The sequence below is a fragment of the Excalfactoria chinensis genome, chromosome 2 (assembly GCF_039878825.1).
Source record: "Excalfactoria chinensis isolate bCotChi1 chromosome 2, bCotChi1.hap2, whole genome shotgun sequence".
NCBI lineage: Eukaryota > Metazoa > Chordata > Aves > Galliformes > Phasianidae > Excalfactoria > Excalfactoria chinensis.
This window is the reverse complement of record NC_092826.1, coordinates 100,723,815-100,795,903: the sequence shown is the minus strand read 5'-3', so window position 1 is coordinate 100,795,903 and position 72,089 is coordinate 100,723,815. Positions and strand designations below refer to the sequence as shown.

General features: G+C 36.0%; 1 protein-coding gene across 1 annotated transcript; it reads left to right on the top strand.

The window, feature by feature from the left end:
• Positions 1-18,669: 18,669 nt before the first annotated feature.
• On the top strand, positions 18,670-22,058 carry NDUFA4 (NDUFA4 mitochondrial complex associated). Its single transcript, XM_072330241.1, has 4 exons — positions 18,670-18,978; positions 19,419-19,507; positions 19,834-19,894; positions 21,840-22,058. The coding sequence occupies exons 1-4, from the start codon at positions 18,937-18,939 to the stop codon at positions 21,894-21,896; spliced, it is 249 nt and encodes an 82-aa protein (XP_072186342.1). The 5' UTR covers positions 18,670-18,936; the 3' UTR covers positions 21,897-22,058.
• The last annotated feature ends 50,031 nt before the right edge of the window (positions 22,059-72,089 follow it).

Here is a 72,089-nt window from a genome sequence, read left to right as displayed (position 1 = left end):
GTCTTCTGTAGTCAGCTTTCATGCTTCATCCTTATTCATCAACAGAAAACCCACATCACTAAAAGTACAAGAAGTGTAAAGTACTTAATATTTATTCACTGTTTCCTCAAGCTTCTGAGCACTACATAGATAAGACAGCAGCAAGTCCTTCTAATTCAATAATTCTAAGTATATAAAACTTATAGCATAGAAAATAGCTTAAGAAAAAAATACAGTCTATGATATTATTCTGTGGAAGGTTCTGGCTATTAAAAGAGCTATTGAATGATAAGTGCCTCTTAGTAGATTTTAAACCCCTTTAGTTGATTCAGATTGTTTCAAGTAAAGGAAAAAAAAGAAAAAAAGAGGAAAAAAAAAAAAAAAAAAAAAAAAAGGTTTCATGCTCCAAAAGAAAGAAGCCTTCAGAGGAAATGTCTGATCTTCATATTCTTACAAGGCCTTTGTCAATCTCGGCAGATAGCCAAGTATATTAAAATGTGCAGCTGCCTTCCTGATTCAAGAAATAAGGTGTTAATGGCACACTGCTGGGAGCTGGGCACTGTACATGCCCATTAAATAGATGGTAAGTGTTGTCAGCTTAGCACCTTTGAATACTACTCTCGCACACACACACAAAAATTATCTTAAAAGGTAATTTTTAGAGCAAAATTATAAAGAACGGAAATAGCACATCCAGTATGAAAATGTCATGGCAATTCCATCACTAGCACAACATCTAAAAAGCTTCTAGAAATACTTCAGGTCATGTCAAATACATCAGGTCTTTCAATTATCTCCACATTCCAATGGTTCTCTCCAGCTCTGTTCTTCAGTGCACAGCCGGCTGCCAAAGCAGGTGTCTGAATCTCCATTTCAGTGCCACTCTTCAACTACTAGAGAAGAAGAGAAAATAATATCTTCTAACTGTACTTTTGCCCTAAGAAAAAAGAATCTTTGTCGTGATTCTGTAAAGGCAATTTTATAGGGAGTTATACAATACCAAATCAGTAGAAAATAGGTTGTATTCACATAAACTGACTTAAAAATATCTTTAGTTTAATGAAAGTGTCATGTTTTCAAAGAAAGAAATACAATAATACAACATTTCCTCACCTAGAGAATAAACTGAAGAAAAGGTATGTTTTTAACTCATCCATCAACCATGAATGGAGAAATAATATTATGAGGAACTGTATCTATTTTTTTTTTTCCTGTCAGTGAGCAGACAGTTAAAGCCGTGACCTACCTGTCTAAATCCAAACAGCAAACTCTTTTTTTATCCATCAAAACATCACCATCTGTAGTAGGGAGACTGACCTTTTCAAGTACCTTCCCAAAGCGAATTGTTCCAGCTTTCACTCTTTAACTGCACCATTACAGCAAGCACCTCTCTCTGATCTCTGCTCTTTTATCTCATATTTTTTGGTGAAATATAAAAAGACTGAATCAGATATATTTACTATTTTAAATCACAAAGAGATGGAAATCAGCATCAATAGTCTATGAACAATAAGACTTTGAAGTAATAAACTACACATTTCTACAAGGTTTCCTGCAGTCATATACTGCCAGCAATGTTCCCTTCATGTATACCAATATTTCATTCACTCCTTAAGCCAGTCTCGGCCTCACTTGATTAATTATGGATTTTGCTGATTATATGGTACTCATGTTGTAAAAGATCTGAGAAATGGAAAAACTGGTCATACATATCTGCAATAGAAAACGTTCTGAAATATAAATAAATATGGTGTTAAGATTGCAAGGGTTAAGAAATATTAGAAATAGGGCTACTTATACCTTTGGTTCTGTGGGAACTGTCACACAGAGCAATGTGTGTCTTCTTTTATTTTTAGATAGAGCTTTGCCCCATTCCCCATTTTTCTTGCTGGTATGGGATGCAGGTGTTAAACCTGCAAAGGCAAAGATGGATTTGTCTATTTTTGCTGCAGACAGGTCCCATGTAAGTTGCCCACACTCAAATAGAGGCTTGCAGGCAGTCAACTCCTACTCTCTTTTCCCTGCTGAAATGCAGACCTCAGCAAGCCCCTGTGTGGAGTTCTAGTCCTGCAGCTCCTCCAACAAATGGTTATTTTAACTTAATAAAAATGCCATTTTGTAAATCTTTGTCATCACAAGCTTGACAAAGCTAAAGCAGAGACCTTCTTCCTTTCCCCTGGGTCACTTACCTCCTTTTGCAGTCACAGCAGTGACACCATCCCTGTCATTCACATGCACGCAGAGGACATTGTTCACAACTCTGACCTCGCTGCAGATTCTGCCACTAAAGGCATGTCTTAAAGATTCAGTGCAAAAAACATCCAGTGTGCAGCTTTCCTATCTCTGTGTTTAGCAAATAAATAAATAAATAAATAAATAAATAAATAAAAATCATGTCTAGGCTCATCTCCCTTCTCATTTACATCAATATTCCTTAGTCTGATTTTTGAAAATGCAATTCTGATGTTGCCATATCTATTTTAATGATTTTTTTTCTCAGCTTCCACCATGTTTCTTTTCCATTTTATCCCTCCAGTGATTTCCCCTCTTCTGCTGCATCTGTCATAAATTACTTGGGTCTGATTTCAATGCACTTCACAGATCACTCTTCCTTTTGTCTGCCATTTATTTATGGCAGATGACATTTGACATATATATTTGTTTTGCACAGTGTATTGCCTCCTGTTCTCTGTTACAGTTTAAGGCAGACATTCGTACTCAGAATGTGTTCCATGTAAATACCTGCAAACTCAGTTTGTGTTTCCTTTCAAAACACCCTTCTACCACCATGCTTCCCAAATATGTTGTAAGGTTCAATGGATACTGTCTCTCATAATGTCTCACATTTTACTTTTACTGTTCTGTCATTGCCATCCCTTTCTCCTTTTTGTCCTGTGCTTACATTCCAAATCTGTCTGGAATAACATTATTTACTATTATTTATTTATTACTCTATATTCCCATGTTTCCATTGTTTTTCTCTCTATGATTTACGTGATGTAGCAGAACTTAGAAGCTATAAAAGCTATAAAAGCTATAAAAGCTATAAAAGAAATAGTAAGAGTTTGTATTTAAAATTTTCATATTAATATAAGTTTACTTGATTTTCAAACAGCAAGCTCATCAAACAAGAGATATTTTCTTTGACTGTATAAAATTTGGCAATAGAATAAAGAATAATAGTTAATAATAATACATAAATATTAAAGCATTAGACCATAGAAGTGTTGTATTAATTCAGATTCAGAGAAAGCCAGTGAAAAGCAGGTACAGAACAAATATATATTATAGTTTCCACTGATTTCCCAATTTCCAGCTATTTTCAGCTGTGAGACTTTCTTGATCCAGTTGTGCATTGTCCATGTTGTGGTCTGTCGTGAACCCCTTTCTTCTGAGAATCTTTCTCTTATATATATATATATATATATATATATATATTTAATAATAACATCATTTGGCACATTATTCCATAGCATTGTCTATGAATCTACCATCCTGTGTGTATGGCAACAGTATTGTTTTGCATGTTTTGAATCTGGCTTTTATGATGTTCTGTTTCATCTGTCAGCTCCTCCATTTTCCAGGCTGAGCAATCCCAGCCCCCTCAGTCACTGCTGACAGGGAAGCTGTTTCATTTCTTTAGTAATTCTTGTTTTCCTTCCATGATTTTTTTTTTTTCTCCCAAACTTAATATATAGGTTACTCCAAAAGTAATGCCTCGGATTTCTGTGGAAACTAGAACAGATACAAAGAGCACAGTAACACCAACAGAACAAATTATCAGCTACAGAACACTATGTTTCAACACAGGCACCATGCTTAGCTATACATTTTTGCCAGCCATGAACAAGTTCCTGCATGTTGTGCTCCTAAAATCTGCGCCAGTGGAGGTGACCCACTGTTACACAGTGTTGTACCACCCACTGCCTCACTGTGTTCATATCCACTGTTTGGTCTCCATCAGCATTCAGTAAGTGTTGATGAATATCAGTGGATGCAATTTTTTCTGCACGGAGGAATTCAGTGACACACCTTTGCTTCATATGCACTTCCATGTCAGATGCCATTCTGTCAGGCTGCCCCTCTGCTGCCACCTGTCACACAGGAACAAAATGTAATGCAATATTGACAGGAATGTTCAACCTCTACTGTAATACCACCAACATCCTCAACTGATGTTGTGGGCCAGTGTAGTGAAATAGAAGGCATTACTTTCAGATCAGCATTTGTACATCCCTACCTGTAAATGAAGAACAGCAGTGAAATGCAGACAAACTGTGCATTTATTCAGTTGTCTAAGAACATCTGGTTTGTTCTCTATTCCTTTCCTACTAATTTTTAACCTTTGAGATATGGAGTGTGCACTGACTGCTACACAGCACTGAACTAATGCTTTCATGAAACAAATTCCAAGCTCCTGTTCTTCAAATGAGACCAGTTGGCTCAGTGTCTATCATTTCATTTGTGAAGTTCAGATTGCTTTTCCACAGGATCATCAAGTTCTTTACATTTATCTGCACTGCATTTCACTTCCTTCGCATTTATCTTGATTGAATTTCATCTGGCATTTTATTTACTACCTCGTCCTACAAGAGAGTATTTCAACTGCTCCATGCATGAGTTATTTCAGAATTCTTGCAGAAGTAGTGGTTTCTTATTATCTTATCTCAGTATTTTATCTTTTTTCTTAATATTTTATTAGTAGCTGCTTCCACAGTAACTTCAAATTCAGTCTTTCTGCTGAGCCTTCTCCCACTAGAGAAGAGCATCTGTTTTTTGTTTTTTCCCAAAATAATAATAATAATAATAATAATAATAATAATAATCTCTTTCTTTTTTCCTTCATTTCCCTAAGTACACACAGTCTACTTTACCTTGCTAGAGTGATTTCAGCTTCCTTTTACCTTTTCACTGTTCATTCCTGTTCCATCTTACTTTTTAATCATCTGGAATTTATATATGTGCCTGTTGTTCTCTCTTCAGGAAGTCATTTATGTAACACACATGTAATAATTACACCATTTAACTCATTCAGTACTGTGAAATACAAAGCTCAGAAGACTTCAATTTCTGCAGCAGCATTGTCACAGAACAATATGCTCTTGTGTATTTTTGTCTGTTTCACTGTTTCTGTTTTAAACACACAGTTATCACTTTCTAGGCGTACAGTGCCAAACTAAACATCACACAGTATTCAACTTGTTAGTGCCTGCACATACAGGCTCTTCCTGGAGGAATTCAGCCACTCATACTCAAGCCAGCAGCAATGTGGTGCAGCCTTGCAACCTTGGATCAGACTCCAGAGAAAAGCTGTGAGAGACCGTTGGGAGAATACTTGCTGGAGAGAGAGCCCTTGGCTCTGAAGCAGCATTAAGCTCAGCTCTTAGTCATGGATCCTGCCTGAACAATGACTGCCTGCCTGTGCCTGGTCTTGTTCCTCTTTGGTCTTATTCCACTGAATCCCTGCATGTCGCTATGTATTTGGCTGGAATCATCAGACATCTGGCTGACCCTGGTGACTATCACGTGTGCTTTTCTTCTGCTGGCACTGTGTCATCCCTGCCTTGCTGTCACCATCAGCTCCTGGCTCACCTTCCCTTACACAGCAACTCCCTCTTGCAGCTTTCTAACATCTCATTCAGCTGAATTCCAGATAAAGTACTCCCTTCATCCTGAAGTTATCCTCAGTTCATAATGGACTTGTATTCTTCCTCCTAGCACCATCCAGTCAAGATAACGAAAATCTCTCTTTCTACCTCTTCCCATGGTGCCATGAGGGGCAAGGTATCATTTTACAGAATACTGTCATACAGATCTTAGTCTTCAATTTCCTTCTCATTTGCCTAAATGTTCTTCCCTTTATCATTCTGGTGCACCACAGCCAGTTGCCCTTTCCCAGCACTCCTTAGAAGCCTATTTACTAAGTGGATTTGCTGCCTGGTAGTCACTATAGAAGCCTGCAAACCTCTCAGGATCACAGACCCAGACGTTTATGTGCAATGATAGATTATTCCACCAACACCCTTTTCTTTTTGGGAAAAAAACTTACATGCAATGCAAATACAGAATGTCATTCCATTCTTTTTTAATAATCAAGATTCGCTCCCTCTTAATGAGCTATAAAAAATGTCAGCATAAGCCAGCAATTCCCAGTAACTTCAGAAGGCTCTGGCTCAGACATTCAATGACACCACCTGATACACTTTTCGCAGACCCAGTCTTTCATCCGCTATGTCATTGTGGTCTTGAAAAAATCTGGGATGTAAAGAACATCTGCTACAACAAACATAAAAAGCACAGACCTGCTGTTACTAATGGGAAATATTCTAAGGGCTCGAATTTAGAAAAAAAAAAAAAAAAAAAGTTAATTAATTTTTGAAGAATAATTGCTTTGATTGCACGTGTCAATGACCCTTCTCACATAAAGCTCTTCCAATACAATCTTGTTTCAGTCTCACTGAGGACAAAAGACGCTTCAGCTGTACTGACAAAAATTCTTATGAATTGCTATAAATTCTCCTGACGGGGGTTCTGTAGCTTCCTTTTAAATTCTATTTAGTTATTATCTGTAAACAAAAGAAGCTGAGCTGGCCTGGTTTGGATTTGTATGAAAAATTATAATGAAATAATAAAACCAGTAAGCAATAAAGAAAGGAAATAACTGCTTTTAATGTCCTCTGTTAAATGTAATCGTGACATTTAAGAATCCATTCGCTTCTTTTTCTAATATTAATTATTTCACTGATTAGCAGAATGTGAGGCAAAAATAGAGAAAACATCTGTTATCGTCGCAGAATTTATAGGAACTAATCTATTTTTGTCAAATTATGGAGGTTTTTCTTGAAAAATATGTTTTTGAGAATTTGAGCTAATTTAAGATTCAATTTATTAATTAAAAAAAAAATTAAAAAAATAAAAAAAGTCATTCAGTTATGCTAGAGTCTCACTTCATCATGACATTTATACAGTTTTCTTTGTGTTTTGAAAAAGTCTCCAAGACATCTCTTTGTTAAGGTACTGCCAGCATGTGGCAAAAATACTGGCACTTTTCTTGGGAAGTGCAGCAAGAGCTGGAAGATCTCATTGTATTCTGTGGCTGTGGACAAAATAGGCCACAGAGAAGGCCAGTCATATGGCAAGTGACCATCAGCTGCTTGGCAAGAAGCACAGCTTCCTAGAAGCAGATGTGGGAAGGTGAACTGATTTTGCATGTTTCTGAGAGATTTTTCCTTCCTATTAGATGGCAGAGCTCCCAAGAACAGCCCATTACAGCTGGGACTTCAGAAGTCTCTGTGTAATTGTCTTATATACTACTCTGAAATGAATATTTCAATGCAAAAACGTTTGAGAAATAATAGGTGCTAATTTAATATTAATGGGTCAATTTCAAGTATGTTTTGAGGACCATGAAGTCCTGCACATGCAGTTCTACAGAAGAAGCAGATTTTCTTCTATACTGCTTTATTGTGGAGCCAGACATTTAGTGTTGACCCGTTGCATCTGGAAAACACGGACTTTTTTTTTTATTATATATTATTGGAAACATAGCTTGAAACATAGCTTGGCATTGGGCAAATGCACAGCTTTGCTAGTTTTGGTGGTATTGAGTTGGAGATGAGTCTGTTAAGTAAATCCTCAATGATCCAGTTCCAAACATGAGCAAGGCTCCTCATTAAAAGATTCTACTTCATTCTACAAAAAAATAAATAAATGTGTATGCTAAACATCATCCAACAGCGATGTTAATTTCTATTTTTACACAAAGTACACATTACACTGTGAGAATTACATGATGTCTAACCACAATGATGTCTCCCTAGTCCCATTGATGGCAGTGTGCAGTTTCACATGAAACTGCCATCTTCTGGTCTCAATTCCAGTACCAAACTTATAATTACCCAAATCACAGCAAGTCAGATTACTTCTTTATATGACAGAAAGCTACTCTATGAAGAAATCCTGTGGCTCCAAGGCCATTATATCCAGTGCAAATTCCCAGCTCTGGAGCAGTTCATGTTAGATCAGGTGGGACAGGTGCAGGTGAAACACACATTGAACTTCAGTCTTGCCACAGTGAGATGGCAGAACCCCACTGCCCCTCTCCCGTTGCCTTCTCCTGGATGATTTTAACATCCTTTACACCAGTAGTATTGTACATTGTGTACTATAAGCATTAGCAATGAACTGGAATCGATCCAGATAAAACCTTTTAGTCTCTTTTGTACAGCCTAATGTAAACTGGTGCTGGCACATGCATATCCAAAGGATGGATGAAACTGTCTCTTTGAGTAGCTTATTGTGGATTAAAATGGCTGTGTAACCTTGGCTTTAGTGGTTCAGTATGTCCTTTGCTGTTGCATGTAATAAAACCATACCTGTCTGAATTCTCACTATTTCTATTCTGTGACTTAAGGTGACTCTAAAGGAAAAAAAAGATTCCTGGAATGCACATTACACAGTCTTTTTTTCTGTCCCTCAAATGACCTTCATCTCAATTCCAAATTCCAGTCATGAAACCGTACACCAGAAAGTAGATTTAAAAGACCTATCACTTTCAAAGTAATGCTTCTTCCCCTCTGATCCAGGGGAGAAGGAGAGACAGGAAACAAAAAGTCCTGCTGTCCTGATTTGTTTCTTTAAAAGATGCAGCTACGAGAGCTGCTCTTGTTCAATGCTGGCAGAAATGGTTGTGATTATGTTGAAAAAATAGTAGCTGAGAATTTGCTCTATCAAATAGCGTTATGTTGTAGTTGTCACAAAAATAAATGAGAGGCATTACTTTCAGAGCAATCTACGTAGGTAAACATTACTTCTGTCAAATTCATTGAACTGGAATTTTCTGAATTAAAATCACATGAATCATTTCAGTTTGGCCAAGTTTTAATTTAAGCTCATTTTAACCTAGAAACAAACAGAATAAATCCAAGTTTGAGAAGACTGGCAGTTCTCTTATGGACTTATTTATTTTACTTTAGCAAATAGTTAATCTCTAGACTGATTTACTTACATGATTTTTTTATTATTATTACTATTATTTACTATGATTCTGCTCTGGAGAGGGCTGTGCAAAATGAATCTCATATAAGACTTGTTTTTTGTCAAAGGCATTGCTTTTCAGAGCATCAGCATTTAAAAGAATTCTTGCAGGGCACAGTGATTTAAAAAAATGTATTAACTTTATCCACATCTGCTCTGCATTCCATGAAGAAAAGGTAAGACTACTGGGTGTCTGAATACACTAGTAATACCACATGTGCTTGTTGGACAGCTCTTTCACATGTACTGGTGTTGTGATTATGTCTGAGAAATTAAGGACAGCAACCTGAAGGAGGTGTTTCTTAAAGGGCAAGTCCCAAAGAGAAAAAAAACAGATGGGCAGAGGCAGCACTGGAGTAGCATCACAAAGTATACAAGCTTGTAAGTTAGTCAGACATGTAAGTTAGTGAAAGACAGGAGTAAACATTTTTAGACTCAGCAACTGAACAAATACAGCACTCTATGGTCTTTAATCTGTTTTCTTGCACAATATAAGATGAAAACAACTGTTCACAGAAAAAAAAGTACCCTATGAAACTTCTTCTTCATTAAACCTGCTTTTTATGTTCTGCCTGTTCTCTCTTTGTTGTCTTAATGCATCAAAATATTCTGTTGCTTTCTCTTCACATAATCTTCAGTTCAGACTAGACTGCTGTCCAAATAACATCAGAAATTCCTTCTCAGAAGTCTTATTACAGGTACACACTTCATGTCTTCATGCAATACCAGTTTAAGAGATATACTGTATATATCCTTCAAAGAAGGATGATGGACTTAGTCAATGCATTGAAATATGTTATTATCCTTCTCTCATAAATACAGTAATATAATTCTCTACATTTAAGTTAAGCTGTATTTAGAGAAAAGATAATATGGGAATGCTACCTCTTGAAAAGCAGTAATTCATAGTTTTAACAGAGAGTGAGGTTCCAAAAAGTTCCCAAGTAAAACTCAAGAGTAGTCAAAGGAATTAATTTACCTTTTTCATTAGTTATCTTTTATATCTTCTAGATAAATGATTATAAAGACAAATATAATTTCTCAAATCTGTGGCAGATGTATTAGCATAAAACACAGCGCTCTAATCTGTGTCCAGACTAAAACATGTTCCATCCTCTTTCTCCCAATTGGAGTGAATACAGTACATTCCTTTAGTGTCCACATTCCAGAAAGGAGACAAGCTGGGAGTGGATTTCACATTCTGTTATGTTAGAAATTATCTGCAGAAAGTACTAATGATTCAAGTGAATGTGATAATTGGAGACAGTGTAAGTGTGAAAAAAGTAATGCCTTGGAGATGCACTACATGCCTCTTTACAAGAACCTGGCACTATGCCCCTCCATAGAGATTTTGCTTATGTCTAAATTGTAGTTCAGCTAGCAAAGCTGGGAAAAGGGTTTTAAACCACTGCCAAGATGTCCATAATTTATAAACGCAGCTGCCTGCAACATTAGGCTGCTTACAAAAATAATTGCCTCTTGCAGGGTCTGAGGTCATAGCCCTCGTAGGAGGAACCCAAGACTGATGTCTTTGCACAGTGTAAGGCTGGCCTTGTCTTACCAGGACCACACCAGGATATTGCAGGTAGCATGGTTTTGCTCTGAGGGGTAATGACAGTCTGAGTTTTAACCATTTTCTGAAATACAAGGTAAGTCTATCCCTGTGTATCAGCTTGCATCTCGAGTGATTTGCTAAAGGCTGCAGATAACATCCTAAAAGAACTATTTATTCTAGCTCTGCTTTAGATTACATCCAGGGGCTGCCTGTATCTTTCTACCTATTTCAGAGGATATACTTGCTAAAACTAAACCCTACTTTTGGATGTCAAACATTTTGTGAAATACATTTCCCCCACAGTACTCTCATTCACTGAAACACAGCAAAACATGCTCCACTTTCATCTTTTTACTACTAAAGTAATCAATAATACTTCTGTCATTTAGTATTAGTAGCTGGATTAAAGTTTCCTTGTCGCAGTGCATAAAAATAAAAAACAGTTTCAAAACAGTCTTGTAATTTGTACTCAGTAAACATTTCTACTTTGCAAACATCAACTATCCCCTAAAAACTACAGCAGAAAACATAGGCAAATAACATTTTCTCTGGGATTTACACAAATGACAGTTACCTCTGAAACAGCAGTATCTGCCCTCCCGATCATAAATACGAAAAATCCCTGTCTACCACTTCCATAAAGAAAACAAAAGCATATGACTCGTGTTAGTTGAAGACAGATGATATTTTTTCCAATCTAGGTTTGTAGAAAATAGCTTGCTCAGAATGATTTCTAATCCTGTCCTCTAAGGGTTCTATCACTGTCTTAAATGAGAACAAGCTTTAGCTTACTGAAACTGTTAGATTTGGGAGCCTTATTCTTTCTATAAATTGTATTTCTATTAAAATACTGACATCCTCCATTAAAGTAAAAAAATACAGAAAAAATAAATTACAGTACAAAATCCATTTATACTGTTCTAACTGTGCAATCCTTTGTTGACACAGCTTGTGCAGTTATTGCCACAGCAGTAAGACTATACTTTGTAAACATGCTGCTTTCATGTTTCTTTGTTAACATTAAATTGTTCTCTTTAATGTTTGGAATACATAGTGAACGTGGAATCTCACATATCATTTCCTACAGCTGTTGCACAGTCAATTTATGCATTTTCTTTGTATTGTCACATGTTAGAAGCTGCTCATAAGCTGCTTGTGCAGCTCCCAGACTGTCTGCTTAAGTCACTCCAGCTGCATCAGTTTCTGCTAAGCAGCAATATGTCCTGAAAAAGGCTGTCAATACCACATTATTTCTTTCCAGCGAAGAATAATAGCTTTTTTTTCCAGAGGGGAAAATAAATAGATAGATAAATAGATAAATAAGACTTTGACCAATTTTGTTTTGTAAGTAGCAACAGCAGATGACATACAGTAGTGTTGGGTAGACTGAACCTGACTGTCAGGTCAGCCCTGAAAATCTGTCATCTCTGTTATCTCAGTCAGCATGGATTCCCTGCATAAAAATCAGACTTGTGTAGAACTGTAAGTAAACAAAAGCTTAACCAAAGGCTAGCTTGAATTTGGAACTCCAGAGCAGAGGACTTGTAAGAACTATTTCTTCACAAGCACATGTAGAAGAAACAGCACAGAATGGTCCAAGAAGCATTAATCCCCTTCAATCTACAGCAGAAATTAAAAAGAATCCCTTACCCCTCAGGATTAAGATAATAAACCAAAAGTTTCAAGACATTTACAGGCACTAGAAACACTTTCAGTTTGTCTAAAATATTGTTAAATAGTGGATGTAGCAGCTATTTAACAGTCTGAGGTACTGCTAACGTTTTTGGTAAAGATTTTTGCTTTAGGAATTGATATATTAAACTTTGTTTGTTTGTTTGTTTGTTTTTAGTGGTGTGATGGTTTTTGAAATCAAACAACAGCAGCTTAAAGGGCAATACCACCTTCAGATGCAATTGTACAAATGAAATTATCTGTAGAAGAACAGCAAATCAGCATTGTTTAAAGGAGAAATTCTGGGGCCTGACAGGCCCTGAATCAAAGTTGACTGATAGATGAACCTCTCAGCCTCACAGTGTATCTAATGTGCTGTATTAATTGCACATATAAGGTGCCATTTATCCACATTTTGCCATGTCAGCATGAGAATGTATATTCTGGTGTCCATCTACAAAAGCTCTGTTATGATGCTTATTATGCAGTATTAATGGTCAAATTGTATATTTATTGATCACAAGGGAACTCTGCTGTAATGTTTGTTACTCAATTAAGCATGATGCATGGGATCTGGGCAGACATTTGTCTGGTCAAAGAGGCCTATGGTACACCAAAATAGATAGCACAATTTCCTTGGTTCCTCCTTGAACACTGGCCATGTTTTCTGGGGAAAACCAATAGGAGAAAGAGGAAACCAAATGTTCCAACTGACTAATACATAGTTTTGGTTATTCAGTGGTATAAAGGCTGGACCTGTTTGCAGTGACTTTGGAGACCTCACCTACAGAGTGGACACAAAGCTGTAGGACTTCCCAATTGCTAGGACAGGTTCTCCAGATCCTTGCTGCATCCGGAGTTCCCCAACAACTGTAGGTCTGGATGATGGTAAGGCAATAAGGCAATTGGTGAGGTCTTTCTTAATCATTATTGCAGACCTCATATAGTAATGATTAGATGCATTACCTCGCTTATTTTCTTTACTGTTAAGCTTATCTTTTGACTATTGGTGCTGCTTTATTTTCATATTATTTTGAAATAGGCAGTAAAATAAGCCTATCACTTTTGTTGCCATATCTGCCCTTCTTTCTGACTCCATCAACTGCCAAACATAAGGGAACTGTTCTAATGAATTCTTGGGGTTGCAGGTCAGATAGGGTGCAAGCTGTGTGGAATTTATGCTTTTGTATCCTAAGTTTCGGCAAGTTAAAAATCTACAATACATTTGAAAGATCTGCTATTTCTGGGATTTGCTCTCTAGAGAGTGAGCAGAGACCAGGATTTATTTATTTTAGATGTTTGATTCTCAGCGGTTCTGCTGTTGCCATGTCATTCCTGTTCTTGCTTTGTGTTTTTTACCTAACAGTCAGGGAATTTTATGTTTTAAATAACCATACATACAAACCATGCATCTTATAAATGCTGGTATTTTAAACCTGAATATTTTCATCCATTCTGAAATGTCCCATTAGTCCCATACATCTCTATTTCTATTTTCCTTTCATCTCGTAACTATGGAATTCTTTCGAAGGATTTTTTTCCCCAGTACACTGAGTATAACCCTTGCTGGTGACAGGTGTTTTAACTCAGTTGCTCCCATGGGATCTGTCACCTGAGGTGCTGCCTCAGCCCATGTTGCTCCATCTCTCTCTACAGAGAAGGAAACGACTTCCATTTATTATTGAATTGAGCCAGATTTGAATCTGTTTGCTGACAAGTAAAACAGCTCAATATTCCATCATGAACAACCTAGATAGCCCCACGGTTCCCTGTGAAATATACACTTTAATAGCTTTTCTATTCTGAGAAATACCCTGCCCACTGATTCTTTTTATATTTCACATGGATAAACAAAGAACTTCCCTTCAGGTTTTCAATGCAGTTTCACCAACACCTGTTTACCACAGCAAGGAAATGTGATTTTACACAAATTTTGTTCAAGGACAATTTCAGAATTTTAAATATTTGTATTCCCCATCAGAAAATGCCTAACTTCAAGAAAGGGAAAGAAAGGAAATCCTCACTTCATTTTATTGTTGATAATTTACTTTTGCTAAGTAGCACATACTCACCTATTCACTCTTTGTAGGAAAAATAACTGTATTTTCACTCTAAAACGTAAAATGTAAAAATGTATTTTCACTTTAAAATAAAAGTCCTTATTTTAAAGAAAACATTTACTTGTTTTAAAGTAATTATAATTACATTAATGCTAAAGCAGTCTACATGGCTTCTTTTATTAAGCTTTCATTGTTATTTAATAGCAATATCAATGTGAAACCTCTGTAAATCAAGGTTAATAACTTTAAGTTTACAAATAGTACTGTGAAAATCCAGGAAACAGTTTGTTTTTAATATAAATTAAGGATTTTAAGTTATACACATAAAAGCAATTGAACTAAAGAAATGCTTTCTGTTCTCAGTGTTAATATTAATCCTTGACTTACTGACCGAATTACAAATTTTTTAAAACTATTCTTTCCTTAGTAATTAATTGTCATTAATTGTTTTCTTTTCCAGGTCTCTAGCATTCTATTTCACAGACATTTTACTTCTATTGCTAGTAGGTGATGCTGTGTAACATAAATAAATTCCTTCCAACTTTTTATAAAGTACCAGGATTTCTGTGTACTCTTAATGAATGCATAGAGACAAGAAACCTTACCATCTTGTACTGCCAACAGGCCTAAATGAAAGAATAGACAGAACATTTCTTTACCATGTATGTAGACTGCTCCAAAAGTAATGCCTCCTATTTATTTCCATGAAAACGACACCAGCTGGAATTTGTTTTCTCTAAGAATTGTTTTCAAAAACTTTTTACCTTCTTACCAAAACTGTTATCTCCTACAGAAAATCCTCAGCTTATTCATTGTTGTGATTAACAGAAAAACATCCTTGATGATATAGATTAATTCAAAAGTAAGTGATTTGTGACCGAATGTAATAGTCTTTCCTTCCTATTTTCCTCCAATTAAAATATGTACCTTCAAACATGACTCTAATTGTCTTTGTTGATCTTTTTTCAACTGATCTTGTCAAACTTCAAGGGTGCAATTCTTCTGAAAGCCTTTGATTTTATTATGACTTCATATTCCTGATCTTCAGGATATCAGATGTGGCTATAACTGACTACTCTTAATGTAAAAATAGTAGTAATAATAAAGCCAGAACTCATGGAATAAAGCAGAAATCTGTGGAACATCTTATGAATCTAATATGATTCATAATAACAGATAAAGTTTAAGAAAGAAAGCCTTAGAAGCAGGAAGGCCAAAGAATAGAAAAAGCATCTGGAAAAGATCCTGAAACCAAAAGCTAAAATGAGCCTAAGCTGAAGGGATTAGAACAAGACACGAGAGCAAGCAAAGACACATAAGTGGTAGACAGAAAGCATGAGTGAGGCTGTACAGAAGAAAAAATAAACAATAAAGCACCAAAATAACCCAAGGACTTGATTTTCAGCACTGCTGAACTTAATGGACTGGTTCATCACTATGCCTTGTTGAAACACCTGAGGATTTATGGATGCACTAATTCAGAAACCTACACAAAGTAACTTGCATCTGAATAAAGGACGTAACTAGTCTAATTAAAGCATCATAAAATTAACTGACAGCTATGAAGACACAGAACTTTAAGAAGAAATAAATGTATTTACTCTCCGACAGAGTAGCTAAGCAACAGAGGAAAGGATGGTAAAAATCTCTATTTCTCATATATGCTCTTTAAGGGAATGGGTGGACTATTTACATACAATAGGAAACTGTTAAACTTCAACTAAGACAAATAAAATGACATCATTACTATAAATTAACACATACCTAGACTCATGCTGCATTGTATGTACTCATATAAGCATATAAATGCCGATAGCACAGCCCAGGCACACAAATCTGACAGCTAGGCCGGCATTTCTATGAACCACAGATCCACCACCAAGGCAGCCTGAGGCTGCTTTTGTTTATACTCAGAATTTCACCAAAACAAGCAATTGCAAAACTGCATTTTTAGCAATGCTTAGTCTGGCTGGACTTTCAGAACAACCTCACTGTTTCTAAAATGATGCTGAAAAACTGTTTTCTGCTTGCTTTCACAATTTACTTTTTTGTCTGTAAAAATAATTATGACATACAATAATCTACATAACATGAATAGCAAGGTATGTACATGAACAATGAACTAGCTGAGTTGTACAGGCCCAAGCATTAAAGGCTGACATATACAATGCTTAAAATCTATTAAAATAATAATAGTAATAATAATAATTAAAAAAAAAAAAAAGCATAACACATTTTGCACATTGGTTTTAAATTCATAAAAGCTCAAAAAGTATAAATCCTTAAAAAATATCACCACGAGAAGCATTTAAAATACATTATGTTCTTCCTAAAAATAGTTGCCTGAGACATGCCTAGAGGGAATAACATAGACCTTATTTGAACAGGTCAGAAAAAGGCTTTTCAAAGTTTCTGAGCTTTGGCTGCTTAGCCATATGTCAGACATACAGCCTAAAACAAACTGTTGTAAAGTGAGGCAAGTTTTGCTCAATAGCCCCACGTGGCTAATGAATGTTTACCTAGCACCTACCTGGTCCCTGCATGGCTGTTCCACAGCTGCTTAGGTAAACGGTGATTTTTTGTGCAACATTGAACTACTGTACTAAAGGGTGAGCTGCATAACCTTCCAGGCTAACCCTGGAGGTTTCAGGCATTTCTGTGACATACAGCAGTGGTACAACTATTTTCAATACTTTTAACTGCATGGACAAAGTGATATTTGATAGAAATAGAAATGCTAGAAATGCTGCTCTGTAGAAATGCTGCTCTGCTACACAGAAAGGCTTGAATCCCGGGAGTTGGACTCGATGATCTCTAATGTCCCTTCCAACTCACACGATACTGTGATACTGTGATATTTTCATTTGGAAAACCTGAAAATCATAAAGGATATAGTCATTATGGTTGGAAAGATCTGTAAGATCATCTGCTCCATCAACCCATCATCACCATGCCCACTGAATCAGTGCCACTACTACCCTTACCTTAACCACCTCAAGGGACAGTGATCACCTCTCTGGGCAGCATGTTCCAATTCCTCTTCATTCTTCCCGAGAAGAAATTTTTTAAGGCCATTCTCTCTTATCACTAGTTACGTGGGAGAAGAGGCTGACCCCCACCTCATTACAGCCTCCTTTCAGGCAGTCCTAGAGAGTGATAAGGTCTCCCCCAAGCTTCTTCTTCTCCAGACAAAACAATCCCCACCCACTCAGCTGCTCCCTCCATAAGACTCATGCCTCAGGCCCTTCACAGCTTCATTGCTCTTCTCTGGATGGGCTTCAATGTCCTTCTTGTAGTGAGGAGCCAAACCTGAACACAGTACTTGAAGTGTGGCCTCACCACTGCCAAGTACAGAGAGACCTCCCTCGTCCTGTCAACTACACTATTTCTGACACAAATTATTCTGTCCCCACTACACAATGAAGTAGATAGAAAAGTTTTGATGCACACTAATTATGGACTATTTTATCAGTACCAAGGAAAACAGTTAAACTGCATTGACAGCAAGACTTGAGCTGTGATCTACAGTCACTCAGTGACTTGTCCAGTGTATCTGTATGGGGCACTGAATGTGGCCAACAGCGAGCATCTGTTCTTGTGCATGGTTATTTATTAGCTAGATTAAATGGACTGACAAGCTGGAAAAAGTTGGATTATAGCATGATGGACAAGAAACACTGGCATTTATTAGAGTCTGTTGTGACTGGGATAATCCAAGAAGATTCTTGGTAAGGTGCTAAGTGAGTAACTGGAACTAGTAAATGAAAGACACATTTGCTTAAATATATTTGTTCTCTGCCATTTCATTCCTATTTAATTTCAGAATTCTACTTTGGTACGCATTCACACAAACCACTGGCATTCACCTCAAGTTACTCTGCTTACTCGACCAATCTATGTGCCATTTCGCTATAAACATCCCTGCCACAGTGTATCATGTGTACGTTCAATGTTAAAAGGTCTCCATCAATGCTGCGTATGCAGCTGGTTTTCACCACGGCGGCTGCAGCAGAATCACCAACACGGCCGATTTATGGCCTAATTCTCGTTTTCCTTCGAGGTGCTAAAACCCCTTTCTGTTCAATCTTTAACCTCCTCATAAAATCTTAATTGGTGAGACAGTTACACAAGCAAAACCGCGCAGGCTCCACAAACACCCTCTCCAGGCAGCCGCTTCCCCGCGGGAGGGTCAGCACGGCCAGGCGCAGGGCAGCCCCCAAGGGCCCTCAGCGGCGCCTCCCGCCATGCCCTCAAGGCCCCGGCGCAGGCGCTGCTCACACCTCTCCCGGCAGCAGGGCGGAGCGGTGTTGGCGCCTGCTCGGCTCCCCTCAGCCGGTGGCTCCGCGGGGTGCCCGGGGAGGTGCCTGCTCGCCCGGTAAGCGCTGCCTTCTTGCCTGCCGGCCGGGGGCTGTATGGAAGCAGAGCACGAGGAGTGATGTTAGCGTGGGTGCTGCGGCGGGGTGCCGGCCGGGTTGGGCTTAGCGGCAGGCGAACAGGCAACCGCCGGAGCTGCTACATCCGGGAAGCGGGCACCTGCCGCGCTGGGGGCCTCCCGTGACATTGGGCTTCGGCAGCAGAAGGGGCAGGACGGTCTCAAAAGCTGGGTAGCGAGGGGGACCTTCGCTAGCTGCAGCTATGTTTCGTGTTATCGTTAACCACGCCAGGAAGCACCCCAGTGTGAGTACCCGCGGTCGCTGAGGCAGCTCGGCGCCGCCTGTGCCGCTGCCCTCCGCGCCCTCTCCTTCCTGGCTGTGCCTCGGCCTCGGGGTGGGCACCTCCCGCTGACCGGCGGGACGCGGCCCAGTCGCCTTTTCCTGCTGTGTGTGGGCCTGTACCAGCAAGACGCGAGATACCTCTACCTTTCTTGGTTTCATCCTTCCTTCTCTCCCTCACAAACAAACGTTTCTGAGAAATGTGTTGTTAGGGTATGTTTAATGGCAGCAGTTTTTCCATGTCAGTTTCTACCCAGAACACAGAGCCTTATTGCAGGGTTTTAGAGGGCCGTTTGTTACGACTCAGAACATAGGAACTGTCTGTTTGGTTTGTCACTACTGTCATCAAAAATTCTCATAATAATACCGTTTTGTTACATCTCATTGAAGTCTTTCTCGTTCTAGTTGATCCCTCTGTTTCTGATCATTGGATCAGGAGGTGTTGGCGCAGCTCTGTACGTCATGCGTTTGGCAGTGTTCAACCCTGATGTCAGGTATGTAAATAGTTACTTACGGTGCTCAGTCATCTTGTTGTTTATGTGAAAGTAGACTTCAGGATGCTGGTCTTTGTTTCTGGAGGCTTCAGTATATCTAGCTCCAGTATTACTGGCATGGGTTGTGAGAGGATTCCCTTGCTTTGGAGGTTTGCTTGCAACTTCACCTTAGAGGTTACTGACAAAGAACTACAGCTTCTTCTACAGAAACTTTAGATAGATGACTGTTCATGGTTAATAAGCATAGTATACAGATAAATTTTATTGTTTTTGGAGGTAATGTGGTTTTCTGAGTATGTTCTCATGTTCTGTATTTCTCTCGATAGCTGGGACAGGAAAAATAATCCAGAACCTTGGAATAAACTGGCTCCCAACGACCAGTACAAGGTAAAATGAAAACCACAGACTTGTAGGAAACGTAGTACTAAAAATATAGCTTACTCCTTTAAGACATTTGAGTTTATTAGAAAGCAGCTGCATGAGTGATATGTTTCTTCTGTTGTACAATATGTGGTTTGTCTTTTGAAGTCATAACAGATAGTTTTGTTTGAGCTTCATAACCTAGTCTTTGGTAGATAGTGTTGATAGTTGGTTGATAGTGGAGCAAACTAAGTCTTTGCACAGAAGCAGTCAGATATACGCTGCAGTGTAAGAAAGGAAAATTGTGTAACTGTGGGAGAATATACTAGTGGCATAATGCTCAGAGAAAAACATGACAGGGAGGAGGACAAAATCTCTGAAGTTCTGAACTGAACCTTTTAGAGTTCTAAACTGTTGGCCTTGGGAAGCAAAGTAGGATATCAGTTTATAATATAAACTATAATTTTAAGATTCACTGCTAATAATAACTAATAATTTTAATATAAACTAATTGGCATTTGTACAGTTTGAAAATAATTGTTTGAAAACTGTTAGCAGTGGATGCAATAAAATGCTTCTTTAAGTGATATTCAATCTATTTCAGGGAACTAATGAGGAAACACATGAGGATGTGTAAAACTTTTTGTACTTCACAGAAGTGGTACTCTAACTACATTCTAAGGACTTCTGTTAAGGACAGTTCTAAAATTATCCTCAGACTGCTAAGAAAGCAAACATACTGTGTTTTCTGTTAGTGTGTACTCAGCACAGTGTCTTAGTATGCCAGTCATTCAAATAAGTGAAAAAACACTCCAGAATAAAATAGGTTGTGGTTCCCTTTATTTTTATTATCGTTTCTGGAATGTTGCTTTTTCCTTTATATCTGAAAGGCAAATTCAATGCAGTGCGCAGCATGAATTCCTTTAAGAAGTGCATGCCTTATGTAGCATTCCCATCTGCCTTAGCATACAGATGCAACCACAGAATTTACCATATTTGGGTTTGTGTATCATTGTGGATTTTTTTTTCCCAAGGCTGTACTGTGGGAAATGGAAAGGCAAAAGTTCAGTAAAAAGCTCTGGTAAAACAGTGAGCTTTAACTTTTGATGAAATTGGTTTGGGTTTTTTTGTTTTTGTTTTGTTTTTTTAAAATAAAATTCTCTTTGGAAAGACTGAGAAAGTCAATATTATAAAGAAAAGAGTTGAAAACTTAGTTATTACTGTGTGAGTTGCAGAGAAAAATTGTAATTTAAATGTATTAAAAGAATCTTAATTTCTTTTTCAGTTCTGGGCTTCTTTTCTTTACAGTCATGTGCTTGATGTTAGTTTAGAGAGATGATTTAGTAGAGGGTTGTTAGAGTTAGGGTACTATGGTTAGACTGTGGTTGGACTTAATGATCTTCGAGGTCTTTTCCAACCTGGGTGATTCTATGATTCAGGCATGGAGGCCAAAATACACTGTTAGTATGTAAATTCACTGTCTTCAGTAACTGTCTAGACTATTTTAAATGGCTTGAAATAGAATCCAACTTTATTAATATAAAATGGGAGTTTATACCTGCTCTTTCTTCTTGGGAATTTCTTGCAGCTGTAGTTTACATTTACCCAAAGTGCTTAAGTTTACTTAAACCAAACTAGGTTTTAGCGGCGCTGCTCCAAATATTCCCCTGTGATGCTGCTTTTTCACATTTACAATCCTTTATGCTACTTGGCAAGCTTGATGTTGCCTTCAGCAAATAGGAACACCAGAATCTGGGGAAAACAAGATAAACCCAGCAGTGCTGTCTGAACTTCTTGTGCATAGACTTCTAATTCCGGATATTAAATAAGAGATTCTGTGGGGTTTTTCTTTGGTTGTTCTGACAAGCTCAAGTGATACATGTTTTTAATAAATGCCATGGAATATATCATATCATCAAGTTTCTCATTCTTGTCAATATTCTTTTTTTTTTTCTTTATCTCTCTTGCCTAGTTCTACTCAGTTAATGTAGACTACAGTAAGCTCAAAAAGGACCGTCCTGACTTCTAAAGAACACGCACATCACCACGAGCTGCACAGAAAGGTCTTCCGGAAGCTGTCCGCACAATTACCATGCTTTAGCATCCAGGAAATACTCAAACATGCCTCACGCTGCACTTGGTCATGTGTTTGAAAGTGTTTTGATGGGGTTTAATAAATGTCTGAAACTTGGAGTGTCTTCTGTTTGCTTTAATTTCTCTAAATAAGAACATCCTGACGTTAACAAACACAGATTCATATTTGCTTTACAAGAATTGAAAGTTGTCTTGATGGACATAATACTCACTGTTGACTTAAAATCAGAACTTGAGAGCAAATAATTAAATGTGTGCATATATACATATTTTTAATTGCAGTTAAATTTTTCTAGTTACTGCTTTATATAGTGGACAAGTCATTGCCAAGTCATTGCCCAACAGGAAAGCAACGGATGTTGCCATACATTCTGAAAATAAAAAAAAACACAAGTTCTGTGGAAGTCTGTTTTTATTCTTTGTTTTTTAACTCATAGTTTGTTAATAAGAAGCCAATCTTAAATACCTAAAGAAGTAAAATTCTAGGAACATAATTACAATTTCCAATGGATCCTACTTTTCAAGGTCATAAAGCATACAATCAGCAGAAAAAGGCACAGGGTTCAAGAAATAATTACAGTTTTTGTATTAAACAAAAAAGTTTCAGAGTGAGTCCTTGTTTTGGTATTTGGCCGAGCCTCGTTATGGAGAGGCAGGAAGAAAATATATTTGCGTGTCTGTAATTTATGCTAGGTTCTTTTCTGTAGACAGTTGGTATTTCCCTGGATCAGGGTTGTGAACTTAATACAGCTGTCCTTATTTTGTTGTGTATCTAGTTCTTGAAGTAGATGGACTGCTGACAATGGAGTTAACCAGATAAACTTAGCTGTTAGTGTAAATGTTTAATAAGGGCAGACTCAACCTGGGCAGCAAGAACATTCACTGAAGAAGAAAAATTATTTAAGCAATTGCAAAACACCAAATATCTGAAAAAAATCTGCATTTCATGCAGAAAATATTGCATGTTGGTTGGATGTGGTTTGTTTGGCAGTGCTTTAAAATGCTTTCATTTTTGTTAATGTACCTTTTTGTTGGATTCAGTTGCGCTTTTTCATTCACAGCCTTGTCTGCCCTTGACATGTTTTAAAATTAAGAGAAATATTTAAGCTCTTTAAAGCTTTAAACATGAATTGACTAGAAAACAAAAAGGCCATTAAATCAGTGCTATTTCCTGTTTCTAAATGGCAGCATGCTTGCTGCTGAAACTGAAAACATTCTGAAGGCCAATAAAGAAGCATTTGCTCCTTTCTGGAGCATTTGGGGGCATGCTTCTGTCATATTTCAAATATTATCAGGCAGTAGGTTCCATTGCCTGCCAAAATTAAAGCTAGTAAACATAAGAATTTATTTCCCTGCTCTAATGCTTCAACTACTTATTAATTGAAAAGTATTAAGTAATTTTCAGAAAGAAAATCAAATGAAGAATTCTGTGTACTTTGTGTGACTCAACCAGCTCAACCACTAATCCGTTACTGTCATACAAACGTTCTGTGCTGTTTTTTAGCTGTATGGGACTAAATTTTTGCAGATGTTTTAGAGCTGAACTCTCAGGCTTACATAAACTTGAGGCCATGCTTCCAATTGTGAGTCTGTGTTTACTTTATGTTGTTGTTGTTGACAAAATCTAAGTAAGCACTTGCTTAAGTCTTCAGCTTCAGAACAAAGAAGCATTACAATCCCCAAACTGGATTTTCTTAGAGTGTGAAATCTTTGTTAAAATAAAGTTCCACAATATTTAATATTAATATTCATAAATGGATAAGTATTTCAATTCTATTAAATTACTGTTCCACATTTTATTTTAAATCATAAAAACGTACTTTGTCATTCCCTTTTATTCTCATTTCACATGTATTGATTTCATTGTCAAAATTCCATTCATTCAAAGGCCTAAATGTGTGCATTCCTCTACCCACTGTGAGTTTCCCATGGGCACAGGTGAAATGCTTATTCCATATAAAGCCAGAGCACACACTTTCCCTTGGTTTGTTGCTGCTTGCTAGAGGCCCATCAGTAGCCAGTGCATTTCTTTGCATTTTGTTGGGAGAGAACCATTTTTCACAGCCTGACAATACTCTTTATTACAATTTTGAACTATCTATCTCCTTTAAATATCTCTTTCCTCTTTCTAAAGGCAGAGATGGTATTCCCTGAAGACAACACAAAGAAACCGCAGTTTGAATTTCTGTACTCTATTATCTTTTAGGATTCTAACTACTAGTGTTCATCTTTAGCTACTCACTTTTATGAGATGACTACATCCCGTCATTAGTAGGAAAACTGAGGTCTTTCACTAATGTCAAGGTATGTGATTTCACTTGGGCAGGTATCACGTTATATGAAAGAGACTGATATTCTGCTGTCAGACACTGCAGCTAAGATAGATTGATACAGCTGCTGTTCTTCTCTTCGAGGTGGGTTTTTTCAGAGTGACCACCGTAAACCTGGCCTGTGTGTCTTCTTGATGAGCCACACACAGGAGTTTTGTCCACTAGTCTTAGAATCCAGCTGTCAGATTTCTGTGAATGCAGCAGTTCTGCACCTCCTCATCAATGGTCCTGATAAGATGCAAGGTGATTAAACCTGAAATTAATTCTGCCCACCTAGGATAGAAAGAATGACACATTTCCATATTTTTTGCAAGTGAGCGTGTATTCCATACAGCGTAATTTATTGCCTTTTATAGCATGTTTAGTATTGTCAGTAAATACAATTTATGTTGTAGTTCTTAGTGAGCTTAAATTAACCTGTAAATAATTAGAATAGTGTATCTGATATTAAAAGAGTAATTTAAATTTTGCATAGGATTTCTACCCAAATGTCATGTGAGAAAACGTATTTCAGATCTGCTTTACCTTTAAAGATAGTTTGGTGCATGGCTATTGAATGACCTTTGAAACTCAGTGAAGGTATGTTTAATTTTGATTGGACTGTAATACTGTGTGAGAAAGAAAGGCTGAAAAACTTTAAGAAGGTGTTTTGAAAGAAAAAGTCATTGGAAAAGAAAAAATCAAAGACATTTGAAAGTGCACACAGTTATTGTTTCTACTCACTGGTGGTAAGACCAGCCTTACTATGGCTGCACCTGTATGAATTTGGAAGTCCTTCCTGCGGGACTAAGGAAAATGAAGTACAGAAGGTATATGAGAACTCTAAAAATAAGACAAAACAAAGAAACAAAAACCTAAAACCACAATGGTGTTCACTTTTATCTTTGCCACAGGCAATGGATTTTTTTTATTATTATTCTTTATTTTTTTCTTAGATAATTTCATAGAAAAGCTTACTCTTCCATTTCTTGAAATCCAGGAGCTGGTTGATTTCATGCTTTTGCTTAGAAGTGATCTTGGGACTGGAGTTTAGTCATAAGAAGTTCCTGTGAAGTCTGAACAGTTTACTCATCTCCTCTGATCTCTAAGCTTCTTAGGAGTTTGTGTCTCTGGATACAACTATTGCGGCATGTCTCCCAAACGAATATTAATTCTGTTGCTATCTATTGTCATCCATCTTGGATGGACTTTAATTTTCATTTATGTACTCACTTTAAATCTTTTTGGAATACTGTTATCTGTGATTTGTAAGTTACTACTTTCTTTGGAAGTACAACATCAGCTGGTACAGTAGAGGAAAACAGCCTCAATTGCCATTCTTGAGAAACATTTTTAGCATTCGGCTTAACATTCCTATAAATCTCACATTTTTCTCAATAACATCTCTACGCAGGCTTCTGCTTACATATCTGAGGATGAATGAATTCTATGTAAGAAAAAGAAAGAAGAGCTTTTCTTTCTACTGCAACAGTATAAATTAAAAAAACAAAACAAAACAAAACTCCAATAATCTCTGCTATGATCTATAAATTAAAAGTTCAGAGTTTGAAGCAAGTTAGCAAGTTCTGAAAATGATTAGAAAATAGTTTATTAACACATAGCGCTGCACACATTAGAAAGAAAAATAAAAATTCCACTGTTGATGTTCATAGCAAATGCTTTGTAACTTAGACACCTCAAATAATGTTTCTAGGATCATTAATTTGAATTACTTTAGACAAAATAATTCACTGCACCATTCACAGTTCATCACTATAATGTAAAGACAGCTTTTTAGTAGAACTGCACAAGACATAACCCAGCATAAAAATTTATAGACTTGTGCATTTTTTTTCATATTGAAAGCAAACTAACTATGAACATGAAATGTTTTCTAATTTTAGTTTCCTTTCTGCAGGCAAATGAAACAAACTGCTGAGAAGGTAATGAAAACAGATTACTTAATGGTGAAAAATCTGTGTGCCATTCTTTCCCTACCAGTGGTGCCACTGCTGGAATTTAATGGGGTGACACCAGTGTGTCTCAATGAAGATTTTTGTCCTAACCATTTAAAAATGGGGTTGAATATATCAAGATTTCCTCTGTAGTCATAATTTTTCCCTTTTGTTTTGCCTTTCCTTTCTCCTTTTTCCTTTCTCCTTTTCCATTTCCTCTTTCCCCTTTCCGTTTTCCTCTCCCTTTCCCTTTCTTTTTCCATTTCCTTTTCCTTTTCTTTTTCCTTTTCCCTACAGCAGAGCTCATTATTGGCAGGAAATAAACTGAATTTTGTCCCAATTTCAAGCTTCTTACTCTATTACTACTTACCTCTCATGACAGTCCATGGGATTTTAATGGAGTCTTAAGGGGATAATTTTCTTCAGATGATGTTCTTATCTTTATAATGTGTCAAACATTTAACTAACTAGAATGTAGACTTGTGGGAAGAAAATTAATCTCTGCAGTTGAGGTATTGTGCTTAAAACAACTGAAGATCATTGTCAGAATTTTTGTATGTTCAAATCATACCTCTCCCTCCCACTTGTAACAGTGATATTCATCTATTCGGCTTATTAGAATGCAGTGAGAATTAGGTTGAGGAACAATAAGAACAAAAGCATTCCAGTGAGTTTCAAATAATATAAAATATATACATGAATGATGGGTCAGCTATGTGTATTTTGATATTATTTGCTTAAAATCTTAGGATATGATGCCTCACCCTGCATCGCTGTACCTGAACACAAATAATCTGAAACCTTCAAACAGTGAAAGGATTTCAAAAAATCTTCAATCTTAGATCTCATTTTATTCTTGTCATGTACAAAAATTAGATGCCTGCATAACTGAAAGGGGTTAACAGTGAATTGTTATTTAGTATTGAAGAAGTAAACCTGTTCCTTCTTCTGTAATGGAGTGTAATGAAATAAACAGCTGAGTGTCTCTCTCCCCAAATAAGGACCTAAACTTTTGAGAGCTGTTTCACGTTAATGGCAAATTGTAAAAATAGGAAAGTTCTTCTGGGTGGATGGATGTGCCAGGAGTGAGCTACAAATGGCCCTGGTTAAGTGGCTGTATTTAAAGGTGATCTAGACTGCCTTGCTTGGGAGGTCAAAAAGATGACTCAAGTCTCACAGACTTCCTCCATCACACCGAATATTTCACAGCTGACTTGGTAGACAGAGAAAAGAATCATCAAGTTTTTTAAGGTATACTGTTTAATAACCTGAGTTTGAGCTGATAATGAATAGAAGAAAATGTAATTAAAATGTGATCCTCCAAATAAGACTATCTTGCAAAAGGAATATTTCTTCCAAGGAGTATAACATGCAAGGATCAGACAGGAAGATCTGATTTGTGGGGTACCCTACATGGCAATAGACTTGCCCCAGAAGCCAAATGAGTTATGCAGTTTCACTGAGACACACATGGACCTTTAATGGTTGTACTGCAGAAGCAATAGAACCACCCTATATTAAGCTTAATATTCTTTAATCTACCTGTGAGCACATGCAATGCAAAATAAATAGTGCATCTGAAACACATTTGGATGTGTTTTGCTGCATTTCTCAGCCATTACAATGAGCTTGTATGAGAGAGAAGAACCGGGTTTCTGAGACCCTGGAAAAAAAGATTTGTTACATCAGAAGCAAGGAGAATGGAGAGACAGAAACAAGTGGTGAGCTCAGTCAGGCATAGGAAAGTAGAGGATATAAAATATACAGAGGGAGCATAATGAATTCCTCCATTACAAATTATTGTCACAGGAAAATGTTTTTGTACATGAATTTTGACATAGAAAATTGGATGGATTTTTGTTTGTTTGTATGATGCATTTATTGAAAATGAAAAAAGCTCAGTGACAGCAGTATATAAATGTGTACAGATATGTTGTGTGTGGTTTTCATTTTTCTTGTCTTCAGTCTTTATTCTCTCATCCTTTCCACAGCTAGATAGCCAGGTTTCTGCTTACTAGCCTGAGAAATCCTCTTCCTTCATATATCTTCTGCCTGTCAGAAGCCTTCCTTCTGCTAGGCTCTGCTATTTCCTGACATGCTACAGTCATCAGCTACTTTTGTGTTCAAAAGAAATAGTGTCTTTTCCCATCAACATCTTGTTACAACTGTGACACCAGCTTTCTGAGTAAGCAGGATAGTTATGTGACTGAAGTAAAACTTTGTACATTTTGCAATAGGAAATTGTTTTGCTTAAAAAATTCCTACCAGCAGTCAGAAGCTTGATGTCTCTGGAAAACAAGTCATATACATATCTAAAGGGGAGATGATAGATAGAAGAAAGAAGGGGACATATAGAAGAAGGTTTGTTTTTCTCTGTTTGCTTTTGTTTTTGTTATGTTTTACAGTAAGGATGATGAAGCACTGGAACGTGTTTTCCAGAGAGGTTGTGGATGCCCTGCATCTGGACAAACCCAAGGTCAGGCTGGATGGGGTTCTGAGAAACCTGATCTAGCTGTAGGTGTCCCTGTTCATTGGTGGTCGTTAAGGGTCTCTTCCAACTCAAAAAATTCTATGATCCTGTATCACATCCTGGCCACTACAATAATAAAAACTAGGAATTCAGTCTGCAGTAAATATCAAAAAGATGAGTTCTTTGAGTATTGGAAGATGAAAAATGTTTGAGTATATGATATTAAAACAAACAAACAAAGAATGCTAGCACATTATACAAAGACTATAGTAAAAACACATTTGACTTTAAAGCATATCTATATGCTGTTTCCAAAGTTGAATAAACATTGTTCTTTATAAGCAATCTTTGCTATATTCATTTTCTTAGCACTAATTAGTGCATGCAACTTCCAACAGAGAACAAAAATTAATTTCTGATTTCTGAAGAGAGGGTGTGCTTGGATGTTCCAGCTCATGTCAGAACATACGGTTTGTTCTCAAATATGTCCTCAGCCTTAAGAACAACCATTCAACACAATGCTGTGCTCTGCAGTAGTACAGCTTAGGGTAAGCAGATCTATTTTTCACACCCAGCAGCATAGCCATAAGAACACAGTACAGTGCAACTCCCGGGCCAGCAGTGACTGCATGCTGCCAGGATGGCTGTCTGTCCCTGGGATGGCTATCTCTGTGCAGCACTGCCCTCTGCCTCATCACTGCAGGAGGACTAGAACACACTTAAATATTTTACAGGACAAGACTGAAGGATTTAGACTGTTTATATGGTATTTTTTGATTGGAAGAAAATAAAAGCCTGGGGATTTCTTTGTTGTGTTTGCACACTGCAAAATACAAAGAGGTGGAAGTATGGGCATTATAAATAAGTAGTGATTTTTTGTACAGCTATACAGATGCTTTCTACTGAAGTTCGCACACACAATGCATGCCCTATAGGCACGTATAGTATATATGCATGAAATGCTTTTGAAGATTTGCAATGTTTGCAATTTGCAGGTGGTATGTTATGTATGAACATTGTGCTGTGTGAACAGCCACTACAGAGTGCTCATCTCCAGTGACATTTAATGGCCTCTGGTCTTCTCCTAGTAAGCGTAATGTGTCCCACAGCTGAACCTGTACAGCTGTGGGTCCTGCAGGGAGAGGCCAGCATACCAGGCCCTCAGCAAACAGGAAACTCAGGGCTGAGTGCTGTTCAAGAATAGTGTTTATTTTTCAAAGCAAAGGACTCTGTATCAACAGCCTTGTAAGCACAACATTGCTAGCTTGTTGAAACCTCTTTAATCTTGCACAAAATTTTGATGTGTGGTGATGTGATATTATAAATGGTACAGCTTAGTTAGGAAATACTAATTTCTCTTGGTTAATATTTACAATGAATGCAATGCAGCCATAAGCTTGGCTTAGTCTACCTATGAAAAAATTAAGAAAAATTTACTTAATAGAAAAAAGGCATCTGTTTGACTGTTCAGAAGCTTAAAAACTGTAATAAAAATAGCCACACCATGTTCAGTGTACTTGCATTGTTACTGTCTTTTGAAATCGAAAGGGTTTGTGCTATGGCTAAAAATTAGAGGTGAAATCTTGGACGTATTGAAAACAATAAGAATTTCTTGTTGATTTAAATAGGGCCAAGATTTCTTCTGGAGTCATTTAAAAATCATTAGGGGAAACTTCTGCAAACTGAACTGGTGTTTGCTTAATCCTTGTGTTTTCAGCAGAAAAAAATGTTTATGAAACATGCATGAGATGTCTGCTTCTTGGCAGGAAACATCTTGGCTGCTTTTTGCTGCAAAGAATCTCAGTCTTGGCAAAATAAAAGAAACAAGCTTTAAACCGATTAATAGTTTATCTGATTCAGTGATCATCTTGCTTTAGGACAGAGTTAAAACCATCAGAATACTTCTCTTGATCTTACTCAGAAAGCATTCACTGCAAAGCAAAAAAGCTGTGTTTAGTGCAGATGTGCTATCACTGAAATTGATGTTTTTGGGTTTCTAATCTACTTTTGGACTGTTATTCTAGGATAGGTAGGTAGATTGACTATAGTATATATATGTATGTATTCATATAGTGTTGATGTGTTTCTCTATAACTCTTGAATATGATAAAATATTATAAAGGGGAACTTCAAAATCCTGCATATTTGTATCATTTTTTCTCTCTCTCTCCAAGTCTTTCTTTTTTTTTTCCCCAGTTTTTATTTTTATTCAGGGTTTTGGCCTGTTTAAGAAACAATAGCATATGCAGCCTAAAGGAGAATGATCGCTTGTGAGAATCTCTATATTTTACACAGATTTTTGGTTTGGTATTTTCTGAATACTCTTTTGGTATTTGAAATCAAAGAGTTAGAGGATATATCCCTTTGTCAGCTGAGTTTTCCTCCCTGTTATGTAGTATACTATCCATTTTTAGAAATTCCTCACTCCACCAGCAACTATAAATCTTTATCCCCATGTTTGCTCTGATTATTCAAAGAGTTGATTTTAAACAGTTGCAGTATAATAGCTCCAGAATTCAATATGTACTCCTATTACTAGGTTGCCCTTACCCAAGCAGTCCAAATAAATAAGATAGAAAGAAGCTGGAGAAAGGGTACGTATTAATCTGTAAATGCAAAAATAAAAGTAACAATTCTGTACAGCAGAACATAACCATACTTTCATCAGATGGATTGCTTCACCTGCCATATGGCCACACTTTTTCTTCACAGCCAGTGATATTATCTGCTTTGCTGTACTCGCGTCCTAGCCCTTGAGGCAGTTTATCCCTGAAAAAAAGAAGATCAAACTTGTAATCCACTGCAGCAATAGTCTTCCAGACTCAATCAGATTTCTCGTTAATCTCCTTGACAAGCATGAGTGTAGCTTCTCCTGCCCGAAGAAAAGCTTAGAGTTCACTGAATCTCTTGTCCCCAGCAGAGCTGGTTATAATTCTCACTTTTGAACTCTGGGAGCTGAAAACACCAAGTTTTTCCAATTTATTTTCAACTTTGGAAATGATAAATGCTTGTAAAATAGCCTTAACCCTAAATGATGTGTTTGCATTATGGATGAAAAGAGTAGGAAAGCTACACTGAGATGGGTTATATACAGACCAATTTGGCAAAGTCAAAAAGAAATAGAGAAGTAACCAGTATTTTATTATTCTGAACCTGATTTTAAGCTGTTTCAGAATCAGTAGACAACCAAAATCCAGCAAAATTATAGATGTTAAACAATGGACTTGTGGAGGAATAAGAAGAGATTCTATTTAAGAAACTGGGACTGTGTAGAGCCCTTTGAGGTGAAGGTTAGCTGGGACACAAACCTTACCCAGAATTAAGTGTTGACTGACACTTGTTACGCTCTGTTACGTACACATACATCTCTATAAGACCCACTTTTCTATGGCTTAGTCCCTAATACGAAGTAAATTCACACATGCTTGAAATAATCCTGATGTGACTCTTATTCCTGTATTTCTTCTGATTTTCAGAAATATAGCTGATTTTCAGTCTAGAGTGACTTATTTTATTTCTTTGTCAAATTACTAACACTGAAAAAGTCCATTCCTCTGGAAATACTGGAGGCAACAGAAGAAAACAAAGGCATGTAACTGTGTGAGGATGTCACTGTCTCTCAAGCTTAACAGTACAATTCAAGAGAAAGGTTTGTATGCAGTCTTATGCTTCATTAGGTGGAATTAGCTGCTGACACTGGTACTAATGAGGAAACCTAAAATTGAATAGTTTATAAAATAAATTAAGTTAATTGACCTAGTAAAGGGAAGGTCAAATAAGAGCAAACATTTTTTAACCAGAGATATCTGAGCATACGGCCAAAATCCCATACTAAGAACTTTCCAAACTTCTGCCCCAAATATACATGTAGACTTGTTTTTCCTCTTTTGCATTACTTCCCATCCATAATAAGTCCTCCTTTGAGGAAAATGAAAACAATTATATGTTGTCCAGTACAAAATGTTCAGGTACTAAAATAAACTTTGTTTTCCTTCTAGGCCTCGTTACAGTACAGAGCAATGCAGTTATCAGTGCAGAAAAATTAGGGAATATGGTTACTGAACATGGAGATTTGTGAAAGTCTTCCAGCTATGAAAAAAAATTCTTGTAGCATCCGTGCCATCTGCTGGGTATGACCTGGAAAGGTTAATAAATGGAGGGAAAAGCTGAGACTGATTTGTCAAGCATCTAGTAGAAATAGGAAGTCGATTATCTTTCCATTATTAGCCTAAAGTACCTTAACCAAGGTGCACAAAACTAGAGTCACTACAAGAAATCCCCAAACATGCCAAATGCATGAGGATAGTCTTTACTCTTATCTGCTGCTAGAAGGAGAGAATCAAGAAGAAAACTGTGAAGTAAGAAATGTTATTGGGCATCCAACCAGGCTCAGGAGCTTTCTTCCATCTCCTGTGGCTACCAAGGTGTGGAAGGAAAAAACAGATAAATTGTATTTCAATGACTCTTTTTCTGTGAGAGAAATGGAAAAACTGAAAGCTGCTTGGTGAATTTTCAGTCCTTTGAGCGATACCCCAAGGAATTTTATGCTGAATTTTAATTAAGCAATGCTTTTTGGTATACCTCTTCCTGATAAGAATGCTGGTTTAAAGGGAAGTAATATTAAAGCTTTCAATAATTTATTTTGTTATTTTAAAGATTTTTTTAAAATCTCATACAGAAGACCAAGCAGGAACTATATTCCTAATATAATCTTAGCATCAAAGCTTACTAAATTGTCTGAAGCACGTTAAGTATTTTGGATGTGATTAAACTCAGAATAATTACATATTAAAGGTAACTGTATTTAACTGTTCTTTCTAAATAGCAGTTGGACTATAATAAAGTTGATCTCTATAAATAATTTTATTCAGAAACTCAACGATTTTTTTCTTTTTAGTTTCCATCACTTACTGACATTAATTGAGTATATGTGCGTTCTGTGATCAGTACCTGCCTGGAGCAGGTTTTCCATATATACATCAATTCAGCGCATGCTTGTAGTTCTGTGTGGCTCAATAAAATATTTCTTAGTTTGTTGTATTAAAACATGATGATCCACCAAATACCTCCAAGGTCAGTGTAATCAGTAAAAGGAGTTAACACTATTAATATTCATTTTGTTATTAGAAATAGAATTTATGAAAATGGTAAATGTATACTGTTACCCTTCAATTTAAATTCCAGCTTCCACTATAGGAACCATACAAGGTCATATTTCTCTTACTGAATACAGTATTTAGGATCCTGGATGAGGAGAGGGCCAAGCTTCAGGTTGGCCTCAGTTCTGCAAATGCACAAAGAAGCATGTTGCTTAAAGGGAGAGCATATCTCTAAATTAAGTTACTGCCTATTTAATACAAAATTCCGTCTTTCTTCTCTAATTTAGGTACTTGGATTAACATTGGAGATTACAGAAAGCATGGAAGAACGTATAGAAGAACAGGCCAAATGCACAATGCCTTTACAATGGAATGTTTCCTTCTTCCTATACACAGATCCTTACAGATCCATCGCTCTCCATTCTTGTACATCTCAGCTCTGTCTCAGTGCAGCTTGCTTGGGATGCATGTACATGACAAAAGGAATTGTAATCTTTACCCTTTTTAAATTGCTTTGCTTGACTCAAATTAGCTAACATGAGCTGAAATATTGGGAGTTCTACTTGGAGGTCATAGTTTGCATTATAATCTATAGCAAAACCAGTTTTCTCTTCAGTTTCTAACCAAATTAAAGCATTGCTGCTTTGCTGTCAGTGTAATTTCACCAGTGTTATTAGAATAGACTAGACTTGTTAGAATATTTTGAATAACCACCTAATCTGTCTAAGATTGCCCTTATTTGGACTTAGGGATTTTCATATACACATACTTTTTGTAAAATAAAGCATTTATCCTGCTGTGAGCTCAACGCCAAGAAATTGCTTTAAAAACTGACCAGGGTAGACTAGAAATAGAGTGAATTTATCTGCCTAGCAAGAAACAAAATGAGACACATTTTGCAGTTGTTAAACCCACTTTAACATGGAAAATAACGTGTTTTCAGATTGTCACATTCAGAGGCATGAGCTTCTTGTGCAATAACACATTTTACTGCATTTAGTATGTAAATTGAGCAAAAAAGAAGTTGGTAGTGGTGCTTAACTATAAGGAAGAATGGAAAAAAAACAACCAAAAAAACAAGGTGATTTTGGAAGTAATTTAATCAGCGAGAAACAAAATGAGTACAAATGGAAATAACTGTCAGCGTAAAACTAACCAGAAAAGAAACAGTGTAATTGACATATAAACTGCTTTGTACTATAGTTTACATATAAACTCTTTTGTCTGCATAGTGAATGCCATAGAGCTAAACTGACAGTTTTGCAGCCATCCATCTGCACCAATTAGAGCCTCCTCTTACCAAAGCTGCTGTTACAACTGCATCAGCATGTCTGTCAGAAGATTTTTGAGGAGCATTTAACTCATTAAAAAAAGAAAAATGTGTCTCAAGACAAAAAAAAAGGACAGAAAAGTTCCATACAAAAGCAAAGCTCTTTGTTTGTTAGTTTACTTATTTAAAGGACAACTACCAAAGAAAAGAAGGGAAGTTTGAAACTTTAAAATCACAGAAACACTGAACTTTAGGCATTGGAAGGGACTTCCAGAAATCATTGAGTCCAATCCAAAAGCAGGAACACCATGAACAAGAAAATCTGTTTGTTTGTTTGTTTTTAAAGTTTGTTTTAAGGTGAAGCACCATGAATCCTATCAGTCACTCTGTAGATCCCAAATGAATCTCATTACAAGTATTTCTAAAGGTTCGCTGTGAATTACAGGCTAAGAAAGCTGATCATTTAGTATGGAAACTTGGAAATAGTGGAACTCAGTCTTACTACATAACCCAGATTATCTTTGCTAATTGCCTACCATGGAGCACTGCAGAAGACATAGCCTGTAAGCACTTTATCAGTGTAACATTCTCTGGTAGTTTCAAAAGCTGATGCTAAGATACCTTTTCAGGAAAGTTCAGAAGACAGAGGATTTAGGATTGGTTGAGGTGATAATACAGTGTGTAAACTTTTCCATTCTGACAACCAGTTCCAAGTGTTTTGACAGCTCACCCAGAAAATTTCCTTTGATTTTACTCTCTCCACCCTTTTACTTCACAGTTCCACTAGTCAGCAGCATATGAAGCTGTGCATTCTCACATTTGCCTGAGACACTAGGACAGTCCTGGTGTGTGTGAAGCTTCCTGGAGAAACAGCAATTTGGAGCTTGTGATACTTACATCAGATAACGGAGACTTGAGCAAACACCAGCACAGCAGACATGGTCTCCTTCCTTTTGCTTGGCCTCCATTTACTGAAGACTACATGATACCACATGTGCTCTTTCACAACATTAGAAATCACAAGAGTCTTCCTGCTCTCTGCTGTGGAGCCCTCTAGCAGATAGCTGTAGCTTCTCTGGAAATATCACAAGATGGGCTGTGGAAGAGGAGCATTAGGAGTTCTCTGCACAAGAAACCTCTAATTCCAGATGTTATCACTTAAAGTCTTTTCTTCTCTCAGCTGTTGAAGTCTGTTGTTCATTATTTGTTGTATATCAGAACCGGTTTGTTCTTTTATTATTTCTATTTTTTTTTTTTTTTTTTTTTTTTTTTTTTTCCTAGCTACACTGAATGTTAGTACACTTTCCTAACCTCTTTTCCCATTCCCATCACTAAAATACATTGAAACATTAGGACTAATACTGTATTATCAGAACAAGTTTAACAGCTTTCATATTTCCTTTGCTTTTTGCTCTGATTTTAAAAAGTATGTAAGCATATATGAATTGTGTATGTATATTCTGAAACTGACTATAATACCATAATGGCAAATAACTTGTAAGAGCTTGAAAAGCCCTGTAATTATCTATAAGCAACAGAAAATAAAAAGCTGCTTACCCAGCCCTACAGCACCGATACGGTAAGCAGCACTACTGTGGGAATCATTTGTCACGGCTGACAAGAAACATCAAAAAGAAAGATTGGATGGAAGGACAAAAAAAACCCAACATCCTTGATGAGTTATTCTTTTTTTAATAAAAATCTATCATAAAATTCTTCTGAGGCATTATGGTTTTATTAGCTCAATTGTTTTAATTTATTTGAGTCAAACCATTATAGTCATCAGATTTTAACTGTTCCTCCAAAATTTTCAAAGCTTGGCATGCAGTAAAGTCTCACTAATCTTGTTAAAGTCAATGTAAGCAGTGTTTCTAAATCCCAAGTAACTCTTTGGAAATTTAGTCATTATGTCAGAAATCCCCAGATTTTATTAATGAAGATGATACTGTATTGCAACATGTTAGGAAAATGAGAGTAGCTCCATAAAAAATCTTAGCACTTGGAAAGAAGAAAGAGAACAAGCCAGAATCACAACATACAGAAGAATTTCCAGTTTCAGCAAAAGAAAATAGACATTCTATACGTAGTGACATTAAAATCACATAAGAACTGATATAATTGTTTGAAAAAAAAAATTAAAAAAAACATTTGGTAAGCAAGACTAAATACTTTCCTCGTACTTCTCCAGCTATTTCCTTTCCCTAGATATTATTTTACTACTATTTATTTAGCTCCTCAATAACATGAAGCAGCCATAATAGTAATATCAGTAGTAGCAATAATACCCAAACTTACTAAAATACATTCTTTTAATTTTTTTTTTCTTTTTTCTTTCTCTCAAATACATTATTTTTCCTTGAAGCTGTGAATGTCAAACAACAGGTTTATCCAGAGTGTGTCTGTGTTAAGACTGCTGTAAAAATCCAGGGAGATGGAGGTGTGGGAAAGGTTACAGTCAGAACCTCTGCAGTGAGACGAGGAGACAAAGAATTAGTTTCTGGGAAAATTACACCTTTTTTTCTTTAATGCAATTCCCTACTCACTGTTAGAAATGACTTTTTCTGTGGTTCTGAAAGTACCCCATTAAAGCTCACTTATTCCAAGAGCAATTTGTTTGTGTGTTATATGATAGCAATAAAAGTTCATATTTAAATGAATAACTCACTACCATTTTTGCACTATCAAGTACATTTGTTTATTTTAATTCCCTGCATCTCTGTTTGCTCTGTGCCCACACTGCAAATGAAGGGTTTTTTTAATGTTCAGAAAACTTCTTTATTCTTTTCTTTTTTGAAGGATCAACACACTGTTAAGAATATCTGTTGTAAAGTCTTGAAGGATAAAGAACTGCAAAATCTCATTCTCATGACAGCACAGAGCTTTTAATCCTCCAAACCTCCTTCTCTTTCAAGAAATACTGAAAAGAAAATGGAAAAAAAAAATGTAATTTAGATCTGCAGCATTTTAGATTTATCATATGGACCATATGAAACTTGCTTCCTAGCCACTCAATTAGGATAAGATAAAATAAGGGTGACTTTAGTAATACACCTACTTTAGTTAGGCTCACAGAAAAGGCCACTGTGAACTCACTACACAGAATGAGAGGACAATACTGTGGACTGACGAAGATGGGCAAAAGCGGGTCAAAGAACTTGATAAAGTTATCTTCTGAACTAAACTCCATTAATTAGTTTTCACCGACCCATTTCTTTAGATTATTCTTTTCTGCTTTCTAGATTTCTGCCAGTGTATTACAGCCTCTTCTGTCTTTGGCCTTTATTTCCTTAGTAGGACTGATCCTTTCTCTTCTATATAAAATAATATTGAAAAAAACCAACCAAAGATGAACTAAAAACCAAAGAAATTTTCCTCATTTAATTGCTATCTGACTAAGACCTTGTATTGAGGGTGAGGAACTTTCAGATACAGGCTGTAAAGAAGCTTCGGTTGGTTGAGTTGCCCTAAGTTGCAAATGGCATGCTGCAAGTATTATTGTCATCAAATCACACACCATTTATTTGCATTTTCTGTAGCAATTGTTGTCAAGTTTGAAAATAAGAAGTAGGGAAGTGACAGAAATAAAAGCATTACATGCTAAATGAAATAAATATTTTGCATTGAGACTGGGACTACATATATTAAGGTGTGACAGACTTCTAGAAGTCAGAGGTAAGAGCTCTCAGATAAAAGAGTAATCAAATCAGCCGAGGAATGCTAAAATTTGCTGTTGAAAGCAACACATGGAGTCATCCACACCAAATTAAGTGTTCTGCTGTTCTTTCTGAAGTAAGCAAAAAAGTGTAAGAGGTACTTTTCCTTGAATCTTCAGAGTTTTTAAGAGCATAGCATGTACGAAAGCAAATATAAAAAGGAAGGCCTATTCCAAAATTCTCTGATCATTCCACTGATAAGTTTCTGAGTGACAGAGGTGTAGAAGATCACTGAGATGTATTTATTAGACAGGCATCATCTCCTGGGTTGTCACCTAGTATATAGGTTACTGCTAGTATTAATCCACTTCTTGTAATAGGTCTTATAGATTTGAACTTCAGTCATTATGATATTCTCAGATTATAATATGTATTTTTGTATTAGATTAAACTTCCATGTTTTGTTAAAAAAAAAAAAAAATGCCGTTTTTATTTAGATCATCCTCTTTGTAAGGTACATGGGAAAATTTCCTTTTGCTGTATTGGGATTTGTCTTTGTACTGAGGGAGAAGATGGACTTATGCAGGGCACTGCACGTGCAGACCCAGATAGAGAAAAGCAGTTCCTCAGTATTAACCTCAGGGTCTTTTGGGGAATGATGAATGAACTCATTAATGAGCCTTTCTATTTACTTCTGTAAAGTCCTGTAGTGGATTGATTATAGTCAACAGTACAGCTTTCATAGATTTCCTCAGATATCTCTTCTTCATTACTTATAATAAGTTATTAGGCAAAAATATATTTAATCATCTGAGTCTTTTATAAAATTACAAACTAAGGTTCAGGGAAACAACATAAATATGTGCAATAAAAATAAAGCTGAAAGTGAACCTTGTGACTACATTTCTGTGCCCTTGTCAAGTTCACAAAGGGGTAACAGCTGGTGAGATCGTTAATATATGAAGACTTATTAAGCAAAAACCAAATTCTGCTTGTTTAAGTGAGGCTGAAGGAAAAAAAAAAAAAAAAGTATCAGTTTCATCAAAAAGAATCTCATGTTTCTCCATAAGCTTTACTTTTTTGTTTCATGAAGAATAGTGCTTCACAAAGACATCATGGTATCACAGTCATATAGATTTAGCTGCCTAACCACACTCTTAGACTTAGTGATACTGGGTGAAATCCAAAGACAAATTGAAATCCAAACGGTGTATTTTCCAACACTGTGTGCTAGAACTTCAGCTACAATTAATCATCAAGGATCTGATAAATTCACCATGTGAAGTTCTTCCCCTTATTTTTTTCTGAACTTGGAGTTCAGGTCATCAATTTCCTTGTACTTCATTCTCTGGGGAAGTAAAGTTGCATTAACTATCCTTTGACACACCACACTCTTTTCTGTTTTTTGGAAAGCAAAGAGGTACTACCTGTGTAATACAGATGTGAATTCTACTTAAAAATAACTAACATGGAAACACTTGTTTGTACTGAAGTTTGTATGAGAAAAGTATCTTTTTATGACTATAATAAATCCAAAAGAATCAGACATTTTCAAGCAAGTGTCAAATTCACTAACAGCTGAATATCCCGAAATACTCTAGGCTATAATCTTCCCATATACAATTTTCAGCACAGAATCTGTCAGCCTACAATGATAACTGCGTGTGCACGAGGCCTCCATACTAATCTATGCACCATCAGAAAAAGAGCAGCAGATCGTACTTAAAGCAGTGATGTATAGACCACACCCATGGCACCATCTGAACTTTTATCTCTGCCCTGCTTTGATTCAAAAATATATAGCTTCCACAGTACTTATAGTGCTGTTCATTGTTTTTCAGACTGAGAAAGGGTTCTTGACCAGAAGGCATATAATCTGTATAAAATATATATAAAATTGTGGAATCAAGGAATCATAGCATGTCTTTGATTGGAAGGGACTTTGATTGGAAGTTCCAAACCCCCAGCCATGTTGCCATACACTAGGTTATATGCATCCACAGGCCTGTGCAACCTGGCCTTGAATGCCTCCAGGAAAGAGGGAAAAGAGATAACACTTAAAAAGGACATAAACTCATCCTATTACTTATTTTTTTTTGATACACAGATGAAAGGAACACTGACCTTCTACAAGAAATAGAAAGGTATTTCATAGACTTACAGGAATGTAAGGCAGTTATGGCACATTACCTTGGGGAATGTAAGCATTAAAGGCAGAAAAACTTCATACAAAATAAAAACAAAGATGTAAGTAGAAATACGAAGTTCTGCACAACGATAAGACTCCCACCGTCCCTTTAGAGAATTAAATAATATGGATAGATGTATGAATAGTTTCCCATATTCTCAGCTCACCTAATATAGTGTTGCATATTTGGGCTTAGTAGAAAATAATGGCTTGAATCATAACCACGAGGAGTGATTCTGCCAGGGGCAAATCTTAGGGATTCATCCAGTCTGTGTTTCGAGTATCAAAGGTGTTAATATCTTCAATTCATTCCCATGTGTTTTTTTTTTTTTCACTGAACCTTCATGCTGAAACTACCAACAGGCTTCACCTGATATAACCCCATTTCTCTTGCAATTTAAGTAGAACAACTTTATGTTTTTTTAAGACCCTTGAAGATCATGTGTGGTTGACTTAAATGAACCAATCAGTAAAAGCCTTAAAAATGTTAAGGAATAAATGCTAAATGACAGTAGCATGGTACAAAATGTTTTATATTTTTCTATTTGTAGGGGATGATTTTTCTTCACCAATCTCTTATAGTAGGACAAGTGCTTTAAGGGTATTCAAGATAAGTCTTGTATGGTCCAAGAAAAGAAAAGCCTTGGCCTTGCCTTTGACAGAAGGTGTAAATTTGACAAAATGGACCTAGACACATGGACAAAGCTATTATTTATTTCAAGTACATTTCATGAGTGTTCTATAGGGGACCACTGACTAAAGTTGTTCCTTTCTGGCAAAGTCTTTGAAACAGGGCAATACTGCAATTACTCTTTTAAAGGTAGTGTAAGTTGTGTTCAGAATTAAGTTCACTGAGACTTGCAGTTGTGCTGACACAAACCCATTTTAACATTATGATTGAGTTTATTCTGCACCACTGAATACCATCACCCTAAGTATGCTTTCAAAATCCTGATTGTAGGCAAAACCATGGGTTATTTTCAGCTGAAAAACTCAGAGGGAAAGGAGATGCAGCATTCAAGTAAAGAAGAAAAAAACACAAATAGGTATCTTGTTTATTCTTGTTAAAATTGCCCCCTGTAGTGTTGCTAATAAAATAAATGACAGCTAGAAAGCAAGTGAAAAGAAAGAACATCCACTGCTTTCTTTGCAGCTGCTTTCAGGAGGCCTTAGGCTTGGATTATGAATTGCTGCTATGTAAGAAAAGTTTTCTTTTAAAACACCAAGCCTTCCTATAAGCTTTTATCTGATGTTCAGGCAGAAACATTATGTGCAACTTGTAAAGCAGAAAAAATTCATATAAGGCACTAATATGTTTGTCGACAGGTAGAAAAAATGACAAATATGTAAATACCCATCACCTACGATATAGAGTGACTTACTTCCCTGTCATGTTTCAGGGTTTCTGCTATGTGACTAGACTTAGTAATTTATAAAACAAATCAGATAATTGGGCTAAGAGAAGAATTTCTGTCCAGTTGAGTAATACCACATGTGCTTCTCATCAAGGCTTTAAATATATTTATATATATATATGTGTGTGTGTATAAATCATTTGAATAAAACAACAACTAGAAAAATAACTGAATTAGGTTGTGATTTTTGACTTTAGAGTCCTGAAAGAAGCAATAGAACAATTTGAAATCTTGGCTTGATTCTGATGTCTTAGAATTGCTACTCTTGGGAAAAAAACAAACAAACAAACAAACAAAAAGGTTTCATGCAAAGAGGGGAGTGTTTCAGAAAACTTATTACAAGATAAAGGAATTGTTTGGCAAAATGAAAAATGAGTTACCCAGGCAATACATCCAGCAGACATTGACAAGTCTAATCTTTCTGATTATCTCTTCAATAAATCATAATTTTAGAAGAAAACTGCCATTTCAGAGTCCTTTTTTTTTTAGCTAGCAGAAAAATAAAGAGCATGATGGAATTCCTGTTTCATAAATCACATTGCAGAATGTATTTTCAGTCCAAGAAAAAATGTCTTGAGTAATATTTTTCCAATTCTGTGTCAGACGGATGAACTCTTTAAAGACATTTTTGGGTCTTGCAACAATCTAATGATTCACCTATTTGTTCAATAATTTGTATCAATAATAGTATCTTTCAGGCTGGCCTTTTTTCACTTGAAGAAAGTTGTTTTTTTACTGTTCCTAAAATAAAATGGTGCTCTCAGCAGTCTGCAAAATAACCGTAATTAATGTCCAGAAACCCATGGTAGACACTACCTCAGTGCCTAAAATGCTTTTGCTACTGTTTTCCTAAACTATCAGCTTAAAATCCAAGTTTGGTACATTTAGAATCATAGAATCTGTGCAGTTAGAAAAGACCTCCACGATTATCCAGTCCATCTATTACTAACATTTCTTCACTAATCCATGTCCTTTAGTACAACATCTAAATGCTTCTTGAACACATTAATTTTCAGGGCATCTGCTAGTATTTTTCAGCTTTGGACTAACCTGACTAATCTTATTGTTTTCTGTGTTGAAGATTACTAAAAACAAAAGAACATAAAAATTCACAGAATATTTAACATAAAATTATGAGAGGATTATGTAGGACTAGGAATTTTTCAGTGTGAACAGTTTCTGACAGTTTCCCCAGTTTCAATTCTTACCTTAGCTGCATCATATATTTGCACATTAATAGGCAGGGGGGCTGTAATATGAACTGACTTTTAGCAGGATCTGTTTTGACAAGACAAAGGGAAATGGTTTCAGACTAAAAGAGAGGAGATTTAGTTTGGATATAAAGAGAAAGTTTTCTATGATAAGGTTAGTGAGGTACAGGAACAGATTGCCCAGAGAGATGGTGGATACCCCATTCCTGGAGATGTTCAAGGACAGGCTGGACCAGGCTCTGAGCAGCTCGATCTAGCTGTAGTGACCCTGTTCACTGCTGGAGAGTTGGACTGGATGACCTTTAAGGGTCCTCCCAACTCAAACAATTCTATGGTTCAATTAAATACGTTTTTTGAAAGAACCATATCTTATGAGCATTTGGTGAACAAAAAGTGAAGTAAATAAAAATATATTCAAGTTGCTTAACATCCCATTACCAGAGTTAATTGCCCAAATGTCAGCCAAAATATTGAATTTTCTTGCTTGTTTTCCCTGCAATTTTTTTTATACTAACATTCTGTTCTACATTATAATAGCTTACTGATAAACACTGTATTTAAACAGAGATTTCTTAAGGTCTCCTCTTGGTTTCAAAATGTCTAACAGACATTAACCTTAGATAGAATTTCTGAATATTTAGGGGAACAGACTCTTTGAAATGGGATTGATCAGGAAAAGGTATGATTGTAGCTGAACTCTGCTTTTAGATTACTCCTACAGTTGCCTGAAACTGCTATCAACTCTTTCATTGTAAGGTTTAAGACTAGCAAATAACATTTCTTAGCAATTAGCAGAAATGTGGATAACAGTCTTGGCTTGCATCTGATTTGACGGCTGAATAAATATAAAAATTTAAGCAACAACAACAAAAGAGCGTTCTTTTTGCAGTTAATTCTAAGCAATATAGCAACTTTTTCACTCTGGTTTTGTATTATATAGGGTTATTTTGTGCTGTCATCTTTAAAGCACAGTGACATATTCTGTCATATTATGTCTGCAAAAAACTATAGTAGCCACAAGTCAGAGAATTATTTAAGAATACAGTTCACTCTTGATATAGCACACAATTTCAATGTTACTATTTTGAGTGAAAATTACTTTTGTCTATAAAATTTAGCACATTTTTTTCATAATAAGTAAAAACTAGAATAATTTAGGTTTAATTGTAAAAGAAATGGACAAAGCAAACTCTTTTTAATAAGCAATAGAATATCACATTCATCCCAGCAGTTGAGGTTTAAGGAAAGAAGCCATTAATGATGGAAATGAAAGTAAATAGATGTCCATCTCGCCCTCATAGGAGAGAAAGCTGATAAATCTCAATGCGAATGCATCTAGCTCAGTACAAATCTGTACTTTAGAGAGCATTGAGAAAGTATATACAACAGTTCATAGTACCTGTACTACAAGAATGGAAATCGGAAGGGAGTTTTTTTAGTCTATTCTGACTGTTTGATAGTTCTTCAATTTCTTTTAAATGAGCTTATCTGCATTTTCACATCAGAGTTTCCTGAATATTTTTACTCTGTGACATTTGATTATGCGCTTTTTGCTTAATCTGTTTATTTGCTTTGTAAACCTAGGAAAAGAAGACATGCTTTTCATCCCATCTTTTTATCTTCTCTATTTCTCCACTCTGTATTTCTTTACAGTGTGCTACCTGGACAACTCTCTTTTCTCTATATAAACAATTTGTGATTAATATAAACGAGCTCAGATTGATTCAGATACAAAAGGAGCTGAAGAATGATGGCTGATGCAAACAGGGTGATTAGTATTGCTCTTGCTACATGATGAATTACACTACATCATGCATTAAAACAATGAATTGTCCTTCAGGATATGAAAGACATTAGCGAACAACATGATGGTAAATATATAGTCTTTTATCTGATGGAACAATCTTGAAATTCAGTAACAATTTGAAGACTATTTTCTATGTTTCAAAGAGCATGAATGACAGGATACCCTACTGCCTGTAATAAAGTTGTCATTAAAATTCTTGCTCTCTCTATGCCCTTTGGGTTCAGTTCTAGTATTTTTATGACAAAAGCTTCCCTGAAGTTGTTTTTATTTCTTTGACTGAAAGAGGAGTCTATAACTGGATCCCCAGTTATACTTTGTGACCCAGTTTTGGGTCCCCAGTAACTTTACGCCATTTTGATGCATCATTTCATATAGACATGAAGTAATCTGGGAGAAGCGACCCTGTGTCTAAGTCTAAAATTCATGTGGAATTCATGGAATTCATATTCTACTGGAGCATACTTTCTAATAAATGTGTTGATGCCTGTTGAGATCATCTTTCAGGGAAAACATGGAAGTCATTGAACCACAGCAGTATTTCCCTCCAAACCTGAAGAGAGGTTTCTGTCAGTGCTCTTATAAACAATTTGCTGATCTTCAGAATCTCTCTCACACATACAAAACTAACCACAGTTAGGTTCTGAATGTATTTGTCCTAGGCTGCCTAGTATGTCAGTCAGCACCACCTGCCCTACTACTGCTTAGCTACGACTGATCTACCTACACTGTGTTGCTTCTCTGTCTGTTGCTTCAATGTTCATCAAGGCTTATTTGATGTCCAGTTCTCCTGACTGCCCCAGACATGTTGATGAAGCAGCTGAGTGATGAAAAGGAATGCAGTTTTCCCTCTAAGGATTAATGTGCTGATGGTACATGCAAGGACTTCCTAAATATTCAGTTTAAACACAATATGGGCAGTATATCTCACAGAGCATTGAAAGGAGGACTGGAGGACTGTCATTTGACTTTTTGGAAGCTGGCTGTGTGGAGCAAAGCTTCTATTTGGTTTGTGAAACAATTGCCTACTGTAAAGATTTCATTGTGTGCTCTTCTGCTATCTCCTTTTGAACAGTTACATTTTAATAATCATCATCATCTTCAAGTCTACCAACAATGGAGACTAAAGAAAAGGGGTCATTATCTACTGTCAGTGCCATGGAGAGTTTGCTTTTGGGGCCAGTAAATTCCCAACTTGAATTTTTCAGGGATGCTTTCATGACACATAGCAAAACATACCCATAAATAAGTAGACTATAGACCACACACTGAAATCAAGACAGCTGTGTGGTTTGAGTCAGATACTTGTGTCTAACCTAAAATTTCAGAACAGTTTGGCTGCATCCACAACAGTGGCTGGTACTGTTCCCTAGCCTGAATTAAATCTAGGCTGGGAGGGTGCTGAGTGAAGGACTTCATTGGCCACAAGAGCGATGGTGTGAATACAAATATTGTAGTCTGTAAGTTCTGGCTCTATATGTGAGTATATCACACCTAAATATTGCAAATTGTATTTGTATTTATGGAAAGTTTTTTGGATCTACCTAACTGGAAAAAGAAACCACCAAGACAAACAAAAGAAAAGAACAGAATAAACGAAATATTTATTCACTTTATGCAGAACTCAAGCACCCCCATTTTTTATTTATACAGGCTATGATGAACCTGTATGCCACTAGGTATTCAAAACTATGCCAGAAATTTAAGTTCACATATGAAAAAAAGGAAGTAAGATTTCAGATAATGAGAAATGTAAGATACAGCTAAATTACGAATGCATGATTTTCAATTTGCATAAAAATAATACCCAGCACCCGATAACAATTTTAAAGCTCTCTCTGTTATTCCATCTGAATACGTAATCTGCTTTGGTGTTAAGCTATTTTTTGCCCAGTCGAAACTAATCATCCTGATCAACTCTAATGACATAGTGTTTGAAATAGGATTATTTTACTTGATCTGCTGAAGAGCATTAAAAATTATATTTCATTTCCTTTCAGACCAGACTATATTAGTTCTTGTTCACTTGCTTAACTTCAAGGGAAACTTTAAGGAAACAAACAGTACTTCTCATTTAATTGTAATATCAATATTTTCAACTCAGAAGTACTTCAGCTTTCAACAGTACTTTTCAAGTTTTCATAATGAATTTTTTATGTGTAAGACAGATAACTGTTTTTGTTTGTTTGTTTGTTTGTTTTGTTTTTTGTTTTAATCATTGCTTTGTAATTAATAAATGCTTTTTCCGGGGAAAAAAAAAGATTTCAGAAACATTAGAAATATCATTTGGTAGTAATGTTAAATCTTCTCTAGAAAAGTCTTACGGATACAAAGAAAACAAATAATGACAAAAATTACTGAATCTAAAAAAGCAATATCTACCCCAATAGCCTTCCAATACCTGCTAGATATAGAGATTTTTAAATCTTATGTTCAATGTTAAAAGCCTTTCTTCACTGCAAAAATTCTTCAAGACAGAGGAACCTAGGGTTGGACCTGACTTTCTCTGCTTTGGAGTCATTTACTTTTTATCTGCCTCTCCTGAGACAGCTGTTTCATTTTACTGATAGATGTTATGTCACCTTTCAGCTATCTCGGGCTCTTTCACTTTATGAGAACTGTTTTCCACTACACATTTTCATTTCAACTCTTGTCTTTTTATATAAATGATGATCTCTTTAAAAATACACTGCTGTAATCTATTGGCACAGATCAAGGAATGTCTACAATCCACAAATGAAACTGGTGTGTGGGTTGTGGTTATCTCAGCTCTATTCTATTCTAGACACCAGAATCATAAACTTTGATATTTCACAGAGGAAATGAAATGGTCTTATATTTTATCTGTCATAACTATTCCCTCATTTGTTTCAATTGCTTCAAATTACACTGACAATACATATTCTTAGTAACAAGACCAGTTAATGATAACAATAAAAATATGTTTGTTTCAAACTGAACTGAATTTTCAATTTGACTGCTTTTCAAAACAGAGCAGTAGCAGTAGAAGTATATTAATCTGCACAATTTAAGCTTTAACTGGCTAGGAAACATACTTTTACATTAGTATGATTTAAACCTGAAATACTGCAGTTGTGTTAAAAGTAAATAACTTTTGCATGCATGTCTGAATAACCAAGTTTTTTGCAACTTGCATTGCTTCTTCTTCTTTTCTAAAAGAAAAGACCAAAAAGAGATTATATGGAAGCTGCAGACTGTTGAGAAAAATAGAAAACATACGGAAAAGATGAGGTGTAAACCTAGTGATCTGCGTATCTTAAAAACACTACAAGACAACTACACTAAACTATGAGATTCATCATGTTTTTCCACCTACTGTTGTTATTTAATGTGTAGTTCAAACAGAATCCAGGTTAGTGCTGTAGTCAGCACTCTGTGGCCATAGTCTGCGTACATCGACTTCTGTGGTGATTTTCTGCAAGCTCTGTGATGCACAGCTTTACACTAAATGTATGTGCCATTTTCCTTACCCAAAATCCAGTATAAACCAGCCAATTTGCTCTCTGTCTGTTGAAGTTAGATAGTTTATATAGGAAGAAGAAAGCTTTTCCCAGGAATGTGGTAGAAAACAGGAGAATGAGGTCACATTGCTTGAGTTGCCAAGGCTTTTTGTGAGAGGGAAGGGAGTAAAGGAGAACAGCAGCAGGGACAAGAGCAGCTATGAATTTGGGCACTGGAGTCTCATTTTGGACATGTAAATTTCTATTATCTCTTTTTCTCTGATATGAGTTTTGTGAAAACACATACGACAAATGTAGCAAGTAGTGAAAAGCAGTGAAAATGATCAGTCTGATACAAAAAATTAAAAACGTGAACCAGTGAGATCAAAGAAATTTTGGCTTCCTTGAATAAAGACTTGGGAATGAAGGATTCCAAGCTTATTTTAACACAGCACCCTTTGTTAACTACATGTATCAAAGAAATCAAAGAAACATGGAACTTCAGTTCATGAACATAGGTATACTCTTTTTTAACTTCACTATATGGGGAATTGGACCCATGATTTGTGTTGTAGCACCTTGCTGCTGGTCTTGGAATGATATTAAATTTTTGACTTCTTATTTATTTTTCTATTCTAATATTAAGTAGGTTTATGATACAAATTATGAATATGCAGCTTATGTAAGAGTATATATATATTATTAAACCAGGCGTTATTAAGTTTATAAATTATATTCAATCTTTTTACTTTATATGTAATTTATAAAAGTTGCAGTTTTACAATATATTTTTCCTTTTATGAATGTGTAGTACTTCTCTTACACTTTTATAGTGTAATGAATATACCTTTAGTGTTTCCTGAACTACATGCCAGTACACTGAGTGAATATGACAAACTAAATAGTAAGTATTTCATTATAAAACACTAAAAGAAAAAAGAAAGGCTGTTAAGACAACATTGCTGAGGTTATAAAACCGAGAATTTCAAAGCAAAAGTATTCCAATAGAATTTAGCACCATTTCTGCTGATAATCATTTATTAAGTGATCAAGTAGTCCCCTTTTCTAACACAATGTGACCTTCTGTGAGTAATGACATTGTGACCTGTTGTTTTACTGGTAGTAAAAATAATTAGTCATAAACTGAATATAGCTTTATTTGAGTCGTGCCCTCTGTTAATGCTGTTCTTCGATCACTCAGGTTATGGGATAGTGCATTTTCTCCTGAATTAGGAACATGGGAAGAAAGAAAATATACCCAAGTGGTAAGTATTCAGTCATTAATAAAGCAAGTTCATTAATGGTATTTGAACATTTGAATGGAGAGCTGCAGACTTCAAGCCCACGTAAGATTTGTTTTGGAAAGACAGTGTCCTGTGTGAGGGACCCCATGCTGGAGCAGGGACAAAGTTGCCAGGAAGGAGCAACGGAGAGGAAGCGTTAGGGACTGACCTCTGCCACTCTTTCCCCATTTTCTCAAAACACTCACGGGGAGGTGGTAGAAAAGTGAATGAGGGGAAGGTGGTAGAAGTCCACTTTTAGTTTATAACTGCTCTAGTCTGTTAGTAATAGGCAATAAATTACATTAATCTCCCTACATTGTATCTCTTTTGCCTCTGACAGTAACTGATGAGTGATCTCCCTGTCCTTATCTCAACCCCTGAGCCCTTTTTCGCATTATTTTCTCCCCTTCTCTGAAGGAAGAAGGAGAGCGAGATATTGGTCTGGTGGAGTTTTGCTGCCCATCAGGGTGAAACCACATCAAATACATGAATACACAGCCTTAGGTGCATGACAAGATAGGATTTCTGTGTTACCTTCTGACTATTAAATGCTACGAGTATCCTGAGGAAATAAAAGCAGACATAAACCCAATTGTTTGGTCTTTAGAACAGCTGTGCTAAGCACTGGGGAAGAAGTCTAGCTGGGCATATTTCTGATTAAGTCACTTAATTGGAAAAGGCTTAAAGTTGTGCTTATTGTCCTTCAAGTCCTATTTCTTCGCTCCTTGCCTGGATTACAGCAATATCATACTGGAAGTAGTGAGCAACCTTCTCTCTTCTAGTTTGCTGGCTTATTGTGCTTTATTTATCTAACTTCTGTCTTCAGCTTAGATACTCCTGTATCACGAAGACAGAGAAAATACAGTCTAATAACCAGTTTCCTCTTATTGGCTCTGTGGTAAATACCATGACCAACTATTTTGACTATTACAAGTAGGCTAATGTGGAGAGATAAGTGAGAAGAGATAGGAATTATGTAGGTAGAAATCTTAGTCACAAAACAATTTTTTACAGAATTACAGAATTATATATACATATATACACATTTTTTGTTTATGTTTTAATAAATGTGAATACAGAAATTATAGACTGAGAGGCTTTCTAATGGAGCCTCATTAGCAGTATATTACACAGTCAAATTGAGGCTGCAGTTCTACAGGAGACTGAACACTTTGACAGTGGTAATTATTCTGCATTTTCTCTGTCTTGGGCCAATTGTTTTCTACTGGCAGTAATTCATGAAAAGGAATCATGAGTTTCTGATATAACAATGACCAGATATTCCACCTCAGAGTGTATCTGTGTAACACAGATACATATAAGCAGTTTGCTTTAACACAGAGGACCTAATATAAGAAAAGATTTCCATGTTAGCCATTTCCTCTAGAGTGCTACTTACACTTAACGTACTGTCAAATACTTATAATATATCATACTGACATCAATAAGTTTTGGATTAGGATTATTTGGTTAGTGGTTATTCACTCTGTCTAAGATTAGGACATGAATGGTTATTCAGTGTAGCGCAGCAATCCATTTTCTTAAAAGCTCAGCATGCACTTAGCATTAGTCTTGTAGAATTTACATGGAAAAAAGTATTCTGTTTGTGGTGGAATAATTTCCTGCAGCTTATATTTCTTTGTCTCTATACTAACATGCTAATTCTGTCCAGCCAATTTTTGTCATGAAGCCCTGAAACATTCACTAAAAGGAAATATTACAATTGTGTTTTGCACAGAACTGAGAATTTGCTAACCTAAGATAAGGTAGGACACATTAACATGTGTGCAAGTACTTAGTTACATTAATGATGTAAATGTTTTGCAACATTATGCTTTTGAAAACAAAATGATCTTGTTATTATAGAGAATTTGTGATAACTGCAATGTGAAGGAGCCTCAGAAGCTACGGGAAATGAGGCTCACTACCATATTCTCTGCCTAAAACAATTATTTATTTGAAATCCATTGAATCCCCCCAAAAGCATTAAAAGATCACTGTTTAATTTAACACAGTAGATTCTGTTAAAAACAAACAAACAAACAACAACAACAACAATCTATTCTGATTTTGTTCTTTTTCTGTATGGATTACTTCAACTTACTTTAGTATAATAGAACTGAAGCAGTCTTCTCCCTGCTAAGCTTCTGGGTGTTCTAAATCCCCAACAACTTAAAGTGTGTGTGAGTACAAAACTAATTTCGCACCTTCTACATTTAAACCTAGGACATGTATTGATACATTTTATTTGCAAAATATTTAAAAATATTTATTTGGCATGAAATAAATATCCAGGATTCTTAGGAAGTAAGGAACCATTTCACATTTGCACCTAGTAGATGGCAGTCTGCACCTTCAAAATTGGTACCTACATGTCTAAAATACTGATATTATCATCCGTTTGTCTGAAACTGTTTGATAAATTTCTTACCTTTGTATTTTCATGTTTGTATAATCATTTTCATCCAAATCACACATTTATTTTCATCACATTGCTTGAGCATCTCCATTTTTTTGTTGAGTTCCATGGGAATCAAGGCTGAAAAAAAGATAATAGATTTGCCTGTAAAATAAGTTTATTGCTTAAAATGTAAGGTATTCTTGTTTGATTAGCAAATGAAAGAGTCTGTACATAAGTCTTTATTTGTGACCTTCGTAACCCATACAGTTTTTACCAGAGTCAGCCATCCTAGCCTTGCAAGAGCTGACCTACCTGTCAGGGCACAATGAGGGCCAAGTGCTTCCCAAGGAATGTTTTTATATTGTGGGAAATATAAGATTATGGAGGGAGATGGAGGGAAATAAAGAACGTTATTTGGATGGCAAAGTCATGTTTGCAGAAATTAGGACGCACTAGATTTGTGCTAGTCTTTGGAAGTCTCACTCTATTTTTATACAATACTTTGACTTTCTTCTGCAGACACTAGTAATGGGAATCAGTTAAGCCAGGATAAGATTTTTACATAAAAAAGTGAACACGCATATTTAGAACTTCTTAGACATTAAACTATGGTTTTGAAAACTAACTAACTCCCTTTTGTTTACAGGCCTTAAAGTGTTATTTCTTAGTTTTCTTAAAGAAAAGATTTAGAATAGAAATCCACTCTTTTGGGTGTAAGATTTAAACTTGCAACTCCTTTTTCTAGGTTTAAACATATTCCCTGAAAAGGGAAATTTGGAATATTGCTGTATTTAATAAGGATAGCCAGAATCCTAATAGGACACTTTTAACCATGATTTAAACTATTTAATAAATGAATAAATAAAACAAATCAAACTTGAATGAAATTTCAAAGCCACTTCTTTTTGTCATGGATTTTCTTGCTATATCATCTTTTGTCTGTTATATCAAAAAAGCCAGAAGGCACAGAAACTGGCATATAATATTTTATAAAGAAAAAAAGAAAACCTTAATCTGTACTCACCTTAAGCTTCTTTATAATATATATTGACTCAACTACCTATCCATCCATCTGCATACATACATACACATACACGCACACATACACACATCTGTGCAGTGCAAGATCCTCAGCAGACAGAAACAATAGTCATAGTTCTGGTTTATACCAGCCTGATTTGTCACAGGATATCTGGCTGGTAAGGACATATACAATGTCACATGTATAAAAAATAAAAGTTAAAGAAAATTTTCCTGCTTTTGTTTTAAAAGCTGTACATAAATATATGTATATACATGCATACACTGGCATATATAAATATACCTCTACACATATGCAAAAGACTTGTTTGCAGCTGTCTGTCTACTCATTTATCTAATTTCAAACAATTTCTGTATAACCATGATGCTTTACTGCCACGAAACTCATTTCATATTCCATCAGTCCCTTTGAAAATGATGAAGTGAGATCATTTACCCTGTTCTTGTTAATGGGCTGGGCTTTTTATTCTTACTACAACAAAATGAGAGAATAGCTTGGAAAATTCATATCCATTACAACAACAGATGCACTGCAGTGATACTAGTCAGATCATGTTTAATATTTGTGCTAATAAAGAAAAATATTCTGTCATTTGACAAAGTCTGAAATGAGAAAAGTTGGTACATTCTTCTCTGTTCTGCAAAGGTTCACATTCTGCCTGACCTATAAATTTCATGTCTTTTTATGAAAACCGCTGCAAAGTTCAGGAATGGTTAGGCACATATGACTTTGTTTTGCACTTGTGTAAGTCTGAAGGTATCTACTTTTAGCATGAGGTCGTAATTAATAATACTTTGCAGGCATCCAAATGTCTCTAAGCCTTCTGCAAGATTTAATTAATACTTATAACAACCTGGAGAGGTAGTCATGGGAGATAAAGAAATTTTTTCACATGAATTGAAATGCAGCTGTCCTTGGACCGGTGTGTAGCAGCTGTTTAACAGGAGGTAGAAGCACAATTTAAGACTAGAGATGAATGAAAAAGCAAGAGGAAATTTTGGTAGTAGAAGTATAACTTCCAAGGTTGGTTGAAGGGTGAGTGTTATGGCTAATGCTCTGTTGATTACATCATGATCCCATATGCCTGGCTTATAATAACTGTAGTTTGTAGTAGATTGATTAGAGAAAAAAATACTTTAATAATGAAAGCCTTTATATACTTAGATGGGCAAAAAATTAATTAAAGAAGTCAGATGAAAATAAAATTATATTTTGAAAAACATGATGGGACAAACAGGAAACCTTTGATTTCTTCAGTGTGAGAAAAGCATTATGTATCAGAGCAAATCTAATCTATCAGTTTTGAAACAGTTTCTGGAAGATACACGAAGGAACTGTAGTAATATTTATTTCAATGAAGCTGTCGTTTTAGTTACTAAATGACAAGATGACAACATAAAAGTGAGATAAAGATATTTTCTTTTCTAAGATACTATTAATAATGATATCCTGAGGATTTTGGAATGCCTAGCTGTAGTGATGACTGGAGGTCCTTGGGCTACTGAGTGCTTTCATGAGCAGTTCTCCATCACATGTGTGTTGGCAGTGACCGCATACTGAGGTTTCAAGAGTAATTCCCGGAGTTTCTGGCACTGAGGCAACCAGATTTTGAGAACAGTGGCTAGTCATTGTGAAAGGACAGGTAACAGCCACACAGTTTTATTGAGACCAGAGAATCTACCCATACTGTGGGGGACTCTGTTCCAATAGCAATTGCTGAGAAATCTTTGGAGATTTGCAAATAGCCCAGACTCACATCTTCAGATGATTCTGGCTATTGATGTGGCTTTATTAAAGCATCTATTGTAGTTTGCTTTCATTAGCACCATGTTAAAGGTTTAGAAGATAATACTACACCCCATTTTCTGCTGCTGTAGTTCATACATTATTAATATATCAAATATCATTACTTTCAAATTACTTGTGATAAAAGGAATCAGAAGTATTCCCATGTCAGTTCCTTCTTTTAAAGAGATATGCTTCTACTGCAGAGCTGTAGTGGCAATATTGTTTTGACAAACAGCTATAAAACAAGAAAAAGTCCTACTTTCCAGTATTAATCCATCAGGAAGCTTTCAGGGATTCATCTTGTCTGAAATATTCATAGGCAGCAAAATGTCCTGAATGCCCTACAGAATTTGTGCAGAGTCAGGCAGATGATTGATAGTAAAGTTCTGTTCTGAGTCACTCACAGTATGTAATTCTATTTGTCTTGCCAAACACTAAAGAGCAAGCAACTCATAAAGTGTAAAGGTAAAGGGGCTCATATTTTCCCACATTTAAAAATGATCTTAGTGTCTTCACTTCTCTGTCCATTGCTGAAAGAAACAAATTTCCATTAAATCAAAAGAGAAAAGGACAGTGCTCCTGGTGGAGCAGCTGGAAATTGTAATAGGTGGGTATCAATTACTATATTATATATTTTTATATATTATGACAGAAAAATTCCTCATAGTTTTACATCATAAACATCTGAGATAAATCAACAACTAGCTCTCACATCATTTATAATTACATTGAAAATGCATTAAAGATCTTATCCTCACAACTTAAGTATTCCCGCTGGAAATCCCAATAACTCACTAAAATACCCTTCAGTCAGTAAATATTGTCTTAATTGTATAACTTAACTTGGTTACACTCTTATAAAGGAAGCAGTGAAGTAAGCACCATCAGGTTTGATTACCCACTTTTGTGAAATGCTGAATGTTCTTTACCCCAAGAAAATTCTGGTCTTATCTGCATGCACCATCAGTAGTTTATTGCTGTTGCTCTTGTATTTAAGCTTCTAGTGAAAGGCACCCAGACTAGTACAAACGTATAAATTCAAGATGAAGGGGAAGCTTAAATTCTGCCTTTCACTGTTTGTCTCATTTTAAATCTGGCTATCAAAAGGTTAGATATTTCATAGACCGTTTATTTTTTATTTTGGCTTGTGTCCATTTTGGTCACTTTCCCAGAAGACCTCAAGTGATAACATGCAACCATAATTTTTTTTCTCCTGAGTACCACTGCATCTCTATGATAACATGTTTTGACAATGCTCATACAATGTCCCACTGCCAGGATGCTGTTGGAAATAAAATTCAGCCATGCCATAGGGCTGAATATTGTACATCAGGACAATATCTATAATTTTGTGTGAGTTGCACATGCTTAAAACCCCACTGATTGGAAAGAAAACTATTCCTGTCTCACCAAGTCTAGGAAAATCTCAGCATGGAGGTGGGCCCTGTTAGGGGGAGCCATACATATCACTGCACTAAAATCCCATCCCTTGTTTTCTGAGCATGCATGAAATAGGACACAGGAAGGGAAAGATGTCTTCTCAGAGATCTCATTTTAAACTGATGGTACATTCAGCTATTTCACATTTTCTGAGGCAACTGGCTTTGTGAGCCTGTTTGTTTTCTGAACTCATCCTTAGCACTTGTCACGTTTTGTTTCCTTCTCTTTCATTCCATTGCCATGTAGTGCAACAAAGACTACATTTGTTTTAAACTGAAAATGCCCCTTTATTGAAAAAAGAAAGTAGGTGTTTAAAAATGTGCTTACAGATGAAAACTTACCATGTAATCAAGATAAACCCAGTAGTAATTGGAAAAAAAAGGAAAATAAGATAATAAAGAAAAAAAAATAAAGCAATGACAGGGCTTAGCCAATCCATACTGAAAGGTGAATGGAAAAAATGATCAACAGAGTAGTGAAGAACAAAGAAAACAACTCTGTCTCTGTAAAACAATTATTTCTGATTCAGCAGTATCTTTCTACTGCTATACAAGGCTTGCACTTGGACAAAGTGAATGTTAGCTTGTTTATTGAAAAATACAGTGGTTTTTTTTTTATTATTATTATTATTACTTTTGTTTTCAAAACCACTATTTCATTTATATTTTTTTCACTGTTTGCCTATTTTGCCTATTAAATCAGACCAGTGGAGGAGAGCGTGCAGCAGTGGTAAAGTTATGCATGGCACAAAACAGCTTATAGATTGCCAAAAATTATGCAACAATTCACCCCTCCAAATATTGTCTAGATGAAACAACAAATAGAGAATAAATTCAAAAGTGTCTTCACATGCAAGCCTTTTGTTATTATTATTTTTCTTTCCCATTCCTCTAAGCCTCATTGAAATCAGTAAAGGAAGCATCCTCTTTCAATCAGCAGGGAAGACAACAAAAAACATTGCACAAAAAAAAAAAAAAAAAAAAAAAAAAAAAAAAAAAAGATGTAAAGAAAAGCATTAGTGTCTATCGTCAAGATATTCATGGTACTGACTGTGTTCATGTTTCAATACAGAATCAACAGGGCAGATCCTCAGCTGATATAAAGTGATGTCAGCAAGGCTGTACTGCTTTAGTATACTAAGTGAAGATTATCTGGCATATTAAGGCCATGTTGCATCCTTGGTTCCAGAATATAATTACCTGTAAGTGCAGAGGAAGAACAGGAAAGTGCTCTCTGTTTGAGCATAGGAGAGACTTATTGCCTGTGATTAGTGCTCTGTAGTGCACTCTAGTTAAACAGAAGAATAGTTGTAAAAGGTATAGTTGGCAAAAAAATAACCCATCTGGTTTAAAATGCTTAAAATATGAAAATAGGACCAAAGTTCACACTTGGTGTTGCCTGTATCCTCTATCTTGTGATTAAAACCTTGCAAATTCTAATTCTGATCAGGCTTATGGTTGAAAGTGGTTAATTCCATGGTGGATGTTACCATTGTGCTGTAGGGTCAAAGACTTGGGCTGTGATTTCTGTGCTCTGGGCAAGTGTAAAGGAATATAGAGTAAGTGCCTTCTGAAGCAGTTCTTGTAGGCAAAACTGAATGGTAAAAAGGTTAATTATTTACACTGTCTGCCAGCAGTGTAAGAACAGCATGTGTTCGGAACAGGAGTCAGGCTCCTGCTGAGGAATATGATCAAGATAAAACAAATGCCAGGAGACTGATAAAGCAATGCAAATGACAATACTTGCATAACTTGGTAGAGCAGATGGAACAGGATAGAAATACTAATAAGGTGAGGTCACTCAACAAGGGTGTCAACGTATGGAGGCAGGACTGTTTTCAACAACAAAGCCAGATAAAGGAGAGAAATAGAAATACCACATGAACAGAATATGTACTTACACAGAATGCAATTACAGAGAGATGGTGAGATTAATTAATGCTTTAATAAATGGCTCAGTAAAGATAAATAACCATTTTTTGAGTGTGTAGTTGAAGAATCAAATCATGACTAGTTCTAGGAAGATGGGAATATTCAAACAATAGTTTCTGGCATCAGTACACTGATTCCACTGAAGTGGGAAGCACTCAGGGAGCAATCTAGACATAAATTTAATTCATTTGGAAGTTTGAAAAGAAGTCAGAGGACTTTTTTAAAAAGAGGTGGCCATACCCACACTTTTAGAAAGGGAAGATAAAATGAAAGAAGCATAAAAGCATCTTCTGGCTGTTTATGCCCAGTAATATCACAGTATCACAGTATCGTGCGAGTTGGAAGGGACCTTAGAGATCATCGAGTCCAACTCCCGGGATTCGAGCCTCTCTGTGTAGCAGAGCGGCACTTCTACCACTTGCACCACTTGAACCCCGGGCCTCCGGTGCTGCAAGCAGCACTTTATACCACTGTGCCACCGGTTTCTGAGGTCTTCCTACTTTGACTAGTTCATCCTAAAAAGGAAAAACAGGTTAAATAATAGAAAAATAAATATGAATTCCAGCAGATGTTCAAACTAGCTACTATTTGAGAAAAGTCAGAAAAGAAACAAGAATACACACCTAATTTTACATCATTTTCAGAAACAGGTAATAAGGTCTCATGCAATGACTCGTAAGATACATAAAACTATTGCATTTTTTTTTGTGTGTGTATCTCTGGTAAAAAAAAAAATATACAGGTCAAGTAGAAGCAAGGAATTTCTGTTTTATTTAGCAGAGTTCTAATACAAAGTGGTAAGAAGTCTTATACACGATCATAGTCAAAACATCAGAACTTAGAACAGATGAAATACTGAAGAGATATTAGATCGCTTAGGAAGGCTGTTATGATGGTTTTTGATAATGTGTCCACTGGCAAGATAGCAGCTAAGAGTAATGATTATCAATGACTGGCAATCCTGATATATTTCAGAAGAAGACATGGTCAGACAGTGAGACCGGTCTTGTCTACAAAGCCAGTCCCAAGACAGAAGTGAATTTCAGCACACCTCGTGAATGGTAAATACATATTCTGTTTGTATGTCTCTTATATTGGAGGAGCTGCAACAAGTGCCCTGAATCATATGAAAGGTTCCCTCATTTATATGGTGAGGAAACTTTATTGAAACAACAAATAAGTATGAATGTAGTGGCTAAAACCAGAAGAGCTAATAGTAGGAAAAATCTAGCCATTGGTTTAAATACTGATCTTTGCTAAGTGATATCTATGATTTTCTGTCCCCAGGTACTATTTGGATATATTTTTGATACTATCTAATTAACTGACACTCATATGTGTATTCTGGTGTAATATTTCTGCCTTTGTTAAATTACTATAATCATCATCACTCTTATTCAGCACATCTGCCATACTGTATTTTCAGTGTAAATCTGCATATCACAAATATTCTCTTGTAGAATTTATTATTCCTTATATTAAAAAAGAAAATGTAGTCTCTCACCTCTCTTTTTCTGAGAACAGCTGCTTTTCTGTTCTGACAATGGCTGATACAGAAAAAAGATTCTCTTCTCACAGACTTTTTCTTTGCTTACTACATTATCTCTGTTTTTCACTTTCAATATTTAAAAAGGCAGAAACTGAACTGGGTTTGATGCATTTCATTTCATCTGAGAAATGAAAGAAATACAGGGTTGAAAGCTTAGAAATGGACGAAAGGTTATTTGAATCTATGTCTCCACTTTCAGCTTTGTCTTCTCTACAGCTTTCCTGTTAATATTAAAAGGCGATCATTTGCTGTGAAGTATGTCATAAAAAATACTCAGAAGTAACTTTAGGTATATTCAATAAATAAGATGTGCCATTACATTATAAAGCTATGTGGAGGTATATTTTGACTACTTTGATGCATTAAGTTTGACAAATAGGTATGTTTACATTTCCCCATATACAGATACCTTACAGAGTATACATTTTCAAGAAAGAAATATGCTCACTTACCAGATACAGGTACTGAAACTTAGAATTTTATCCATTTTTATGAGGCTTTTTATTTGAAATTGTAACAGGTTGAAATAAATCTTTTTCTGATCTTGATAACTTGCACTTTGCATTTGGTATCTGGCAGACCCCTTAGTTTTTCTCAATGCTATTCTGCCTCCAAATACAGGAAATGTTACAGTTTTGGTCTGACTCACAAAAGTTTGGAAATGTGTTTTCAATCTCTTCCCAGAGGGCATTGTTATCCTTTAGCAATTCTATTGTCTGATGAAGCAGAAGGAAGATTACCACTTTGATATGGATTCCATTTAAAGCAGAGCAGAGTATCAAACTAGTGATCTGGAGTTACAGAGTCGAAAACAAACAGTGCAGATTCAGAAAGCATTCATGAATTCATCTTCAGGAGAAAAAAAACCAACAAAGCACCACACACACACACACACGTATATATATACATATGTACAACTACTCCTGGCCAAAGGATAAAATGGCAACATCAAATATTATATTTTGATGGGTCACTTTAAAAGCAAAATCTGAGAGCATATTAACCTTGTAAATAAACTGTGTTTTACCTAGAAATATATATATATATAATTTTGTTAAAATTCACACACAAATTATCTACTTCAGTTTAACTTCAAAAGAGAAAGATGACAAGTTAATGGGTGCTACAGTAACACTTTGCTTGAGACCCAGTTAGTGGGAGCCATTGGACCTTCTATTTTGCATGTTATTAGTCTTTTTTTTCACAGAAATTGTTTTAGCAAAGCACATTTCACAATTTTCTGCTCATGTTTGGCAGCTGAATCCAAGTTCTCTGTTGATAAATTACTTTTGGTTGCTCTGAATTAATCTCACATGTGGATAGAAAGTTAAATTACAGTTATCACCCACTTTGGCACAGTTTCCTATGGACCACTTGCACAGAAAGACTGGAGTTAGCATAGGTGCCAGCTAAGAATGAACTGAATTATCTCCAGAATGATACATCCAGATGCTTTAATACTGTTTTGCATTCCTTGGACTCAGTAATATTGACAGATTTCTAGGGATGCACTGAGTATAGCCAGAAAGAAAACAAACAAACAAACAATTAAAAAAAAACCAACACCTTTCTATGCAGACTAGAAACTGTCTTCTGAAAATCTTAGCTGGAAATATGACAACGTTAGTCATGAAAAATGGATGGGTGGCTGGGTCCATTTGGAGGATTATCATTACCATTAGTGGTGTAGCTCAGGAGTTAAAACTGGGACTGTTGGTGTCTGCCATCCTCATTAATGTCTTGGAAAACAAGACAGGTCTTAGCAAATTCACAGATGACAAAAAACTGGGAGGAATGACTGATTCTTCAGAGAGTTGTGCTGCCATTCAGAAGCACTGAGACAAGCTAGAGAGTTAGGCTGAGAGTTCATACTGGGATTGTAATTTAAAAAAGCAACAAAGTACATCAGGGTAGGAATGACCTCAGGTACCAATGCATGCTGAAGCTGCCCAGTAGGAAAGCAATTTGATGACTTACTAAAAATTTTGCACCATTTGTTTAGTGCAATGAATCAGTGACAACAGTTGGCTTATAACTTAATCTTATCTCGCTGATACTTGTGGACTCCTTCCTCACCCTCACAGTTGATATACTGTAGATCCTATTAGCCAGCTCAATGGAAATTATTGGTAAAGAGCCAAAGAAAAACAGGCTCCTCTGTAGGCAGAGAAGGAATCCTAAATATCTGAAACCTTGCCTCTTGCCAGGGATGACAGACATAATTCCTCTAAATAAATGTACTTCAGAGCTGATATAATGATGGAATTTCTCTTTATCCATGGGCATAAGCATTAGGAACAAGCTGCAGATGTGACATTCCTGGCTGGAAAAACAACAATTTAAATACATGTTAGATATCATATTCTGCCTCTGTCTTAAAACCATGCCCATCTGTCCCTATAGCACTATGTCTGTTAAAAAAGTTACTTTTTTTTTTTCAGGTCTTGTGATAAACTGGAGATGTGCTTAGGTGGAACTCATGAGTATGACACTAAAACACTGTTTCTACTGCAGGAGTCACTTGCTTGGATGATGATACCAAGATGCTGATGCCTGCCCCTTCTTGTGATTTTACCGATTGGCATAAGGGCCAAAGACATGTTAGACATAGAGAGAAAGGTAATGAGCACATGTAGATAATGGGACAGTATGTATTTTGTGGGTAGTATGAAAGAATCTCTAGGACTGCAAACCTGTAAAACGTAGTGTTTGAGGTTCAGGCCTATGATAGACACTTTCCTCAGAAGCTGAATTAAAGGATATACTTTTGTATGGAAATTCAGGACACAATTCCAGCTACAAATGTTCCAGACTCAGTGCCACTTTATGCAGCTGAGAAATTAAGCTGCAATGCAATGAGTGGTATGGAGCTGGGTTTGTTAAAAATTTATTTTGTTATTCGGCTTTCTTCTTCCCTCTTTATACACATAGATTCCAACCAGCTCATGAACTGTTTGCTTACTATCAATAATGTTGCAGAAGTGTGAACTGTTCCTTAACAGAATTTTTCTTTTGCTTCTTGGTATGGGCTCTGGGACACTAAGGAAATTATATTCTTAATATGTTTTACTAGAGATGAATTTAAAGTCTGGTAGGAGCTTAACTGCTTTGCTGAACTGAAACCTGTGAGTATAATCTTCATAAGTTTCTTGTATTAATCTAAAAGTGCTAATTAGTAAATAATCTTCATTTTGCATGAGACTGCATTCATGTGTTAAGCTGAAATAAAACACCTCTTCACTTTGAGTGGCCCATGTAAAAAGGATGCCTGAGTTCTGAGGGGAGCTACAAGTCCACTGTTAATTGTTTCCAACAAGTAGATGTCACAAGTTGGGGGTAGAGCTGCCTGATGTTCCATTATGTGTTGGGTGTTGAATAGCCATGCTGGTGCAGGGTAAAACATTTAAACCACCAGTAACATAACTGTTGAACTTTACAGAGCTTTGTAGAAGCAGCTATCCTCATGCTCTTTGAGGCTGATGCAAAAGAATATGTAACTATTACTCTCTCATGTGAAAACAGCTCCGCATATGTGGATCTGGAAGAAAAGTAAGGAGAAAGTACCTGAGGTCCTTCTGGTGGTTTGAATGGTTCTGTACCAAAATCCTGAAAGTATAATACTGACAGCAAACTTTAACTATGGAAATAATTACCAGTCTTCAAGTGGATTTCACATTTAGAAAAATGGGGATAATTCAACTTTGCCTTTGTGCAAATCAAGCACAGGAACTCCTTGCATCTACACTCTTTGAGCCCTTGCATTGCTAAGCCAACGTTAGTGTGACAGACATCCATGTGAGGTCATGAGCAACAGGGGTAAAGATGGTTTCATATGGCAATGGTGACATGTAGAGTTGCAGCAGCAATGCAGTGTTTCAGCTGAGAAGTGGTTTTAATCCTCCTTCTTTGTTAACCCTCACCTCCTGATCCCCTGTTTATGTACATTCAAGTGATTGCAGCTTCACCCTGTTTCATTAGATTTGGCAGATAGACTGCATATTGGAGAGGAGCTGCAGAACAGTAAGGGCATAAGTATTGCCAAGATTGAAGCAGGAGTGACAGACAGGAGCTAATGAACAGGAGAGTCCACCCCAGGAAATGTTTGTCTGTATAAGAATAAAATATTATGTTATTTTTCACTGGAATAGGAGGTGTCTGTCTGCTTGTCCATTTGTGTATGCATTGCTCTTGTATTACCCCAGTGAATGGCAAGAGGAATGCTTCCTAAGTCCAGTGTGTGACTTTTTATGTCCACCCTCCTAATCTCTAATGCAGCAGTACTTGTGTCTCATTTTATAGGTATGAAAGCTGTGTGGCAAGACAAGCAGAAAGGATAATATGCAGCAAGAAATTTATTTTTAAACAAATTCCCTCTGCAGGGAGTGCAGAACATGATCTAAGTTGAGCAGTCCACTTAAATAAGTACTGATTTCCCAGAAATACTTGTAATGAAATGAGTGGAGAGAGAAATAGACTTTCTGTCTAAATTGTCTGTAATATTGTCACTCAAACTATTATTGAACTGTTCAACTTGAGACTTACCAAAAGATTTGACAGGAAATACTTGCCCTGAAATTATATGAGATTTTCATTCTTCCTGCCAGAATGTGAATATTAAATACACAAATGTAAGCTCCAGCCTGAAGATTTAAACAACTTTCACATTTATTCTTTTTGTCTTTTATAACTCTTTGAGATGTAAATTAACTTCCTATGATCATTCTTTTTTTTTTTTTTTTTTTTTTTTTTTTTTTTTACTAGATTTACTAAACTAAATCAAACTCTGCTGACCTTGACAACATAAGTTTTATTAGAGACAACTGAGTGTAAAAAAACTAAGCAGGATTTGTCCCTTTGTGTTTGAGTGTGTGACATCTGAAACATTTGTATAAACAGTATACTGAATCACTTGAAAAGAAAGAAATAGTATGTCAAAAGTAATGAGGAGTGTGAAGAAAATGCAATTTTAATTGTGATATGAAGATTTTTTACTTTATGCTTTTTTAAGATCATACAGTTCAGTTGATAAACTATAAACAATGGCACAGCAATAGTTTAGCAATACATACATATTAATTTTGTGTATAATTTCTTTATCATGAAAAGAAAAGGCTGATTTTTCACTTATAGCAGTGACTTATCAGCTCATCTTCTATTTAGTGTGCAATTTACTGCTTAGTGCTCTTAGAAACTGGGTTTTAAAAGACTGTTGAATAGGAGAGTAGGTGAGCCTTCAACTGTTGTATATGTCAATCCAAAGGAAAAAAATAAATAAATAAAAATCAAACCACATTTCCAAAGGAATGCCAGAGTGCTGTCTTGGCAGTTGGCAGATACATACAGGCATTATTTTGCAGATATTATTGTTGATAGGTTTGATATACAACATGGTTTGTTTGAGCCAATGGAATATTGTCTTCTTAACAAATCTCATCATGCCAGCAGTGTTGCTTCTATAGGATGCCTTATCAGCTCCAGCCAGAGTCTGCTACACTTGCACTTGCCTTCCTAGCCTGAGAGGAAAATAAATTGTTTCCAAGCAGTTAATAAGAAAGAATTATTGTGAGTGAGATGCATGACATTATGAGCAAGCATGGTGTTTTACTCACTAAATGCTTCTTTGCAACCATCCTCATCTTTGCTCTCTTGACAACATTCCCTCTTTCACCCTCCCCACAGCCCCTATGGAAAAAAAAAAAAAAAAGAAAGAAAAAGGGAAAACAGGCTCAATGTAAATGAAATGAAGATTTCATTTCTAGAACAGAGTCTCTTTAAACACTGTTACCAATGTGTTATTCTATTTCAAGAAGTGTACTTATGACATTTCTTCTCTGCATTTTAATATAGATGTTGGAGAGGGCTGGCGAGCATCCCAATACTCTGTTCTTTTTTTTATTGTTGTTTTGTTTTTTTGTTCGTTTGCTTTTGAGGGTTAGAGGAGCCACACCTGGAAAATTAGGGAGTTATAGGACTAAAGGTATGAAGTTTGTGGGTCAAATGCTTTTCACCTTACATATATAGGTATATTCTTCAAATGAATGAAGCCACTGGTATTAGCTGCAAGCCACAATTGGTCTTTCAGTCAATTCCTGCCATCAAAAGCTCATGTGATAGCTAACAAATACAAAGGAAAACGGAGGCATACTGTCATACAGCTGTACTGTTTTTTTATGGTGGTGTGGACATAAGCACTGATTAGATAAGCAGTTAAGATTTATGCCTCTGGTCAAATCACATTTTGGGTAAGCAGAGACGTAAGCTGTTTCCTTATCTGTAATTTTTATCCAGATTAAATAGGAAAATCACATATCATATTTTTAATTGAATTTATAACATTCTGATTATACGTACTTCAGCCATATGCCTATTTGTTATCGCAATACTGTCATGACAGGCAACCCAGAAAGAACTGTGAATTCTTATGCAAAAACCACATCTGAGGGAATTGTTCAGTATTTTACTGCTTTGAAATGAAAAGTGACTCTGAAGATCAAAGTACAAGAGCAAAACTGATAAATACAACACTATTACAGCCACTAAATGTTCTGCAGTTCCTAAGCATCTGTAATCTGTGGATCTCAGAACATTTTAAAATACTTTTAAGACCTTATAATATGTTTGTAGGCATTGCTATTCAGATTTATAAAAAGGTAATGTTACAAGAAGAAATGATCACCTAGTCTGCCGGAGGCATTGCAAGACACAGCTGTCTGTGCTAGCAGAGGGCTGATCAAGAAAACACTATAGTTTTGTGTGGTTTTGTGACCACACAGTCTAGAATGCCTGGAAATTCAACTTGTAATGTGCTTCTTTCTATTATACTTCATTTCTCCTGGCTTTTGTCATTGATAAAGGAAGAGCTTGTCAAAACTCTGAAAGAAGTTTTGAATATAATAAATCCAAACTGATTTGTTTCAGTGCAAATCTGCATAGATTTTCTTCTTTTCAATCAACATTGGGCTTGTTAAGCCAACAGAAAAAATTGCTGCATCCTTCAGTCATACAGTAATTTCGGTACAGTGTTTTGGTAATCTCTAGGCAAGTTTTGACATTTCACTCAAATTCAGCTTAACCAAAACCTTTACTGACACGAGTTAACAGTATAAGAAGTGTCAGGTTCCCTTTTTATAGTGAAGTAATTCAATATGTATAAGGATGATGGATGTGTATGCTTACTAGGGAATCATTGCGCCAAATATGCATAAGTTCACACACTTTTCTTTGGAATCTAGTTAAGTCTTATCTATTCTCAATATATTTAAAAAAAGAAATGATTAGATGTCTGAGACTTGCAGAAACTGTAATCACACAGTGCATCAAATCTGCATGTGTTGGCAAAAATACAGTCACAACAAAATGTATTATGCAGAACAACCAGCTGATTTGATTAATTCCTATTCAAACTAGAAAAAGAGTAGAAAGATTTATTTCTTTTATTATTCTGCACTACTAAAACAACTAAGAAGAGAAGGGGATTGGAGATAAATAGAATACAAATAGAGACCCTAGACAAAAGCAGCATTCAAAAATTAACATCCATGTTTTTCTCCCAAAGCTTCACAACTAATTGTTTTGAATTTTTCTCTAGTTCTTATCTAGGCCATCCTCCATATATACCCACATGAGTTTTTTCATTTTCAATTGGTTCTTTGTATTTTCCACCGATCTACATTTAGCCTTTCTTAAAACTCATATTTCAAATTCTGAAAACCCTAGGCTTCTCTTCTATGTGCTATTAAAAGTATTAAAAATGATCTTCATTAAAATACTGTCTAAATAAATTTGTGGTTAAAGTACATGCTCAGTCATTTTGCAGTAATTTGCAGTCTAAGACAGCGTACATCAGCATATCTCTAATAAATTCTACTCCATGAGGATTCTTGAGTATTGCCATGTCCATACCAGATTTTTTTTTGAAATAAAATACAAAGAAAAGCTAAGAAGTCAGCAACCTCCTGCAACTATTTTCATGCAAAGGTCAGTGCCCTAAAACAGTCATGAGCCTCAAAGCAAGAAGACAGTGTACACTTGTTAATCATGATGGGACAGAAAGACGTTTAAAAAAAAAAAAAGGTAGAAATGAATTTAATGCAGGAAGTTTTTGAATAAAATATCAAAATTTCCTAAAATGGCTGAGAAGCAGCTAGCCACTCACAGGTACAGACTGCGGGTGCAAAAGGAGGAAGATGAGGAGAACTACAAAATTGGAAGAGGACTGCAGTTCCAGACAGCAACAGAAGGTGAAGAAGAGCTGTGGAGTAGCATGATCTCCCTCTTTTTGTGAATTCTTGTTGCTATTATAAAGTGTGTGTGCACATCCATGAGAACATAGTCCCTATGTTTGCTGATCAAGCAGTACTAGTACATAAGTAAAATGGCATAAAAACTCCCAAAACACCAAACACTGTTGAATTTCTTAATGCAAAGGAGTAAGCTAAATGACAGTGCCTTGTCCTGGAGAAATAACTGCCTTCACTATAGACCCTCCAAATTGTATAGTTAATAGAACTAGCAGTACAAGTAGACAGTCTTTTTCTTTGAATCTGCATTGCAAGGCTGCACAGTTTTCCAATAACAATCTGAACTACAAGATGTTTTTGAAACAGAAGAAGGATGGATCTGACTTCCATTCCCTAGTAGAAAAGGGAATAGTGTGAGGGTAAGATCGTAGAATTGAATCTATTTCTTAAGAGTTCGCCAGTACCCATCAGTATGTTTTTTTGATCTGGCAGTGCCAAGAATAGTTTCACATGTACAGCTGCCTCCAGAAAAAAAAAATACAAAAAATTAAATAATTACCTGGATCTCAGCTGATTAATGGTGTTAACATAAGGGTTCAGATCTGCTGCATACTTAAAAGTACACAACTCAAAGTGTGGTAGTTGATATTTTCCATTAATGAGAAGCAAAATATCTTGGTTAAGAACAAATTTGCACTATTATTTAGAACTTCAAGTCTGAAATTGGGTTTTAAAAAAACCAAATATATCTAACTTTTAAACCTACAGATTTTAAAACAAAAGCAACTTTATGGATATTTCAAAAATGTATGTAATATTATATTTTTCCATTGAAAAAAAGTATGTACTTACACAACTATTATTTTTCCCTATGCTTGTTCTACACCTCTAAATCTCGATGCACCATCTGACTTGCTGGGGTTGGGCTAGGGCTTAGCTGTTTTCATTTACTTTTTCTTTTTCTAACTACACAGTTCTGGTTTGTGTGCAGGTAACTGACTGTCTTATGTGCTGAGTAATACTTGAATCCCATGGGAAACTTAATATTTCCTATGGTTTCCCAGTTCTTTCCTACCTCTAAACTAAATAGAAAAATGAAGCTGACTTTGTTAAATACTATACTTCAGCATTATTGCCACAGAAAAACTTTAGTCAAGGAGAGATCTGTCAAATTTATTGCTTAAATGATTATTGGGTGGCTTATCGGGGATCTCTTGCTGCATTCCAAATACTCTCTTAGATTGTACATGAATTTTTTTAATCATCTCTTTTTCCCACTCCTGTAGCTGTTGCTTATTAGGTCATTGTTCCAAGTTTTCTTTTCAGTAATTTTCTTCTAATCTGCTTAACTTTATTAAGTGTACAAATAAGTGAGTAATGTGCCAGTTACAAGTGGTAACGATCAAACTCTGAACCCAAGTAAGAGAGAGAGCTTACTGTTCATTTCCTTATTTATTCTTCGAGTGATACAAAATACCATAGATGCTGTTTTTCAGATTTAGGCACATACAGGTTTTCTGCATACCTTAGTCTGCTAGATGTCCTCCACCTGAGGTAGGCACTGACACTAATTAGCTTAAGGCTTACACCCAGAACATGTAGGGAGTGAATTAACAAAGAAACTTAACCTTGGCATTTCTTGATCCTTGAATTTTCTGTGTGAATATCCTTTTATCTTTATTTTAACTTCTTTTTGAAAAATATCCTTCCCTGTGAATGGGCTAATCTACTGCTGCTGTTGTGTCTGTTAGTTGCTTTTGATAACAATACCTGGTTCCCAGGTGCATATTTGCATAAAGAGTGATTTGGTATTACTTTACTGATGCCAGTTTACACCAGCTGGGAGTCTGGCCCACTACTGCTAATTAGGAATGGACAAATTTATTTGCTCTGGCCTTCCTTTGCTTAATAGTACCCCTGGTTCATCATACTAATGTAACATCTCAAAACCAGCTGAAACAGAATAGTTTAATCAAAAACACTTTTGCTCTTATTCCTCTGCTACTTGCTTGAAACATATATCTGTAACCTCCTCCACAGGAAGCTCAGTGTGATACTTATAATACCTGAATACAATTTTTTTAAACTGTTTTATGTTGAAAATGATCATGTTCCATATTTGCTTAGAAACTTCACTTAGGGGTTGCTAATTAAATCAGTAAAAGCAATAAAGCAGTTGAGGACAAAGAAAATAAGAAGATGAATGAGAAACAAAATGAACAGTCAAGAAAAGGACTTGGAAGAGACCAGTCATATTAAGAAGAAAGTGAAAATAAAGACAAAAATAAGAATAATGAAGAAAATAGTAATTATTTATTGTGCTATTGGGTTTCTTGCATGAAGGAACAGTACTTAAAGCTCAGGAATGAATGTGTTTTAGAGATTATGAAATTAACGTCAGAATGGAGATTTATGTATTTATTACAGTGTTATTCTACCCTGGGAGCTGGAAATGTGGAATGATTATTAGCTAGGTTACTGTTTTTGTTGAGCAGGTATCTCTTCTACCATTACTCTGTTGAACTACATGATCATATTTCTTTGTGCAATTTAGATCTGATGTATGTTAGTGCCTCCATTTTGAACAGACCATATGGAGAGCTCCATGAGTGCCCAGGGAACCAGAAATATGCAGTGATCAACCATGTTTCTGTTATTTGTCGAGCAGATGAAAGGAGCTATGAAATAAAAAGCATTTTGTGATGGTTTCTATGTCCTTTACTGTCCTTTGTTTAGTTGTGCTGCACTAAGGGGGAAAAAATAGGCTGGTTTTAATATAGCAAAGAAAATTGCATAACCACTTTCAAGATCCAAAGGAAAAGAAGGCATCAGAATAGGAGACACTAGTCCATATAATAGTTCAGTGATTATGAACTAAATGAGAAAAAATATTGATATATGCATGTATATACTTGCTTATAGATATAAGATTACGAATAAACAGATAGAGGAACAAGAAAAGACAGAAGTTATTATTTCTTGCTAAAGAATTCTTCATTTCCTTCCTACCCAGTGTCACTGACTTACTTAATTCTTCCTTTCCTCCTATACTTTTTCTGGAAAAGACATACAATTGCTGTGTTCCTTTCTCTCTATGCACACATGGAAAAATAAATGGTGGTCTCTCCATTTACTAAACTGAAATAAAAATGAAAAATCCCAACTCCACAAGAACAATCCAACATAAAAACACCCTTCTTCCAACTCTGGCCTTTTGAAGAGTTGTAGATGCTTGCAAAAGAAAACTTTTAGACAGCTACAGTAGCAGAATCACATCCCATAAGGAACATTTTAGTCTATCAGTTTGCTTAGTGAGTTTTGTGGGCCATGTGAGGTATAAAGGCATTAAACAAACATTTTAGAAATAACTTTGATATGTGGAGCAAGCAATTTAATTTGTGGCTGCTATCAGAGTCTTTTTTTCAAGATCAGTTTTTACCAGTTATTAATTTTTTTTCCAGCACCTCTGCTGCTTTACTGCTCATAGGCTTGATTGTTTGCCTTTAGATATTTAAGCACAGTGATGAAATGAAAAAGAAAACAGCAAGAAGACAAAAACTTCATGTTTGACTGCTATATTAGGTTATTTGGCTTAGTGTCTGTGGAAATGTTTTTGATT

Excerpts from the sequence above, each read along its gene's own strand:
- NDUFA4 (XM_072330241.1), top strand. The coding sequence starts at position 18,937 with ATGTTTCGTGTTATCGTTAACCACGCCAGGAAGCACCCCAGT. Across the intron at positions 19,508-19,833 it reads GTGTTCAACCCTGATGTCAG|CTGGGACAGGAAAAATAATC; the intron begins GTATGTAAATAG and ends TTCTCTCGATAG. Across the intron at positions 19,895-21,839 it reads CTCCCAACGACCAGTACAAG|TTCTACTCAGTTAATGTAGA; the intron begins GTAAAATGAAAA and ends TCTCTTGCCTAG.